Source organism: Pituophis catenifer, unplaced genomic scaffold (assembly GCF_029215685.1).
Source record: "Pituophis catenifer annectens isolate HBS135680 unplaced genomic scaffold, rPitCat1.0.hap2 SCAF_1, whole genome shotgun sequence".
Taxonomy (NCBI): Eukaryota; Metazoa; Chordata; class Lepidosauria; order Squamata; family Colubridae; genus Pituophis; species Pituophis catenifer.
Window position 1 is genome coordinate 163,097,977 of NW_027256881.1, and position 60,948 is coordinate 163,158,924.

The following is a 60,948-nucleotide window of genomic DNA, read 5'->3' on the forward strand; positions in this document are numbered from 1 at the left end:
GTTGGGCCAGAACACTTATACTGATATAAGTACTGTTGATATTTCCATTGAGAGGATACCTGTCTTTGTGCTCGACTTGGTCTCCAACTGCAAAATCACTTCCATCCAATGCATCAACAGCAATGTAGTTGAGGCCATTCTGGAAGCCAGCTGAGGTTTCCCGGCACATGGGGCTGCTGTTCTGTTCCTCTCCCCCCAAACCTTCATTTTTCCTGAGGGACACATTTTCTACAGAGGCTGAATTCTGCCGCTTAGGATGGTGTGCAAAGGAAGGAGAAACAGGAGTCACTGTGGTAGTAGATAAGAAAGTTTCTGAGCTGTGCCTTCGACGTCCCTGAGGATCAGCACGAATGACTTTGGCTCCATGATTGGGATCAAAAGGAGGACTAGCAAAGACAAAAGCCTCCACCTCAGGAAGGGTAAGTTGCTTCAGTCCAGGGCCAGTCACACAAACACTTTCTGGCTTGTGTGAGATGGGCTGTGGTGGTGCGGTGGCAGTGTTAAAAATCATCTCTGCATAGTCACCAGCTTCAGAAGTTGGGCTGGAAAGGCAAGCCATCTGCATTCCAACCTTTAAATAATGCTTGTCTAGCTTCCCAGGGTTAGGACAAGATCCTGGCATAAGTATTTCTTCCAAAGGCCCTAGAGAGATGGCATTTGTCTGTGGACCATCAAAGTTGAGGTTCATATAACTGGAAATCTTTGAGCCATTATGCCCACCTAAACCAGGGTTAAGCAGAGAAGATAAACCTTTACAGGTTGGCGCCAGTGAGTAGCCAATATCAACATAATCTCCACTGGAACTCTGAGGTTCCTTTAGAAGAGGCTGTTCATTCATGATGGGTAGCAAAAGCCCCAGAGAAGGGTGACTGGGCTGGGTATTGCCTGTCTTTTGGCTGAAAGAAGTCTCAGTTTGATTGTGTTGCATGGATAAATGCATTGCAGTATTGTTGCATGGAGCAAGAAAGAATTTCCCTTTGGGAGTATAATTCTGTCTGCCTATTGGAGAGTTCATAAGCACGTACTGATCACTGTCCTTTCTCTCACATTGGGAATCTGACTGCTGTTGGCATGCATGTATTAGGCTACCCAAGTTTCCAAGCCTCAGGGCACTGAAATGGTCAGTAGAGAGCATAGGTGAGTCTGAAGCAGAAGGTCCATGCAAAGGGGGCAAAAGCAAAGGGGACATACTGATGTAGTCATCGCTGGCCAATCTTTCTTCTGGACTCTCTCCAGGCAGCCTAGTTTTGGTACTCCACATATGCATGTAACCACAATCATCTGGAGAAATCTCCCTGTTGATTTTGTAGGAATAAGACTGTGCAATCTGCTGTGGGGCTGACACACTGGTGGGGTGCATAGACATATAGCCATCAGAATCAGTCTGCAATGACACGACAGATGATATGCTGGGACTCATGGGCATATAGCCATCCTCCTTAGGCACACTGCAACCTAAGTGTGACCTATCACTGCTGATGCCACTACACCCAATGTCCACATCACAATAATCCTCGGGATAAGGAGTATAGGTTGTCTTTGGTGAATATCCTGCTCTTGAAAAGGTGGCCTGCATGAGTGTGTACTCGTCAAGGGAAGCAGAGGAAACTGGAGGAGGCAAGGAGCCTTGGTGTGCTGGTGTTGTCAAAGAGTAAGTGCGCTTCCTGGGAACTTTGTCCTCTCCACAAAGATATGGCTGGTGGCGAAGGGGTTCCCGCTCCATAGCAATGTAACCATCCAACTGCCAGCCAGGAGGAGTCTCAGGTGTGTTGCTGTGGTGACTTGTTGCTGAAGAAGATGAAAAAGGCAGTAGGTCTCCAGCTGGACTGGAGCCTAATTCCTCAAAAGTCATGAAGCCAGCTAGGTCACTGGGGGAACCAGAACCAGAAGCGCTGCAACTAGATAAGCGTTGAGAGGCCAAGCTTGGCTCTGTGGTCAACTTTGGTCCCAGGGAGGAAGAATGCCCTAAAGCTAGGGAGCCAGCAGAGTGGATCGCTGCTTGCCCTCCTAGTGGGCTAAGGGCCCCTCTGATTCCAAGGCTATGTGGGATTTGCCCCGTTTCAGGGCTCAAGGGGCTGCCAGACAGCGAGTCAGCCCTAATTCCATCACTCTCGCTGGCCGTCCGCACCCGGCTGCCGTGGCTGCTGCTACTGCTGCTGCTGCTGCTGCTGCTGCTGCTCCCTGCTACAGTCAAGATGTCAGTGCGCGATCGGCGGAGGAGGCCAGTCTGGCTGGGGGGCAGAGGCGCCAGCGGGTGATGGGCGTGATGGCGGCGGCCGGGAACTGAGATGGGCCGGCTGCACATAGACGATAATCCCCCCCCGCCGCCGCCGCCCGCATTCACGGCGACTGTGGTGGCGCCTCCGGACGAGGAGGACGAGGACTGGCTCTTGCTCCGCGGACGGAACTCTACGAGCTCCCGCAGCGCCTTCATGGCCTCCAGGATGGTCTCGTGGATGTTCTGCGCCACCACCGAGTCGTCGGCTTGCATCCAGAGCTCGCCGGGCCCTGTCGAGGCCGAGCGCCCGAGCTCCATGAAGAAAAAGCTGTCCGAGTGCCCGCATCGGCGGATGTTCATAAGCTGCAGCGTCACGCAAGGCCGATCGCAGTTGAGCCGCACCAGTCCGACTGTGCGCGCCGCCAGGCACAGGCGGTGCACGCCCGTGAGGTTGCGGCTCTGCCCAAGTCCCTTCGGCTTCAGCGTCACCTGCCACACCTCGCGGTAGGCGGCGGACGCAGAGGGCCTGCAGCCCGGTTGCCCGTAGCTGAAGTCCTCGCAGGAGGCCAAGTGGGAATGCCGAGGAGAGCCCTGTCCCGCGGCCTGGCTCTCGAGGAGCAACTCCGTGATCGCTTGGTACCAGGCCTCCTGCTCTGCCTCGCTTTCAGCCGCCAAGGCGAAGTACTCGTCGCGCGTGTAGAGGGCGATGAGGTGCTTGTGCTTGGCGTCGGCTCGCTTGTGGATATTGAGGCAGGCGTCGAGGGCAATGGTCCGCTTGGGAGCCGTAGACTTACTCCGCCACTTCTTCTCACTCTCGTAGTACTCCAGTCGGGCGGGCTGCTGCGGCGACGCCTCCTCCCCCGCTGCCGCCCCGCCACCGGGGGCGCGAAGCACGAAGAAGCGTTTGTGGCCATGCTTCTGCTTGCGAAGGTAGCCGCACTTGCGCACGCCCGGCGGTGGCTGCTGCTGCTCCTGTGGTTGCTGCTGGTTGTTGTTGTTGTTGTTGTTGAGATTGGGGCCAGCCGAGGAACTGCTGGGCGATTCCGGTGCGGGGGAGGTCGCCATCCCCCAGGATGGGACGGTATTCCAAGGAGGGCGAGCCCCGAGTTTCCGCGGCGCGCGGCACCTGTCCCTGGGATCTTCTGGGTCTGCTCTTACCGTCAGCTCGCGCTCCTTCGCCTCTGTCCGCCCGAGGCTACTGCGCAAGCTCCGTCAGTTTCAGCACCACGGACGCAGCGAGTTACTTCTCTCACTTTGCTCGTCCCCGCGAAGAGCAAAACAACACGTGAACCGCCGGTTACCCAGCAGTTACCCAGACGCTCACGCACACGGAGGGATGGGGTTGCGGGGAGATGCCGCCTCTGGCCTTTCATCCCACCGCGCTCCACATTGGATGCCACACCGGGTAAAAGGCAGCTTGCTCCACCAATAGCGTGAAAGACAGAAGCTTCCCCCTCGAGGCCTCTAGGGTATTATTGGATTGGAGGCTGGAGTCTTTTTCCTGCCACGCCTATCAGTCCCTCCTGTTTTTTTTTCCACACCTGTCTCCGCAACAGTATTTCCGTGCAAAGTACCTCCTGCGCAGTAAGCTGCGATTTCTGTCCTCGGGAAACTACCTTGATGGTCCTACCTCCAAGGGCGATCCGAAGTCCTAACTCTGGATTATTTATTTTACAGTTTTAGACAGAGCTGCACGTGCACGCGCATACATACTAGAATTCATCGTGAATTATAGCGTCACGTGAAAGCTCTTCTAAGGACTGGAATATTACGGGGCAAGCCATAATTTGGGGAAAAGAGAAGAGCAATTGGATATTTTCTGTTCTTGTGATGAGGAGGTGGATGCAATAGGTTTGAAAGGATTAAGGTAGGAAAAAACAGAAGTTGAAAAAAGAAATAGGCATCTTATATAAATCTTCTCTTGCACTGAAACTTGTCACTTACGTCAACTGTTTTTCCTGGGACTTGTTTCCAGACGCCTGGAATTATCTGGTTGCTGTCTTCTGAATTTACTGAAGTCAATGTCGTTCTGAACACATGGCATCAACAACTGGTTGCAAAATTTCAGAATCCACCCCCACTTTTTTTTTTTTTTAATTTGGTGATTGAATTGCATTGCTGATTCATGGCTATTAAACTTATTATTACTACAAAGCAAGAATTATTTCATCCTGGGAAAAAATCATTAACAAGAAAAAGTACACACAAACGTGTCAGCATTGACTCCTGTTGAGTCCTGTGGTTTTCTTGTTAGGGTTTTTGAAAGTGGTTTGCCATTGTTTCCTCCTTAGGGCTGAGAGAGAGAGAGTGATTGGCTTATAGTAAACAAGCTGGCTTCATGCTTAAGGCAGGATTCCTGGTTTCTAGCCTGGTGCCTTAACCAGTATATCAAACTGGCTCTATTAAAATATAACAACAGAGAATTGCCAAGGTGACTATTGGGCTGCTAAATGACAGAACATTAAAAAACTGCTAGGTAGTGCATACACAGTTAATAAAGTATTTGCTTTCATCTTTGTTGGGGAGGATATATAATCTAGGCTTATGCCTAAAATAGTTTTTTTCAGGAAGAGAATCAAAGTAACTGAAAAACATTACTCATATAATATGAAGTTATATGCCTACTGCCAAATTAAAAATCAGGAAATCCTGAGATTGGGATTTCAGGATTGGATATTTGCCTGAGAATTCTTAAATAATACTTTTTCAAAGCTAGCATTTGTTCTCAAAATCTGTAAAGTGTGCAATTTTTTTAAAAAAGAAGCCAGAGAACATACAAAACTATACACTCGTTACCTTAATGTCCTTTCTGCATAAAATGCTACAAGATATTTAAAAACATTCAAATATATAGAACAATGGGATTTACTAAGAAGGACTAAAGAAAGTTTTGTGTCACCTAAAGTTCAAGACACTTCTAAAGATGTCAGCATTGAATCCTTGAGATACTTGATGGCAAACATGCCAGTTTTGAATACTGGGAGCGGTTCTTTTTAATTTGCTTATAAGAGATCCAAAATTAGGATCCAAAATAAGATGTCAAGTTCAGTGATGTTATCAAAAAGGGACTGTTGAAGAGCTCCAAAAAGATCCATTCAGATTGGTTGAAAGGACAAAAAAAAAATGGGGGGGGGAAACAAATTGTAAGCAAGTATTAGATTTACCTCCCCAAAATCCAAACTTCACTAATACATTAATAGAATGTGAGATGAAAAAAGGGATCAGGAAAGGGATCTTGGGATAATAACAAATCAATGAAAAGTTGAACCTAGTGCGTTGTTGCTGTAAAGTAAGGCAGATTTTATATTTGGACCTTTGGAAGGGGAACTGAAAATAAAACAGGACTGCCATATATAAATCGAGAGCAAGACCACGCTTGGCATACTATCTAAAGTTCTTGTTATCAAACTGAAAAAAGAAAAGACATTGAATCATTTAAACCAGTGGTCACCAACCGGTGGTTCACAAGAAAATTTTGGTGGTCCGCGACACACCTGGGTGGAGGAGCTGCTCCGGGATGAGCAATGGCCAGTCCTGTGACTAGAGCTCTGGGATATGGGACTGGCCAGGCAGCTCATTGTGGGGCTGTAAAGCTCCACCATAGAGGAGGTTTCTACAATTTGCAACTTTGCAGTGCAGCCCTTGTCGGACGGAATGAGGTAATGGTGCAAGGGGGGGTGGCGGTGCAGGTGGGCCGAAGCAATGGGTGGTGGCAACCCCGGGCTGTTTCTTCCCCCTGCTGTAGCTTCCTGTCGGCTGAACTAAAAATCTAAAATTTGTTACTACCGGTTCTGTGGGTGTGGCTTGGTAGGGGGTAATGTGACTGGGTGGGCATGGCCAACTTTTTTTACTTTTAAAAGTATTTTTTCTACAACCTTAAGAGGTTGTAGAAAAAAATGCTTTTAGAAGCCTAAAAAATGCTTTTAGAAGCTGATCAGGCAAGTCAGCTGGGATTGCCAGAGGCTTTTAAAGGCATTTTTTTTCCTAGAACCTCTTCGGCTAAAGAGGTTGCAGAAAAAAATGCTTTTAGAAGCCTCTGACGATCAGGCAAGTCAGCTGGGATCGACAGGTTCTTTTAAAGGCATTTTTTTTCCTACAACCTCTTTGGCCGAAGGGGTTGCAGAAAAAAATGCTTTGAAAAGCCTCTGAAGATCCCAGCTGAGCCGCGTAATCATCAGAGGCTTTTTTTTTTAACTTTTAAAAGCATTTTTTCGGCCGAAGAGGTTGTAGAAAAAATGCTTTTAAAAGTAAAAAAAACAGCCTCTGATGCTTGTGCAGCTCAGCTGGGCATGTGGGGGGGAAGGCACAGGGATTTTTGCTATGGGTTCTCTGAACCACCCGCTGCCATCACTACCGGATCAGGCAATCCAGTCCAAACCGGGAGCATTTCACCCCTGCGCTGAACCCACCAGTGGCTGTCCCCACCCCTCGCCCTCCCTTCCCAGTCATTCCTCACCTGGCCTGAGAAGGGAAGGGCAGGGGATGGAGATTCGTTCCATATTCCAGAGCAGGAGTGAAGCTTCGTTTCTTGCTGGATCTCGCGGGCGTTTCTTTTGGCCCTTGTGGTGCTCTGCATAACTCAGTCTCTCGGGGAGATGCTTGACTTCCTCTCAGCCCCAGGACACTGGCTGGCCCATGAGATGAGAGAGAGAAAGAGAATAAGAGAGAGAAAGAGAGAGAATGAAAGAGAGAGAATGAGAGAGAAAGAGAGAAAGAAAGAGACAGAGAATGAGAGAGAGAATGAAAGAGGAGGAGAGAGATGAGAGAGAAAAAGAGGGGAGAAAGAGATGAGAGAGAAAGAGGGAGGAGAGAGATGAGAGAAAAAGGGTGAGAGAGAAAGAGAGAGAAAGAGAAAATGAAAGAGAAAGAGACAGAATGAAAGAGAATGAGAGAGAGAAAGATGGAGAGAATGAGAGAATCAGAATGAGAGAGAGAGAAAGAGACAGAATGAAAAACAGAATCAGAGAATCAGAGAGAGAGAATCAGAATGAGAGAGATAATGGGGGGGGAGAGGGAGATTCAGACAGAGAGAGAGAGAGTGGGGGAGAGAGAGAATGAGAGAGAATGGGGGAGAGAGAAAGAGGGGGGAGAGAGAAAGAGAATGAGAGAGTGGGAGAGAGAAAGAGAGGGGAGAGGGGGGAGAGAGAGGGTGGGAGAGAGAGAGAGAGAGAGAAAGAGAGAGGAGGAAGAGTGCCTGAAGGACCCCATCCTGTCCCTGGGAGTCCAGGCACTTCAGCGAGCGGTGCTGGATTCATATTAGTGGTCCGCGGGATTTAAAATTATGAACTTGGACTTCCGGTGGCAGTGTCGCAGCAGTGCGGGGGAAGGAGAATGGTCTCTGTTCTCAGACCTTGAATTTTTCACGTTTTGGGGACTCTTTGGGGCTCAAAAAGCCTGGAGGGCATTGCGGACTAGAGGGGAAAACTGGAGTGTGGCGAAGTGAAGGGCAATTACTCATTGCATGAACAGACACCCCTGTCAAACCAATGTGAAAGTGTCTAACAGCTTGCTATGGTGGACCTGAGGCTTCAATGAGCCAGCGAGTACAGGGAGGAGAAGATTTATACAGCAGACGGTGTCATTTTAAAGTGATTGATTACTCTGAAACTGCAAGGTTAACAATCGTTTTGAAGGGTGAGTTCTGCTTTCTTTGGTTTAAAAGATCTCCAGTGCAGAGAGCGAGTGGCGATTTGGTGGAAGGAGTAATGAGTCAGCACAATACATTCAACCATTAAGGCGGCAATGAGGAGGAAGGGTGTTTAAGATAGCGGTGTTTTGGCAAGACAGTGGATATCTGGTGAGAACCGAGAATTGAAGGAAAAGAGAAAGCTAAGGAGAAGAGAGACTTGGCATATTAGAGCGACAGGAAAGGAAAGGAGAAAAAGAAGCAAGGACAGACATTGGGCCGACTTGACAGTAAGAGAAGCCTGGGTGGATGAGTGCCATAGCTGGAAAGAGAAAGGAAAGAACTCTCTGCTTTAATTTGAATTTTTGGACAAAAGAACCAAAGGAAATTGAGACAGAATAAAAGTGAAGGAGGGGAAAAATTGATTTAAGAGACTATAGAAAAGGTATAATACTATATATATAACTGAGGCACAAGAGACTTGGAAGAAGTAAAGAGCTGTAACCGGGAGAAGACATAAAGATCTACACTCCTCTAAAATTAGCTGTTTGAACTTTGCACTTAATATATATTCACAACTCTTTAGTGATTAATTGATTAACAGCAAATTAATTAAGATTTAAATATTTAAGATTTAAATATATTTATATTTGTTATTAATTATTTTATTAATTACTAACTTTATTAAGTAACATCGATAGAAATTGTATTTCATAGACAGTTAAAGTATATAGATATTCTGAATATCATACTTTGTATAAATTGATAATTAAAATCGTAAATTTGAATCAATTTGAGATATATATTTAATTGACTCCCAATATTTACCCCAACCCTAACTTCTAACCTTGAGCCAAATTTCTATACGTATATAGGCGTTTGTTGATTTAAGATAGTCTGATTAATTAACATAGAATATTGGTATTATTATATATATTTATCTGTATATTTACATTTATATATTTTTGATAGTTAATTGTTATACATGCTGTACAATTTGCTAGGTTGGATCAAGAACCAGAGATAGTTATTTTCAGTTACTTACAGTGAAGGCGATTAACTAATATTTAATAATTAACAACATAAGGAGGGGAAAAAAAGTGGAGGGAAAAAATAAACAAATAGATAATAATTGGTGGATGATAGTGTGGAAAAACATCTATAAAATACTGGGAAACCGAAGTAGAATATTGAAAGAGATGACTAGTCTTACAACAAGAACCTTAAAAGCAGGAAAAAAAACAGCATCAAACCCAATGATGGCTTCCCCTTCAAACCAACAGTCGACAGAGGGGTTATCAAAGACGGAAAAGGCCAACACGGTCCCAAGTATGCAAACAATGCAAACCACCCTGACATTGATTCAGGAAACAATGGTAAAGATGCAAGAAACTATGTCCAATAATCATGGAGAAATGAAATTTGATATTCAAAAACTAGATAATAAAATGAATTCAATCCAGGAAGCAATTCAGAAGAACGAACAAAAAATAAAAATAGTAGAAGCTAAAGCTGAACAAACTGAAAAAAATTGGATCTGGTAGATCAGAAAATGATAGCATTAAATAAAGACCTGGAAGACTTGGTAATCCAGTTAGAAATGGACAGGGCATCGGTCTATCTGAGATTTCAAAATGTGATAGAAGAAAAAGATGAAGATCTAGGACAGATAATGGCAGATATCATAGCAGAATTTTTACAGAGGGACAAACAAGAAATTATGAATGAAATGGACGAAATATATTGAATCTAAATGGACTATGCTAGACGCCATAAATTGCCCAGACAGGTCCATATTAGATTTGTCCGAAAGAGGATGCGGGACATAATTTATAATATTACCCGAGAAGAACCTATGATTTATAAGGAGAAGGAAATTATCACACTGAAACAAGTTCCCAGAAGGGTTCGAGAACAACATAAGGACTATCGTTTCTTGGCCCTACAATTGAATAAATGAAACATTATGTTTAGGTGGATACTCCCGGAAGGGATGCTTGTCTCATGGCAAGGTAAGAAGATAAAAATTAATAGCTTAGTGATGGCACAAGATTTTTTTGACCAATTGATGGGAACTGAAGAGGACCAGAGTAGTAAGGAGGAGATGGAGACCATAAGCCAAAAAGAAGAACTGATACAACATCAGGAAACTAAAGGAGGAGCCCGGGAAAAGAGAAACAAGGAAGAAAAAGAAAGCCAAGAAATAAGAGGTAGTAAAACAAGAACCCAAAGAGTTACAAGGGCTAATAGATACTAACACCCGGTAGACAGACAAAAGAATTGAAGATTTGAAACTCATATCAATAAATGTTAATGGACTAAATGCAGTGGCAAAAAGACAAATATTCACAAAGCTAATTAAACAAAAAGCAGACATAGTATGCCTGCAGGAGGTACACATGTGAAAGCAGGATGAAAAATACTTGGAATACAATAAACTAGAGAAACTTTATACAGCATTGGCAGAGAAGAAGAAGAAAAGGGTGGTGATATATATTAAGGAAGGAATAAAGGCTACCCAAATTTATGTGGATCCAAAAGGAAGAATTTTAATGATGGAAATAAAGAGAGAGCATACACTAATTCTGTTGGTAGTTATATATGCGCCTAATAAAAACCAGGGGGAATACTAGAAGAAATTACATGAAAAGATAATTATGACAGGCTATAGGAATGTATACATTGTGGGCAACTATAATGGGCATAGTGGATACCAAAAAAGACTATGCCAGTGACAAAAATAATAAGAAAAAAAGAAACATATTACTCAAAACTTTTTTTAATAAGATAGATGAACTAAACCTGATAGATGTGTGGAGAACTCTACATCCAATAGAAAATAAATATACCTTTTACTCCAATCCCCATGCATCTTGGTCCAGAATTGATATGATATGGATGAATAAGGAACTAGGTTTAGAAATAGAAAAAATTGAGATCTTCCCAGACATGTGGGCAGATCACAATCCCCTTCAGATAATATGGAGAGGTCAAAATATTAGAAGATGGATGTTAAACCCCCAAATCTTAAAGGAAAAGGAATATATGGAAAAGATAAAGAAGGAATTGACATTATTTTTCAAAGAAAATAAAAAACACCACACTTCTTTAATAAATTTATGGGATACTATGAAAGCTTATATAAGGGGAATAACCATAGCTTACAATGCAAAGAAAACACGCTGGCGACCCCCCCCTTTGGAAATGGAGTTGGAGTCGGGGGGGCAATGCAACGAAATGAAATAACAAGAGTGGGAGACCTGCAACCAGGGTTGGGGCTAGGACCTGGTGTGAGATCTTTTCCCAGGCATAGGAGGCCTCAAACTGTGGTTGTGTGAGGGCTGGGGGCTTGAGACAACTGCCCCACTTCTCTGCCCCATTTCTCTCTCCTCCAGCGTTCCCTTTAAGACCGGGCCCAATTGCACCAGCTGTTAGCCCGTGGGACTCACCTGGCTACGCTTATACCATCTAAACCCCCCTGACTGTGGAGAGGGCTATTCCATCTGAAACGGAGGATGGTACATTGCTGCATCCCATCGGCTGAGGGAGCTGGACATCAGTTGACCACCGTGAGAGGGTGGCCTGAATGTCGGGGCCCCTGGGAGCTGAACCGGGATGATTCTACATATATGTACTTTGTCAGCGGAGGGGATTTGACCATCGGACCAACCGCCGTGAGAGGGCGGTTTTTGGACCTGACCCCCGGACGCTGTCTGTTTTCATTGGTTCATCGCTGCCATCTCACCACAAGAGGGGGCTGACCAGCTGACCTAACCACCGTGAGAGGGTGGTAGGATCTATTGCCCCCCTTGGATTGTGGTCGTCTTGGTTCTGGACTTTGTCCCCTGTTGTGAGGGGACAGTGGACTTGGTCCTGTAAATATGTTTCTGAGATCCCCCATTTCTTTGTCTTCTCCCCTGGTCCTTTTATAGACCCTTAGGATATGGTCGTGCTACCCGCTCGGTTAAGATGTACTCAGCAGCGGAGCTTCTTGGTCTGTGAGACTCCCCCCTCTCGCAGGCTTGGCCCTCCACTCTATCGAGGGCCTACCTCGATGACGGCCTTTGGAACCCTGAGAGGTGGCATGCCACAAAGAGGGGGCTGCGGGGTTTTTTAAAACTGTCTTTGTCTAAACTTTTAAGGGGTCTGGGGAGGGGGGAGGGGGGGTTGGACAGGAACTAGGGTCGTGGGTTTGGGGGATAACCCACTTAGGGGAGGGTCAGGCCAGGCCGGGATGCGCGGCGGGGGTGGGGGGGATCCTGGGGTAATAGGGGGGTCAAGCTTGTCTAGACTGTGTTTCCATCATTGGTATTGTGAGTGGGAGGGGTAGATATGGCGGGAGCAGGGGGCCATATCATGTTAAGGGAGCACGCACCCGCTGTCTTCAAGCGGTAGACTCATTTTCCAGGTTGCACAGACCCTCAGGGCCTGGGCCTTCGACTGATGTTGTGCAACGCCAGGTCTATAGTAAATAAAGCCCCCCTCATTTGTGATCTTGTTCAGGAGGGGGGAGCAGACCTGGCGGGTATTACGGAGACCTGGTTGGGCCCGGAGGGAGGGGTCCCTCTGGTAGAAATGTGCCCACCAGGCTTCCACGCATTCCATCAGCTGAGGCCTCAGGGGAGGGGCGGGGGAGTAGCGGTTATCATTAGAGAAGGCCTTAGGCCGAGGGAGACCACTGTTCCTCAGACGGCCGGTTGTGAGTCCCTCCTTGTGAAGTGGGGTCATGGGGTTCAGATGGGCTTGTTGATCACGTACCTGGCTCCCTGCCACATGGCTACAGCCCTGCCCGAGCTACTCAATGTTATCGCCGTGGTGGCGGTTGATACCTCCAGATTTATGGTCATGGGGGATTTTAACCTGCCGTCCGCGGGTGAGGGATCTGACGTGGCTCGGGAGTTCATAGCTTCCATGACGGCCATGGACCTGACCCAGCTAATTCATGGCCCTACGCACAGGGGGGGGGAAACACACTGGACCTTGTTTTTGTCTCTGGACAGTGGTTGAGTGATCTTGAGATAGGGGACATAGTTACTGAGCCCTTGTCATGGTCTGATCACTCTCTCCTTCGCCTTGACCTTCGAACCGCAGTACCCCGCCGCAGGGAGGCGGAACCGGTAAGATGGTACCGCCCCAGGCACCTGATGGAACCTGATAGGTCCCAGATGGAGCTTGGGCCAATCCCCGAGGATCTTGCACACGCCTCGACTGGAGACCTAGTGGCTGCCTGGGATAGGGTGGCCGCTGGAGCTCTGGATCGAGTCGTGCCTTTGTGGCCTCTGACCCGGGTTAACTTAAAGAACAGAAGAATTTTAACATTGGAAGGACACAATCTACAAAAGAGGTGGCATGCTTTTATGTGGGATAAAGGGAATAGGATACACTCATATTTCTACAGACATAAAATAAGAAATGCATTGCTATGAATTTGGGAAGATACAAAGAAGAAACATCATATGAAAATTCTCGGTTGGCTATCCACTATGGAAGCTATGATCCACCCCAATACATTAGATACCAGTAAAATGCCTAGTTACTCAGAAATCTTAGACAAACAAGGAAAGCTTTAAAATAATCAGGTATTAAAAGAACAGGGAATACTCACTGATTGGTAGCCATACAACTGCAATTCAGATACAAGAAAGATGTGGAAGAATATGGAATTGACATGGAACCAAAACAACTAGATAAATTGCTGATTGGCCCCAAAAGAAAATTAATATCCAAATTATACAATTATTTATTAGAATTTGATAGAGCAGAGGAAGTGGTGAAAGAACCGATGATTGCATGGGCTAAAAATATAGGGCATATTATAGACTTAGAGGATTGGGAAACAATCTGGAACAAAAACTACACGTTAACAAAATCGGTTGCCTATAAGGAAAATCAGTATAAAATACTCTACCATTGGCACTTAGCTCCAGCAAGGTTGGCTAAAATGTACCCAAACCTAAGCCCCAAGTGCTGGAAATGCAACCAATACCAAGGTACCTTCTTTCATGCCTGGTGGCTATGCCCCGAAGCGAAAAAGTATTGGACCAAAATACAAGGTTGACTACAAGACATAATAAATTGTCAAATTGAGCTAACTCTGGAAACATTTCTCCTGGGAATATTAAAAACTAAATTTTATAAAAAAATAAGATATCTGATCCTACATATACTAATGCAGCAAGAATTGCGTTCGCGCAATATTGGAAGGAATATAACTTACCACCAGAGGGATTGATTATTCAGAAAATATTTGAATATGCTGAAATGAATAAACTAACTTTAGAATTAAAAGAAAAAGACGACTTGGTGTATTATGCGGTTTGGGAAAAATGGTATAGGTGGATAGACAACAGAAACAAAAATAGGTAATATTCATAAAGAAATTGAGGATGTATATATATGTATATAATGTATATATTACATGAACTGTTAATCCAAAGTATATAAAAATGACACTGTCTGATTATGTATTAGAATTATGGAAAAGAAAAACTACAATAAAAGTATTATAAAAAAATAAAAATAAAATAAAATTATGAACTTGGTGGTCCCTGAGGTCCAAAAGGTTGGGGACCTCTGATTTAAACAGTATAAAAAAAGCACCATCACCCCTCAGGATTAAGTGGTAAAAGCAGTTGCCCCCTCAGAAAATCATAATTTGAGGTCTATATTATAATGTATGGTATGAGCAGAGTGGTGGCCTAGAAGTGAAGATGCTCACCTGCCATTTGGAAGGTTGAGAGTCCAATCCTAGGTAGCAGCAGATGTTTCTCTCTTAGGGCGCAAAGAAAAAATATCTGCTGCAAACTCCACATAGGCATCAGAAAGGGAGTCCAGTTAGTAAATGCTCAACTGCATCCAGTTGCCCTGTCTCTACCCTGAATTTCCCACCCAAGTTTTTAATTTTTTAATTTTTTTATAAAAATGTCAAATCAATGCGTGAACAGTGTGGCACCTGGGTGCCATACATTCCAATACAAACAGAACTGATCAGATTAAACATTATTATTACATTCAATTAACTTATAAAATTCCCATAACAATACACATCTATATTAGGTTACAGTCTATCATTATTCAATTATTCCACCTATTTCTCATTATTACTTTCATTTTATCAAATAAAAATGTAATACATTAATATTCCCTTTATTTCTATCTCTTCCTCTAGCTTTTAATCATATCACCTTATATTAAAAAAAACATTTTCTTTCTTTCCTGTCTAACTTCTAATCATGTTCACCTGCCTACAAAAAGAGAAAAAGAATAGAGAGGGAGAGATAGGGAAAGACAATTCAAAACAGCAACCGAGAATAGGAATCATCCATCCATCCATCATCTCTTGCCTGCTTTATACTTTAATTGCTATACTTTAAAAAAAAAGAGAAGGAAAAGCAAGTCAAAGCAACAATAATAAAGAAAGAAAAAAAAAAGAAATCATCTACCCATCATATTTTGCCCGTTTTGATACTTCAATTGCTATCCTTTTTTTTTGTACTTGTCTCCCCCATTCCTCTCTTAAGTCTCCATCTATATCTATTTCTTGGATGTCCCATCTAAGTTCCTCCCACCACTACCCTCTTCCACTGCTTATTTTCTAAAATTTTTACCAAGGCCCCTGCTTCCGTTTCAAACTGGTGGCTCAGCAGGCTGATAGCATTGTGATTAACACCAACTGTCTGCAATTACTGTAAGTTCAAATCTCACCAGGCTCAAGGTTGACTCAGCCTTCCATCCTTTCTAAGGTAGGTAAATTGAGGACCCAGTTTGTGGGGGCAATAAGCTGACTTTGTATAAATATACAAAAGTATGAAGGCTATTGCTTAACGCATTGTAAGCCGCCCTGAGTCTCCGGAGAAGGGCAGCATATAAATCAAATTAAAAAAAAACACACATATCTTCCAACTCTCTTAACATGTTTTCCTCCTGGTTTAATTCATCAATCCACTTGGGAGAGGGCGAAAGCCCTACTAAGCAGGTATATACAAAAGTATGAAGGCTATTGCTTAAGCATTGTAAGCCGCCCTGAGTCTCCGAAGAAGGGCGGCATATAAATCGAACCAATAAATAAATAAATAATTCATCAATCATCATTATTTTCGTTATAATCTCCTTGTCTTCTTCCTTCTTTATTTCTTCTTTTGGCTCCTCCCTTTCCTGGATGTCTCGGTCTGTAATCATCATCCCTTGTATAGTATTTTCCATTTTTTCCATAATATCCTTAAATCCTTTGTCTATAGTGTCTTTTATATTTTGATAAAATAGTTCCATCTCCTGGACAATTCCACTCATTTCTCCTTCTTCAGTATCTTATTTTATTTTTTTTAAATTGATTTTTATCCAACAGACCAAGAATTATTTATTTAGTCTTTAAACTATCCTTCAATGAGCACACTAGTCCCAATTCTTTATATCTCATAAATTAACACTCAGTTCCATTCAAGTAGTCCCCAGAGGTTATCAAAAAACCTTTTATATCCTCTTTGCAAATTCAATCCTCTAATATGGTGTTCAAGTGTCTCTTTACTTAAATCACTTCCTTGTAGTTTCCTCTTTTGTCAGCAGGTGGTACTCGCTATTTAAATTTCAGTTTGCTAGTTTATTAGTCCATTATCATTTGGGTTGTACAGCCAATATCAAAGCAGAGTAATTTTTTAAAAAATATATAGATAAATACAATGTTTAAAAATACCTTCCCAGTAGCGCTTCTTCCCAGTTTAGGAGTCTGTTTATTTCATAATCTTTGTTTATTCTACAGCTTTCATTTCTGGTTAGGTATTTTTTTCCCCAAAATGTCCGAAAATGCTTAGGCACCGCTTTAACACTCAATTCTGGGCAAATACTTCTGGTTATTTCTTGGGGTTCAATTTACGACAAAAGAAAAATCCTTTCCCCCACTTCCATCACAGCTCACCTTCTTCTCTTCAGCATCAGTCTTAGCTGTTATTCTTCGGTTTGTCTCAGCTTTGTAGCGGCCATCTTTAGGCTGCTTCTTCTTGCCGTGGCTGACAAAAAAGAAATACCCCAGGCCTATTTGCTTTACCGCCCCTTCAGGGCGGCTTAGGCTCCCAGTGATACAGGACTGCAAAAGCAAAATCCTTTTTTTACATATGCTTGAAAAGAGGTTTAAACCACGAGATCTGTGAGCATCAAATGTGAAGGCTCCTAATTTAGGTGATTTTTAAAAAGAATCTATAATGTCACTCTTCATAGATTGTCTTCTTCACATAATTTAAAACCAAAGATCTTCCACTGAAACAGGGAAGAACTGTGTAGTATTTCTAATTTGAAAGAGCCAGTGCAGATGCAATGACTAAAATGCTAGGCTAGGACAGGGTGGGGGGTGAGATCCAGGGAGTTCCAGACTCTGCCACAGAATGTCACTAATGGATAACACTGAGGCAGTCATTCTCTTGTCAGCCCAACCTATCTTACAGAATTGTTATCAGAACAAGATGAAGATAGAGACTTCCGGTTGGTGACCCGCGGTGATATGGCATTGAGTGAATGACCACTGCTCCTCAACCCTTTCAATCACCGTGTTTTGGGGATCCCCTTGGGGGCGCGGTGCCCGGAGAGCCCCGCGGACAAGAGAGAGAGCCGGGTGAGCATGAAAGCGGATTGCAATGCTGATCGCAAGACCGGGCGGCTCTGTCGACTCAGCACGTGCGAGTCAGTCTGTTAATGGCTGACCTGAAGCTGCGGAAGCCAACAACTGAATAGGAAGCATCGGAGATTGGAGGCTGCAGTGTGAGACGGATTAAGGCGATTTCCCTGTCGTGGTGTAATTGGCATCCGAAGAAGGAGCCGGTGGAGCCAGGAGAGAAGAGCTCGGAGAGGGAAAGAGCAGCGATTACAAGTAGAGAGCTGATCGGAAAGATAAAGTGCCTGACAAGCCAGCGAGGAACTTTTAAAAACTGAGGTGGCGAAAATACGCACGCAAGGAGAAGATCGGTGAGAAGAACAAGGAATTTAAGAAATACTTTTTTCCCTCGGTGAATTAGAGTACCAGATCGACCGGAGGCTGTAGCTAGGTGGATTGTGGATTGTGCCTGATTATTTCAGAGACCGGAAGCGCAGCCATTGCAGAGACTTGTTTGAAGAACAATTGAAATAGCTGACTCACTGACAGTCTAGTACTAAGAAATACTATAGAGCTCAGGCTTTGACAAGCTGCCTTCATGGAAATAATAATAATAATAATAATAATAATAATAATAATAATAATAATAATAATAATAATAATAATAATAATAATAATAGCAACAAATCTCTCGATCCAGATTGGGGGGAAAAAAAAGAGTTACTGTATGTACTAGCACATTGCTATTTGGTTCCTGCTTAATTCTCTTTATGAATGAAATATTCTGAGGTTCCTATTTATATTCATATTTAACTTATATATTTATATTAACCTTTATTAACTTATAGTATATATACACAATATTTAGTATTGATATTTTTACATAGATACTGATCTTTTACATATAATATATTAATTGTTTGTTCTTGCATGTGATTATTTTGTTAGGAATTAATTAAGAAAGCTAATCCATCATACCATTTAAATATTTTCTTCTGTGAATTTTTTATAGTAGGCATTTAATTATATTGAATCTATCGTATTTATTTAAGTTATTAATAGATTTAGGTCAGAATCAAGTAAAACTTTAATATTTAATATTTAAAGGTATAATTTGATAATACGAGACTAGATAGAGAAAAGAGATTGCTGTTTGTTGGAAACGTTAAAACTATTCTATTATATTAACTGGGTAATTATATATTAACCATAATCTATTAAGAGTCTATTGGGAACAAATAAAGGAGATTAACGATAGGATCTAAGGAAGAGTCCCTGAACAAATAGTGGCAAGTGCCACTGGATGATTATCTGGAGAAATATAGAGAAAATAATAAGAGACCAAAAATTGACTCTGAAAGAAATGGCAAGTTTGACCTCAACAATTGCAAAAACTGGTAAAAAAGTGCCATCCAATCCTACGCTAGCAATGTCGTCCCCAGCTACCCAGAAGTCATTAGAAGGTCTGCAGAAAATAGATAAACCCCCAGTAACCCCAACGCTGCAAACGGTACAATTTTCTCTGCTATCAATCCAAGAAACTATGCTTGCGATGCAAGAGAAATTACTGAACAGTCATTCCGAATTAAAGATGGACATACACGCACTAGACTCTAAAATGAATGAGATTCAAGTCTCTATTGCCAGTAATGAAAACAGAATCCAAAAAGCAGAACAAAGAATTGAGAAAAACGAGAAGAAATTGGATTTAGTTGACCAAACTCTTTTGGCACAGAATAAGGAAACGGAAGACTCCTTGATTCAACTCGAGATGGATAAGGCCTCGTTTTACCTCCGATTTCAAAATATATTAGAGGACAAAGAAGAGGACCTAGGGGACAAGATGGCCGAGTTGATCGCGGAGACCCTCCAACAAGATAAGCAGGAAATAATCAGAGAGATTGACGAGGTATATAGAGTGCAAACAAACTACGTGAGGAGAAACAGGCTCCCTAGAGAGGTCCATGTTCGGTTTGCTAGAAAAAAGGTGAGAGATATTCTGTATAATATAGCCCGGGAGGAACAAATTATGTATAGAGGAAAAGAAGTGAATATCCTAAAACAAATCCCAAGAAGAGTGAGGGAAAGGAGGAAAAATTATAGATTTTTGACAAGTCAACTAAATAGGAGAAGCATAATATTTAGATGGCTCTTGCCAGAAGGAATGTTAATATCATGGCAAGGAAGAAAAATTAAAATCGACAGTTTAAGTGCTGCCCAAGATTTTCTTGATCAGCTAAGGGGAGGAGAAGAGGAACAAATTAGCAAGGAGGAAATCGAAACAGTGAACATGGAAGACGAAACATCCCAAGAACAAAGCACAAGGGAAGATATAGAAGAGGAAAAGAAAAAGGAAGACACAGAAGAAAAAGGAAAAAAACTAGACCAGTAAGAGCAGTAACCTTAAAAGCAAATAAGAACTAGGGACCAGATACCAACACTAGGAATGAACGATACAAAGATCTTATCGTTAAATGTTAATGGCTTAAACGATTACAAAAAGAGGAAGTTAATATTGTCCAAATTGGCTAAACAAAACCCGGATATAATCTGTATTCAGGAGGTCCATATAAAAAAAGATGAAGCCAACTACTTAGATTATATCAAATTTGGCAAAGTATTTGTGTCACTAGCCGAGAAAAGAAAAAGGGGGGTCGTTATATACGTCAAGAAAGGAATAAAAGCAGAATGTAAATATAAGGACGAAAAAGGGAGAATACTAATAGTAGAAATAACGAGAGGTAATTCCAAGATGCTATTGGTAGGGATTTATGCCCCAAATAAAAAACAAGGGAAATTTTATCGGAAATTGCATGAACAGCTTGCAAAATGGGCACATAATGAAATATGCATGTTAGGGGACTTTAATGGAATTGTTGACCCAAATAGAGATTATAAAAGTGATACAATCAAAAAGAATAAAAGATCTCCCTTACCAAAAAGTTTCTTTGACTTGGTGGACGAAATAAATTTAATAGATATGTGGCGTACATTACATCCCCAGGATAGACAATTTACATTTTATTCGATGCCGCAGAACTCGTGGTCCAGAATAGACATGGTATAGGCCACTAGGAAATTAGGACTGGAAATCAAAAAGGTTGATATGTGTACAAATGCCTGGGCAGATCATAAGCTTCTTGAAGTTAGCTGGCACCATGATACCAAGAGAAAACAACAGAGATGGAGTCTAAGGACCAACTTGCTAAACGATAAAGAGTTCATACTGAAACTGATCGAAGAAGTAAAGTGTTTTTTCATAGAAAACGGGAAACAAGACACAGCCAGAGAAATTGTTTGGGACACCATGAAGGCTTATGTGAGAGGGGTAGCCATTTCATATATGGCGTTTAAAAACAAGGAAAAAAGGAAGGCTAGGGAAGAGTATATTAAAAATTTAGTACAAGCTGAAGATGAACTCCAGCAACATCCGGGAGATGAGGCGGTAAAACAACAGTGGTCGATGGCGAGACACAGATTGAATTTGTTGGACCAGGAGGAGATGGCGCAAAAAATAAAAAGATCTAAACATTATTGTTTTGAGAACGCCAATAAGTCGGGGAGATGGCTTGCTTATAAATTAAAAAAGAGAAGGAAAAAAATCAAATATTGGTATTAGAAGACTCCAAGGGCAACCTTTTGACGAAGGAAGAAGATAAACTAGAAAGCATAAGATAATTCTATGAATGCCTATACAAAAATGAAGGAATTGAGCCAAACAAGGTGGAACAGTATTTGATGGAAGCTAGCTTACCCCAAATTACAGAAGAAGAAAGGGAAATGTTGAATGGAAAAATCACTATAGAGGAATTAAAACCCGCCCTCTCTAAATTAAAGAAAAATAAAACCCCAGGCCCAGATGGTCTTCCTGGGGAAATATATCTAAAACTTGATGAAGCTTTGAAATTAGAACTATTAGAAATTTTTACTGAGGCTCTGGTTGGCACAACAATCCCGGATACCTGGAGGGAAGCGTATTTGACGCTCATACTGAAAGAAGGTGCTGACCCGAAACAGATATCAAATTATAGACCCATCTCCTTACTGAATTCAGACTATAAATTGTTCATGAATATAATAGCGGAGAGGGTCAAAAAAATTTTAAATCGGTGGATTCACAAAGATCAGAATGGATTCCTTCCAGGGAGACAGATTAGAGATAATTTGAGAACAGTGCTAAACACCATAGAATACTATGAACAACACCCCAAAAAGCAGCTGGCGCTAATGTTTGTTGATGCCCAAAAGGCGTTTGATAACTTGAATTGGACTTTCATGATTAACCAAATTAATTTAATGGGATTCGGGACAAATTTTAGGAAGATGATCGAGAACATCTACCATAAACAGAGGGCGAACATATTAATGAATGGGGATAAGACTCAGATATTTCAGATTCAAAAAGGAGTGAGGCAGGGATGTCCCCTATCCCCCTTACTCTATATTCTGGCGTTAGAGGTGCTACTTAGAAAGATTAGAGCCAATAAAGAAATCAAAGGATTAAAGATTAGGAAGGAAATATTTAAAACGCAAGCTTTTGCAGACGACGTAGCCCTCATAATAGAAGATCCATTAGAAACTGGTTTAAAACTAATGCAGGAAATACAGAACTATGGAGAAGTGGCGGGCCTTAAACTTAATAGGAAAAAAACTAAAATAATAGTGAAAAATATGACGGATATACAAAAAAAGGAAGTGGAAGACTTATTAGGCCTCCAGGTAGTTAAGAAAACAAAATATTTAGGAATATGGATCACCGCGAGATTCTCATCATTAAAAGAAGACAATTATACCCCATTAATGCAAAAAATATATCAGGATCTAGAAAGATGGAAAAAGCTAAAATTGTCTCTGATCGGTAAAATAGCAGCAATCAAAATGAACATTCTACCTAAAATTTTATATTTATTTCAAAATATTCCGATGACTCTAGATAAAAAATTCTTTCTGGATTTGACCAAACATATTAGAAACTTCTTATGGGAGGGCAAGAAATCGAGGATCTCCTTTAAGATACTGCAAGGAAAAAGAAATATGGGGGGATTCGGGCTCCCCGATTGGGAAGCATACCAAAAGGCGGCGAAATTAATTTGGATTAAGGAGTGGCATTAGAAGGACACGACTTACTAGAAGGATGGCATGCTCACCTGTGGGACCCAAAGAACAAGAAAAAATCCTACTTCCACAAACATAAAATTAGGGAGACACTTATACACACGTGGGAGGAAATTAGACAGAGGATCTATACTAAAGTACCTAATTGGCTCTCCATTATGGAAGCGTTGGCGGCCCCAAATAGGAGAGATGACTATAAATTGGGCACATATAAAGATATTCTAGATGAAAAGGGGAAGCTCAAATCTTTGGATATATTGAGGGACCACGGTTTTAACCTAGATTGGTGGAACTACTTGCAGATTAATTCAAGATTTCAGAAAGATAGAGTCCAATATGGTATAGCAGTTAAGCATGGAAATTTTGACAAAATTATTTGGGGAGTAGATAAGAAAATGCTAGCAAAAATATACAACTTCTTATTAGATGAGGATAGGGCAGAGATTATAGCAAAAAATCAGCTAAGTATCTGGGGAAAAAATTTGGGATACAGATTAAATTTTAATGACTGTGAGGTGGCCTGGAATAGGAATTATAAAATGACGAAATCAGCAACATTCAGAGAAAATCATTATAAAATGCTACATAAGTGGCATTTAGCGCCAACTAGATTAGCGAAAATGTTTCCGAATCTCTCAGCTATGTGTTGGAAATGTGGAAAAGCGGTCGGCACCTTCTATCATTTATGGTGGACCTGCCCAGAGACAAAAAGATTTTGGTCCAAAATTCGATATTGGCTATGTGAAATAATGGGACAGGAGATAGTCTTATCTCCAGAAATATTTCTTTTGGGTATAATTGGAGACGGCTTCAACAACAATAAAATTCAACTTATAATTCAGATAACAACAGCGGCTAGACTAGTCGTCGCGAAATACTGGAAAAATAAAATCATACCACCAGAAGAAATGTTAAATAAAATCCTAGAGTGCGCAGAAATGGCAAAATTGACGAGTGAGATAAATAATGAGGAGAAATCTAAATATTACGAAGTATGGGGAAATTGGTATAATTGGTTAAAGAACAAGACAAAAACATGATTTTAGGATATGATTAGCTTATGCATTTGAAAGATGAGTTATACTGAATATAATTTTGAACAGCTAAGGATGAAGTATATTTGATGTATGATTTCTTAATATGTAAATCAATAAATAGTTTATTGAATAGCCCGAAGGCCTTTTCAAACAAAACAGAAAAGAAAAAGGGAAAAAGATAAAACAGTTACAAAAATAGCAATCTAAAAATATATGATGGGTGACATTAAAATTTTACAATATCAAATTTCAATAGCTAAGTTGCCAAGACTAGATAACCCAAATAGGATAGCTCCTCTCTAACTGAGCTCATCTTCCTTACAATCGATAAAATGTTTTTTGATATAACTGGCTCGTATTGCCGTCATTCTTTTAAGGTATTGAGTGATCGCTCTTACCAGGGGAAGAGAGTCAGCCCTCAACAGAAATGCTAATTTTTGGCTTATATTCCAGTGGGGAAATTTATTTATAATTGGGGACAGATATTGTTTTCTTACTTCTTGATAGAGACTACATTCGAATATTATATGTGCCGTGTCCTCCACGACGTTTACCCCACATATGCATATTCTTTTGTCATACGGGATTTTCCGATAGTGGCCGAATCTAACGTTGGTATCTAGAAGTTCGAATCTAAACTTAACAAATAACTGTCTCTCCACTGATGGCATTTCTAAATGTAAATAGTTTTCCAGAGTAAAAGTTGTTTTAACTGCTGTCAGCAGTTTAAGGGAATGATTAGTTGAAAGGGTTGCCATGTCCATTTGCCCATGTATATCTTTAATCCGTTGTTGAACTTAGTTCAGTGTGTCACACAACGGGAACCCTACGCCACATCGGTTCAATATTTCTGACAGCCGGGTTAGCCAGGAATATCTTTGAGGATTTGAAATCTGCTGTTCCTCTAGACATATTTTAGGGAGTCTGCTGGCATCCATCTGGGTCATTTTTAGCCAGTAGGCTACCGCCCTAGTGATTGTATAGGTGTACAGTGAGAAATGTCCCAATTCAGCTCTGACGGCTGCAGCTGAAGTGGAATTGTTTACCCCAAGCATCCTCCTTAACAAATTATTTTGAGTTCTCTCTAATATGGGGGCCTCTGTAAGACCCCAAATTTCAGCACCATAGAGCATGATCAGAACAAGTTTAGCCTGAAAGACTTTACGAAGAGGTAAAATGGAGGTTGGTTGGATTCGTTTACTTAATTTGGATACAAGGCTTGCTCCTGCTCTGACCTTTTGAGAAAGGTATTGATGGTGTGGAGTCCAACCTCCTGCACTGGAAAAAACAATTCCGAGATAAGTATATTGGGTAACTTGCTCAATTTTTGTGTCATTAATCTGCCAATTGTGCTTTTTATTCTTATTGCCAAAGACTAAAACTTTGGATTTAGCTACATTTATAGTCAAGTGGTTTGCAGTACAGTAACGTGTGAGCTTGTCAAGAAGTCTCCTCATTCCTATTTGGGTTCTAGAAAACAACACTAAGTCATCGGCATACATTAATACGTTAATAAATCTAGAGCCTATTTGGGGGCTGTGCGTCAGAAGATCATCCAGCTGCGCTGGGATATCATTTATATAAAGGTTAAAAAGAGTAGGGCCCAGCAGGCAGCCCTGCCTCACTCCTCTAGTTGTCGGTATGCTGTTTGTTGAGGCCCCATTTGCTGCATATCTGACTCTAATTGCCATATTAGTATAGAGAATCCTGATCAACAAAATAAGTCTGGGGTCCATCCCCATAACTTGTAGTTTCCTCCACAAGTGGTTCCTATCTATAGAATCAAAAGCAGCAGTAAGGTCAATAAAGGCGGTATACAGCTTTTTCCCCTATTTATTTATTTATAAATAAATAAATTTATTAATTAAGTGGGAAAGGACAAAACAATTGTCTATGGTAGACCTACCTGATCTAAAACCTGCCTGCTCATTTGCCAGAATTTCCTTATCCAAGCTCCAGTCCTCTATTTTATTTAGGAGATGTTTCGTATACATTTTTGAAATTATATTAAGAAGAGTGATTTGTCGGTAGTTGGATGGGGCAGCTCTGTCACCTTTCTTAAAAATTGGAAAAACTATAGCTAACCTCCACCCTTCAGGGATTATCCCTACTTTATCGATATAAGTAAACAGTGCTACCAGCACCGGTACCCAAAAGTCAATGTTGGACCTAAAGAGTTCAGGAGGCAACAAGTCCTCTCCAGGGGCCTTCCCGGCCTTTAAGGATTGAATTATATGCTTAACTTCGGTAGGGGTAACTGGTGTCCATTCCCGACATTTCCTTAATTCTTGCTGGAGGATATCCAATTGCAAGACATTTGTTGTATTGTTACCATCAAATAAAGCAAGATAGTGCTTCTCCCATTTTACTGCTGATATATCAGTGTCCATAAATGGGGAACGTTGTTTTAATATACCGGCTATCTTATGCCAAAAGATCATAGGGAATTGGGATTTCGCTGCCATTTCTACCTCTTTCCACATCCTGGTGTTATAGCCACTTTTCTTGTTTTTCAGTAGGGATTTGTATGCTCTCCTGAGTTGAACCATATTTGAATAATCACCATCCTGTCTGGATCGGTTTAATATGTATAAACACTGTGCCTCTGAAGGAGGTAGAGATTGTACATTTTCTTTTATAATGGAAAATTTAATAAAGTATATTATAAAAAAAAGAGATGAAGATAGAACCTATGATTTTTTTAGATTTAAAACTTCATAATTTTTATTTTAATAGTAAAATGAAGTAATAGTTTCAGTCCCACCCTCCAGTATGATCCAAATTCAGGAATCATGGAAGATGAGGTAAGGTTAAAACTTTGTAGGTCAATATTGCGAACCGGTATTAAAGGTAAATAGAACCCACCCCTGGTATGTACTGCTGTCTCTATTATGAGTGGAATAAAAGTAACATTTTAACATTTAAGACAGAGCATGAATAAAACATGATGGATGAGACTGCTATCAGAATAATTAGCTTGAGACTGCTAGATATAACTTGTACTAAAACATGCAGATGCTGGAAGAATTTATGACACTAGTTAAGTAATGTGTCTTGTGAACTTATGCTACAACTCAAATCATGGAGACAAATGATACTACAATGAATGGTGGAATGCAAGTATATTAAGTTAAGGACAAACTACTGTGATAGCAATAATCACTGAGTGAGTTAAAAAGTAACAATAAGTAGGGCAACAAAATTGTCCTGCAATAAGCAGTATTACCCCAATACTTTGACTGATTATGTACCATTAGGTCAGTATTGACTCTTGGCAAGTATATAGACAGATGTTGTCTAGGACAGTCTGTCTCCCAATCCAGTCTTTCAAAGATTTCAGTTGTACATCCATCACCATTATAACTGAGTCCATGCACCTTTTTTTTTCTTCCATCTTTTCCAGCATTGTAGACTTTTGTCAGGCAAATGTTTTGGAAATTAGGTGCTCAGAGAATAAAATTGAAATTTAGTATTTGTGCAGTCTGAATGGAGACTGGAAGTGATACTTGCTGTTGGAATTTTTTAAAAAATGTCTGGAATAAAACAAGTATCATATTTCACATTTGATAATTTAGTTTAATGTTAGCAGCATTAGAAAATAACTTCTAATGGAATAATAGCCAGGAAATAAACTTTATAACTTCTGAGATTCCAGTAACTTCTCCCATTTCTAAGAACACAATTAAAAGATTGTGCTGGATCTGACCAAAGGCTTAAGTAGTTTGCTGTGATGATCAAGGTTCTGGACTAAAAAAAACGGGAGGCTGAGTTTTGTCCTTCCTTAAACATGAAAAATAATTGGATAATTCTGATCCACTTATTCACTCTTAATTTAACCCACCCGCTGGATTGTTCTTCTGTAGGCAAGAGGATGCAGTAGTTCTTTGTTGTCCCAAGTTGTACAAATAACTTACTTATTGTAAGTGTCTACACTAACTATCATTGCTCAGGCTAAGCTACAAAACGTTTTTCCTCACTGTTTGGGGATCCCCACGTGCACTGAGCTTCAATTGAGAGCTTATTGTAAGTGGCTACTAGCTATCCTTGCTCAAGCTAAGCTAATCAATAGTGGAGCTCCAAGAATGCTAGATGATCAATGGGCATATTCTGAGTTTCAAAACGTCTGGCTTTTCTTCCTCCTACCAAAGACCTTCTGGGGTTCTTCACAGAAAGGGAGAAAGGAAAAAGAGAGGGAGAAAGAAAGAAAGAAAGAAAGAGAGAGAGAGAGACAAAGAGAGAAAGAAAGAGAAAGAAAAAGAGGAAGGAAGGGAGAGAGGACGCAGGTATCTCTTAACAGAGGCTTGAACTTGCCTGAAATTAGATCAAGCCCTACATCACTTAACACAATGTATCAGATTAAATTGTTATTGAATTATTTTTGGTATATATACTACATTCTCTTCTGTAATTTAGTTACAGTGTACAATTAGTCCATTATGTCTCAGAATAAAAGGGAGATAAAAAATCCAATTAGTGCCAGGTACAAAGACCTTTCCCATTGTATTTATTAAACAAATTTATATAGCTACCCAACTCATATACAGTGACTTTATCACACTGTGATAAGAACATTCGTGTTCTTTTCATGTAGTTCTCAATGTGTCAATCTCCTTGCTACTCTATTTCCTCCACCAAAATTCTATTATAAATAATATTTCCTCACATTACAGCTCTAATTTTGTGTATTTGCACCAGTAATTTTCAGAAAAAGATTTATTCCTCTCTTACATAGTTATTTAGAAGTAGCTTCATTTGTCTGTTTACTTTTACCATTAAAAAAGTTTTGTTGCATTATATGACTGCAAAAGCCTTTTAGCAGTTTCATGTAACAGGAAATATCCAGTAACAATTTTGAAAGTAACTGTCATAGCCCAAACACCCTCCCCCCAAAAAGACAGAGAAAGAGAGAGAGAGAGAGAGAGAGAGAGAGAGAGGAAGGGAGGGAGGGAGAGAAAACTCTGTGCTATTATTTTTAATTATTCCATTATTTATCATGTGTTAATATTTTACACTGTCCCTACACCTAGAATGATTTTACTGCCTTTCTTTTGTCCAGGGCTACCACATATTTTTCAGGGATTTACATGCATTCAATGTCTATAGTCCAGAGCATAAATATGTGTGTTTATTTTGTACATCAGGTTGCATAAGTCCATCTTAATATGCTATTCCTGGTATGTGATGTTTTGTATACATTCAGAGAAAGAAGTACTCTTGTGATTTTTGACTTTTACGCTTGCTGTCAAACATCAGCCATAATACTAATTACTGTTTTGAACAATATGCACGAATGGCTATTTTATATGTGAAATTATGACTGAAATATTTCTGCACCTATATTGGTTCTCACTGTCAGGAAGTTTCTCCTTAGTTTTAGGAGAAAAATTAACTTCTCTCTTTGTTCAGTTTCCATCCATTGCTTCTTGTTTTGCCTTCTGGTGCTTTGGAAAATACATTGCCTATACATTCTTTCTGGCAGCCCCTTAAAAGCCTGTTGCCTATCATACTCTTGGGCAAAGCATGTGAGCCATTTCCTCCTTTCAGTGGTCCATGAAAGTACATCTATAGTATGTAGATAATAAAGTTGAAAAAAGGTGAACATTTTTACAGACCTATAGATACGTTGAGGCTGGGTGTGACAAGGAATGGCTGGGAGGGGAGGGGACAGGCAAGGGACCCCTTGACGTGAGTGACATTGAGTTGGTCATGCCCACCCAGTCACATGACCATGAAGCCACTCCCACCATTACATGACCAAGCCACACCCACAAAATAAGCCACTACACAGAACTGGTAGTAAAAAATTTTAGAACCATCCCTGAGGATATGGAATATCCATGCTTTCTTATTTCAATTTCTCACTATTCAGGTTAATTGGATGATCTCTGGGAGTTTTTTGATCAATTTGGAGCCCTGGTTTGGAGCTATTAGCAGAGCAGAGAGCAAATCAGGTATTATCAGGCACTTAGCATAGGCAAGGACAAAACTTACATAGATTGTAGAAATAGTTATCTGCCCAGAGGATTGCTAGGAGGTGCTGACTTTTTATTACTGAGAAAGAGTGCTACTGAAAACATTATAGACACCCAACATCCTAGCATCTGATATAGTATCACCATGTTACAATGTGGAAAACCTGGGAAATGTGCCATGTGCTGTAAATCAGCAGATGAAGACTATCTAGCAAAAATGTCTTGCATAGAGTCCTGAAGAGGTGGAGAATTTGTATGTAGAGGAGAAACTACAAATACTTGTTTCTTGTAGAGCATCTCATTTTGAGGAGCAGATACAGTGAATATTGCATGCATTGTAATTGTGGAAAGCAAATGTGCCGACTTCGGTTTGATGGCATTAATTGTTCTAACTATGATTGGGAAGCTGCAATAACAAACACTATTTAAAAGCAACTCCTGCAGCTATATTTAATGGAAGAGGGCCAAAAAATGGCAAAAATGCTTTTATATAATAATGCCATTTTTCAACTCTTCTTCACCTTGTATTTCTACATTTTTTCACGTATTAGCTATTCATAAAATACCTTTACTAAAGAACTTTGAAGCTTTGTTTCAAATCATAAGTTGGTCCCACTTCCAAATGTTGCTACTAACTATAAACATTTAATATTGATGCCAGAAAATTAAAATAGCTGTATGTATGGAGAGGCAAATACAACCTATAAACTAAGAATTTAGTTGTCTGAAACTATGATTCTATAGAGACTATATCTGTAATATTCAGAAAGACAACAAATTTATGAAGAAACTTTTTATTGTAGACCACGTTACATTGGAAAGAAGTACAAACAGAAACAAGTAAACACACCAGCTTATCTTTAAATGTTCCATGTAATGCATGTGACTCTTAATCTTTCCCTTTCTGCCCTTTTTCTATTTGTACTAATTTGAAAGCAAAGGCCAGATTGATTGTTTGAAGTCATCTCTGCCTACCTGATTAAAACAATTTGACATTATAGAGCCAAAGAAGGCTGGGGGAAAGTATTGGTTCCATGAATTTCAGAGTTGCTCCCACTCATTGCAGGGCTGAACACAGCTCCTATGTTTTTCCTGTAATTCTGAATTTTTATGAACATAAACACAGTGTGGTATTTCAAGAATAGAACTGAAAGAAAAAAAAATAGAGCAAGTGCATATTTTCATAACTAGGAAGTCTCTATTATTGGCAAATGTTCATTTATGGCACATTTTAAGTAAGAGTTTGGAAAAGAGGACAAGAAACAGTAGTTTGCAGATAGACACAGCATTATTAAGACACTGTTTGCTTATTGCTTTTAAAGAAGATTCCAAGACATGTTAAATACTGACAACTACCTGATAAAGACAATTATCTGCTTCTGTAGTTAGTAGTAAGTTAACAAAAGAGAAACAGTGAGCAAAGAATAAGTAAGGTCATGAAAAGTATGAGAGTGAGAGAAAGATTGCTATTTTACTCCAACAGTAGAGAATATGAACTGTTGGGTTCTTGGTATTCTGACCTTATTTCCCTGCAGATATTTCCTGCACTGATATTACCTTACCTGATAGCAAAATGTCTGCAGAAATATAATATTTTAGAAAGATAAAACTGTTCTTATCCTACAATACAGATTAAAAAAATCCCAAAATCCAGATAAGGAATGTCCATAAACTCATTTTGCTTTCATTCTAGTGCCCCAGTTGACCTCTTGTACCTTGTCAATTTCTTTTTTCTGTTTGTGCTAAATTACAAAGAATGCTAAAATTACTAGAAAATGGATGCAGATAACTGCAATTTGCAGATATGAAAAGGTATAACCTTATTTTTATAATACCAGCTAAAATGCCTACTTTATCCAAGAATGTATCTTTTTTATACAAAGGTGAAGCAATTCTGTTATTCATAATAAACTGGTAAGTTTACATTTGATTTTCTGAGACAAATATGGATAGCAAGGTATAGTTTAGTAAATTAACTTGCGGCAGATGACATAAATGAGAGACCAATTTAGACCACTTTAATATTTAAATTTAATACTTGACTAGGACATCCAACCTCTGTTTAGCCACATACACCTTGTACCTTCTTCCGAGTTCACAAATAAAGTGGAATTGCAAGTTCTTACACTCTTCATTTAGTTATATCTAACCTTTTATTTTTGTAAACAAAATTAGGTCCAGCAAAAATCTTTTAGAAACAATTTAATTGCATTAGAATATATTATCTGTTCAGATTTAAATGGGAGACATCCATGTGACTTCTCCACAGAGTTAAAACTAGAAATGTATGAATCCTTGAAGTATTTTTTGCTTTGATCATAGTCATGACTGACTTTGGCTGTTTTGCAAAGTGTTCACGGATCTGTAGTTCCAAAGATTCAGCCTAGCCAAGCTTCCATGCCATTTGAGGGCTTTTAAGAGGCAATACTAGATCTTCTGGTCCAACCTGAAGGTTTGATTAGAGGCAAATTGAACATCTTGGGTTTTTTTGAATCACAACCATAATACTGACCACTGTAAATAGTTTAAGAAGTAAGCTACAGCAGCACCATTCACATTTATCACCAGAAACAGTGAAAAAAGGAAACATTTAAAACCAATTTCTTTCCACAAAAATAATTTTTTAATTTCTTTGGTGAAGTAGCAGCTGTAGTTCCACTGACTGAATATATTAATATTCAATTTTCCAGTGAGTTGGCTGTTCACAGGTTTTCTCATCATCTCCACAAAATCTGTTATAAGTTGTTTTGGGGTCAAATCCCAGAATTTCTCTTTCCTCATGAATGCGGAAAGAAAATGTTGAGACTGAGGTTCCTATAAAATATCTGTGAAGAGAAAATATCAATGGATAAAGAAAAATATTCCTAAAAATTTTGCTATCAGTTTTCTATAATCCATTATTTATTTATTTGTAAAATTTATTGGCCACCCATTTTATCTCAGGGTAACCCCATTAATTCTATGCGAATAATAAAATAATTCAGTCTTACTAAATATATACGTTTTAGATTTATCCATATATCCATCAATACAAAATAATAAAGTGACCATGTTAAAAAAAAAATAAATAGACCAATCACAATGAATCAAAGCACTACAACCAAGAGTATCAATTCCTACTTCAAATGCTCTCTGAAGTCTCATTTTGAATAGCCTGTGGAAAGCTGATAGTGTAGAAACAAGCAAATACAAGTACAGGGGTTAGTATGTATCAGTTAGCACCCAGACCACCACATTCTGGATTGTTTCTGGGTAGTCTTCAAATGTATATCTGTAGTCTTATATACAGTAAAAGTCCAGGAATAAGGTAAGGGAGTCTCTTGTGGATTTTACCCTGCTAATTGTTGCCAACTCTAGGGTGGGGGGAATGCATTGAGCCAGCTCAGGGCAGGGGCAGGGGGGGGGGGTGGCGGTTATTATAAAGGAAAGTCTTGATCTGAGGGAGACCACTGTTCCACAGATAGCCGGATATGAGTCCTTTTGTGAAGTGGGGTCGTGGAGTACAGATGGGCTTGTTGATCACGTACCTGGCTCCCTGCCGCGTGGCAACGGCCCTGCTCGAGCTGCTCAACGTCATAGCTGAGGTGGTGGTTGGTACCCACAGACTTCTAGTCATGGGGGATTTCAACCTGCCATCTGTCGGCGAAATGTCTGAGGTGGCTCGAGAGTTCATGGCTTCCATGACGGCCATGGACCTTACTCAGTTAATTCATGACCCCACTCACACGGGTGGACACATTCTGGACTTAGTTTTTGTCTCTGGTCAGTGGTCGAGTGGCCTTGATACAGGGGATATAGTCATCGAACCCTTGTCATGGTCTGACCACTCGCTCCTTCGACTGGACTTTCTAACCGCTGCACCCCGCCGCAGGGAGGCGGGACCGACCAGGTGGTTCCGCCCTAGGCGCCTGATGGATCCTGATAGGTTCCAGATGGAGCTTGGGCCATTTCCTGAGACTCTGGCTCATGACTCGGCTGAGGACCTGATGGCCGCCTGGGATAATGCGGCTGCCGGGGCCTTGGACCGTGTCGTGCCTTTGCGGCCTCTGACCCGGCACCGAACTCACCTAGCTCCTTGGTTCTCCGAGGAGCTCAGGGAGATGAAGCGCCGGAAAAGACACCTGGAGAGTAGTTGGAGGACCAGCCGCTCTGAATCCGACCGAACACTGGTGAGGTCTCATATTAAGAACTACCTAGTGGCGATAAAAGCGGCAAAATCTAGCTATTTTGCCGCTCTTATCGCGTCATCAGATAATCGCCCGGCCGCCCTGTTTAGGGTGACCCGCTCCCTCCTCTATCTGGAAGCGCAGGATAACCCCTTGCAGGGCCGAGCTGAGGAGTTTGTGCAGTATCTGTATGACAAAATCGCTCAGATTCGGGAAGGGCTGGCCTCTGACTGGGTATGTCCGGACGGGATGACTGAGGCAGGTCTTGAGAGTGTTATCTGGGGGGAGTTCGATCCTGTGGCTCCCGAGGACATGGACAGGGTCCTGGGACGGCTGAACACGACCACATGTTTATTGGACCCGTGTCCCTCCTGGTTGGTACTGGCTTCCCGGGAGGTGACACGAGGCTGGCTCCAGAAGATTGTTAACGCTTCTTTGAGTGAGGGGGTCCTGCCGGCTGCTTTGAAAGAAGCGGTTGTGAGGCCCCTCCTCAAGAAGCCCTCTCTGGATCCGGCTGTTTTGGCTAACTATTGTCCAGTCTCCAACCTTCGCTTCGTTGCGAAGATTGTTGAGAGTGTGGTAGCGCAACAGCTTCCCCGGTACCTGGATGAAGCTGTCTATCTAGACCCGCTCCAGTCTGGCTTCCGGCCTGGGTACAGCACGGAAATGGCATTGGTCGCGTTGGTGGATGATCTCTGGAGGGCTCGGGATAGGGGTTGCTCCTCTATCCTGGTCCTGTTAGACCTCTCAGCGGCTTTTGATACCATCGACCATGGTATCATGTTGCACCGGTTGGCGGGGTTGGGGGCACCGTTCTGCGGTGGTTCTCCTCCTACCTCTCTGACCGGTCGCAATCTGTGTTGACGGGGGGGGCAGCGGTCGACCTCGAGGCACCTTGCTTGTGGGGTGCCACAAGGGTCGGTCCTCTCGCCCCTTCTTTTCAACGTTTATGTAAAGCCGCTGGGTGAGATCATCCGTGGCTTCGGGGTGGAGTTCCATCAGTACGCTGATGACACGCAGCTATACATCTCCACCCCAGGCCACCCCAACGATGCCCTTGAAGTGATGTCCCAGTGCCTGGAGGCCGTGCGGGCCTGGATGGGGAGAAACAGGCTCCGACTCAACCCCTCCAAGACCGAGTGGCTGTGGCTTCCAGCGTCCCGATATAGCCAGCTGACGCCATCGCTGGCTATTGGGGGCGAATCACTCGCCCCCACGGAGAGGGCTCGTAACTTGGGCGTCCTCCTGGATGCACGGCTGTCATTAGAAGACCATTTGACGGCCGTGGCCAGGGGGGCTTTTTATCAGGTTCGCCTGATACGCCAGTTGCGTCCCTTTCTAGATCGGGACTCTCTACGCACAGTCACTCAGGCACTAGTCACTTCCCGCCTGGACTACTGCAACATTCTCTACATGGGGCTCCCCCTGGGGTGCACCCGGAGGCTCCAGCTGGTCCAGAACGTGGCCGCGCGGGGGATTATGGGGGCGATGAGGCACTCCCATGTGACACCTCTCCTGCGTGAGCTGCACTGGCTCCCGGTGGTCTTCCGGGTGCGCTTCAAGGTGTTGGTGACCACCTTTAAAGCGCTCCATGACTTAGGGCCGGGGTACTTACGAGACTGCCTTCTGCCACCAATAGCCTCCCACCGGCCAGTACGCTCGCACAGAGTGGGCCTCCTCAGGGTGCCGTCCACCAGACAATGTTGGCTGGCGACCCCCAGGGGGAGAGCCTTCTCTGTGACAGCGCCCACCCTCTGGAACAACCTTCTCCCAGAGTTATGTACAATAACAGACCTCCGGATTTTTCGTCGGGCCCTGAAAACCTATTTATTTCAACTAGCTGGGCTGGCTTGAGTTTAATTTTAAATTGATTTTAAATTGGGTTGTTTTAATTTACGGCCAAAATATTTAATTATTTTAATACTGTTTTTAAATTTTGTATGCTCTGTTTTTACTTTGGCTGTGCACCGCCCTGAGTCCTTTTTGGAGAAGGGCGGTATAGAAATTTAATTAATAAACAAAATAAATAAATAAGCACTCTCCAAAGACTTGTCTGTGGTTATGTTGCCAGCATGATATCATGGAGTTCTGTTACCTTCCCACTGAAGTGGTACCTGTTTATCTGCTCATACTTGCATGGGTGCAAGATGCAAGATGCAACTGCAAGATGGCAGCAGCTGGGACAAATGTGTGTATGTGTGAGAAAGGGGGGGAGGAAGATACCTGGCATGTGCACATATCCATTGGTCAATAATTGCTATTCCTCCATCTTTGTAGAGCTCCATTTCCTCCCAAGTAGGTTCAAATCTCACCATCTCTGGAAGAAGTGCTTTTAATTCTTCAACCTCTAGAAAAATACACTCAATCAACATTTTTCAAGTGGCAAATTTCATCTTATCTCTACTTATATTAAAACAAACATCTTTTTGCTTATTTAAGGATTTAAATAAGAGGAAAATGATGCAGCAAAGTTCTATATTAATATTTTCCCCCGCTTTTTCATTGTATAATGTATACTTTTTTCTTCTTTTTCTTTTTTTTAAATGCTTTTTAAAAATTATATTGCTAAAGCTTGGAACCTTTCAATCAATGAAGATCTATGGATATAACAAAGTTGGACTGTTCCAAAAAAGGCTAATGATGTACTTATGGAAGAATATTTGAACACACGACTCTAAATGTTGTCTTAACAAATATGGTACAGGTACAGGGGTGGGTTCCAATTTTTTTTACTAACGATTCTGTGGGCGTGGCTTATTTTGTGGGTGTGGCTTGGTGGGGGGTAATGTGACTGGGTGGGCATGGCCAACTTTTTTTTTTTTAACTTTTAAAAGCATTCTTTCTACAACAAGGGGTTGCAGAAAAAATGCTTTTAAAAGCCTCTGAGATCCCAGCTGAGCTGCACGATCATCAGAGGCTTTTTTTTTTTTTTTTTTACTTTTAAAAGCATTTTTTCGGCCAAAGAGGTTGTAGAAAAAATGCTTTTAAAAGTTAAAAAAAAAAAGAGCCTCTGATGAGGTGGGCGGGATAAGCGAGTAGCGACTGGGCCGGGGACTGGTTTGGGGGTGTGGCCAGCCAATGTTATTACCGGTTCTCCGAACTACTACAAATTTTTACTACCGGTTCTTGCAAATCGGTGCAAACTGGGAGCAACCCACCACTGTACAGGTAATCCTCAATTTATGACCAGTTGCTTAGCAGCCATTCAAAGTTATGATGGAGTCCCCCAAAGCTACTTATAATTCAGTTTCAAACTTATGGCAGCTGTAGTGCCCTTGCAGTTATGTGCACAAAATTTGGGTGGTTTCACCCTTATGACTGACCTCCACCTCCCTCCCTCCCATCCTGCCCCACCAAGTCTCCACAGGGTCCCTCACATTGGTGCAAAATTGGAGAAGAGGTGCAGCTGGGCATTGTAAAGAAGGTGTGCTATTGGCTTCAAATAGCAATAGCAATAGCACTTAGACTTACTATATACCATTTCACAGTGCTTTCCAGCCCTCTCTAAGCAGTTTACAGAGTCAGCATATTGCCCCCAACAATCTGGGTCCTCATTTTATCGACCTTGGAAGGATGGAAGGCTGAGTCAACCTTGAGCCTGGTGAGATTTGATTTGCCAAACTACTGGCAGCCGGTGATCAGCAGAAGTAGCCTGCAGTACTGCATTCTAACCACTGCGCCACTGCGGTTCAAATATTCCTAATCTCAGTATCTCCATGACTTCTACACAGAATAGGTAGTAAAGGATGGCATGTTTTCTAATGGAAGAAACTGAAATATTCATATCTTTGAATGATATTAAAACAAAAACTGACAATCTCAAATTGTGGAAGAAAATAATCCAGAACTACAAAGAGAAAAGGATGTAAGTTATCAGACTAACATATAGCAGTTGTTTGAACATTCTCCTAATTCAAACACAAATGTTTTAAGAATTTTACAACCTTCACTGGTAGCATTTCAAAGCAATGAACCAGCTGAATGAAAAGAGGTGGTTGCACCAAAAGTGATTATATAGTCATTGTATGCAAAACTAAACAAGCCATTTAGATTTGCATCCAAAATCTGGATTCTAATTCAGCTTTTTTCCTAGTCCTCTCTTCACAAGGTGAATTTCACTTACATTTACAAGCTCCTCTTTGCTACTTAAATTGATAAATATGAGGAGGTATTTCTCACAAATTAATCCATAAGAATTAACAGAGTCTTTCATGACAGTGAACCTTTCATGACTTATTTCCGTGTTTCCCCGGAATTAAGACCCTGTCTTATATTTTTTTGAACCCTGAAATAAGCGCTTGGCTTTATTGCCATGCACTCAAAAGCCCGACTGGGCTTATTATCAGGGGATGTCCTATTTTGGGGAAAACAGGGTAAATAAAATCAAACAAGACTAGATAGAATGTGAGTGACCATCAGGTGTCCATGGATGAAACTTCTTTACATTAACACAGCTGAAGAAGGCTGCAATTTATCAAGTGTAGGACATAAAGAAAAGCATCAATGCATTTTTAAATACATTCAATAGCTAAAACAATTGTTGGAGTGAGCATATAACAAAGCACAGCCACTAGCAGCATATTTCCTCACTGTTAACTGTGGATATCATCATCATGAACATGATCATGATCATCATCTTAGCCACTATCTATCCACTTTAAGATAAAGGCCACTTCTGCATGTTTTCAACAATACAGTCCTGGGCTTTCTTTTGCCAATCGCCAATATCCGTAACTGTGGATATAAACACAACAAATAAAGACAACATTCCCCTCCTTCAGCTTATCCATTTATTTGGTTTTCCATTTATTTTGATAGAAATCAGCTCTTGCCAACAGTTTGCTGTTTTCTCTCTCTTTATTTCTGAGAATGAAGAGACTATATTATTTCAATTTATACTCTGCTCAGAGAATCTGCTGGGGTAAAATGTATGTACATTTGGACAGGGCTGCCAAAGAACATGTCAACACTTGTGGTGAATTTACAGTCAAATACTTTCAGAAGAATCAGTGAATTCATTTAAACCGGAGTATAAAAACGTATTTGTGAAACTTCATGATTGATGACTACAGCACTCTGCCTGTTTTCAAAGATAGGACTTATGTTTTAGGTCTCACCCTCTAATTTTTCTACTATAGAAAATGCAGGATGGCAAAGATACTTCTACCTGCTAAGATATATAGATTGAATAAACAATCTTCTTCTGGCCAAGATCTCTTAAAACAAAAGGCACTATATGAACAATTCCTGTGATGAAAAAGAGAAAACATGAAAGCAGCACAGTCCCAGTTCTGCAAAGCTATTATGACTAAGAAATCTTCCCCTTTTTTGATGCTTAGTATGTTTGATTGAAGGCTTGCTCCTATTATGTAATTTTATTCTTCCAGAAACATGGGAAAGATATTTCAAGAACTTAGACAGCAAGGTTGATGCTGCTAGCAATTTATCCAATGATTTGACAAACCTACTTGCATTAGTTGAATTTGCCAAGCTGGTGGATTTGATTGGCTAACTGAAACTGGAGGTGGCACCTGGATGTGACCTGATTCCACTGGATATGATAAAGAGAAATGTGGACTGATGGTCTTTATATTAGCAACTGTCTTCACAGATATTGATCAAATTGGGCAAATCCCCACAGATTGGAATGTTGCAATTACTGTACTTCTCTATAAGAAAAGCAATAGAAAAGGTCCTTCAAATTATAAGCCAATGTTCGCTTGCAATGGAAGATTCACAACAGTTGGAGCAGGATAAGCTCTTGGTCGAAAAGTACTCTGATTTCAGAAAGAATTAATTGGCCACTGACCAATGTATGTATAGTCTTGCAACACTTGGTGGAAAAGTATTTTTCTGTCTGTAACCTCTTCTTATGCATTTTTTATTGATTTAAAATGTGCTTTTCATTCCATTTCATGTTATATTTAGCGGGAGAAATGGAATGCTTCCTCTACAGATAAGAAGTTTTTATATCAAATTCATTTATAGTAGGAAAACACATCTGAGTGAGTCAGACATAATGCCACAAAAAGTATCTGGTTCATCAAGATCTTTTTTTTATTGCAATATTATATTTGACTCACGTAGATGTGTTTATTTAGTTGGTAAAATTACCAACTTAATCCAATCTTAATTAAAAGGAAAAGGGAATCAAGCAAGGCTACATTTTAGCCTTGTTCCATTTGTTCATCTTCTTAGATGAACAAATGACCTTAGCATCCTAGTTGACCATTTGGACAACTTGAACCACCATCCCCCAGAAGATAGCCAAAACATGCATCTGTACTTCTCTTTATGCTGATCATGCCGTAATCCCCTCTAGGACCTCCGCTAGCTTTAGGAGAGCACTGAGAGTCCCTGTTCAATACTGCAAAGATCACCAACTAGAGATAAATTATTTCTATTTATGATGCTTGCCAGAAGGTCTAAAATCTATTTCTGCCAGATCAGTAAGCGTTGCATGTGCAAGTCTCATGCTTTAACTACCTGGGAGAGATATTTAATACCTTAGGCAGTCGAAGGGCACACAAAAGCCATGCTGCCTGAGTGCACAAAAAAACTTCAACAGTTATTTTGCGATTCCACTGAATGGGGTGAGGGGGGGGATGTTGACTTCCAGCTGCCCTTAAATTACTTCAAGTTAAGTCTTTGATCTAGCTCAGGGGTGTCAAACTTGATTTCATTGAGAGCCGCATCAGGGCTGTGGTTGACCTTGGGGGGGGGGCGTGGGGCATGCCGACTGGGTGGATGTGGCCAACTGGGTGGGCGTGGCCAGCTTGACGCCACTCCCCAAATTGCTAGCATGTTTCCTTCTGCACTGGGTAGACTGGGCTGAACCCAATAGGCCACAGCCCAGTAACTGGCTGCAGCCCACAAGTTGGGGACCCCAATCTACATAACACCATTGTTAAAATATTTCCAGATCACCCAGACATTTTGATGTATCGCTCATATTTTTAGGAGTAAACATATAATGGCAAATTAAAATTGCCAAAACCAGTCCAGTACACTCTATTATTACTGACAATTGAACCCAGTAGCTTAAGTGGGGATCCTGCTGGATAGCAGGGCGGCCAGTAAACCACCAACAATTAATTTCCTTAACCTCCAAGAGACCTTGCCTAAGATGATCTGCAGCGGAGAATTCCTAAGAGACTGTAAGGAACTATGGATGACAACAGCCACTTCTCCTCCTTTTCCTGAGGTCATGACTGAGGCAAAACCATAAACTAGGGCAAAATTTATTGGGGCAGCAGGTAAATCAGGAACATAGTAGTTCCTACAAAATGGGGCCTCTGACAGTTGGTGGTGGCTGATAGGATAGAGATTCTCACCCCCAGGTCACCCATTATCTTGGGTTTTAACTCTTCTATTCAATTTTTTTTTAAACTTATAATTATTTTAGCACTTTTTAACTCTTTATTATATTGTAAGCTGTCCAGTGTTGCTGTATTAGTAAGATGAATGGCCTAGAAATTTAATACATAAAAATAAATAAATAAAGTTAGCAATTCTTCTTCTTCTTAGATTGGTTGGCGTTTTTTTTTGTAATTGTTAATTACTTTTATATGTTTTTTATATGCTGCTTAAGCTGCATTGGAAGCCAATTTGCTTCCAAGTTCAATATGTTGCCACCTATGTTCTTTAATGGCATGGGACCATGTTACATATGAAATCATCTTCATCCCATTACATCAGCCTGTCTCACCTGATCAAGCAGGGAAGTTATGTTACGGACCCCATCAACCAAGATTCAGGAAAAGGTAAGGTGGGCCCTCACTCTCCTGGCCTTTGGGATAGATTTGAAAACATGACTCTGCTGCCTTGCTTGGGGCTCACAGAGAAATACGCAGCCATGAGGCTGGTTAGCTCCCTAAAGCTCTCTCCACACTTTTTAAGTAACTTTTAACATTGAAGTTGAATCATCCCTGCCAGTTTTTAAATTTTATATACTGTTTTTATATTTTATTATTTTATTTGTATATCGCCAAGAATCCCTCTGTGGGAGAGATGGGCGGTTTCAAAATTTGGTAATATAAATGAACAAGTAAGTACATTTTTCTTATTGGCTTTCTACTAATTTGTTTTATATAACCTACCTGTTTTATACACTGTTTAGAATATTTTACCGAGGTAAATTTTGTTGTGGTACTAGTTTTAGCTGTTTCTTCTCTTTCTACTTAGTCTTGGTTTGTCTATCATATATTTTTATAGAGTTGCTTTTTAAATTATCCTGATTTTTAATACCAACTGTTTACCTTTTCAGACTGGTCTTTTACTGTACAGATAATTCTTGGTTTACAACCACTCATTTAGTAAGACAGCACTTAAAGAGAGCGACTTATGACTGGTCTACCAAGTTGCAGCCGTTGTAGTGTTCCTGCAGTCATATGATCGCAGTTTGGGCCCTTGGCAACTGGTTTACAATTACGACAGTTGCAGCATTCTGCAGGCATGTGATTGCCATCTGCAACCTTCCCTTCCAGCTTTCCACAAAGTCAATGGAGAAACCAGCAGGATGTTGCATGTTGCTCCCATTACTTTTTCACCTGCCCATGCCCACAGAGGACATCCATCCATCTGTACTCTGTGCTCCTGTCCACCGCACCCATCTGCATTCCACAGCATCTATCCATAAACCTGACATATTTGCAGTTCTCACTTGCAGTTCTTATTCACTGGTCAGCTTGCCTGGGATTCCTGCCTCTTCTCACTTTCAACTCATGAAGTCCTAAAGTTACAAAGGAAACTGGGAATGCTGGGATTGCCATTGCTAAGCAATCCAGTCCCAATTGCTGTCACGACCCAAGGACTACCTGTAATTCAAGTTCAACAGGTACTGGAGAGGGGCTGACCAAGCCAGGGGGAGGAATCAGGTAGGGGGAGGAGTCAGGTAGGGAATTAGTTACATAGGCATAAGCGGACAAGCTCTGCCCCCCAACCCCGCAATGCCATTGAACCTTATCTAATCTGGCCTAAGTGCAAATTGCCAGTCTGGGAAGAGTCCTGCAAAGTAGGCATGAGCAATAAAGTAGCTGATTGAACTCTTCACATGTGTATCTAGTTGTTTGGATCTGGCAATAGTGAACAGATAAAACAGCACTGTCCTACTTTCCAGCAAGTGGTATTCAGAGGCACTGTGCTTCTAATATTGGAAGTAGAAATAACTAACATGGGATTGAGTTATTTGAAGGACTGCCTCGTGTCAGTTATATCTACCTGACCCATGAGTACTGGGAGAAGCAGCATGTTGCAGGTCTTCAAAAGAATGTCATCCGACGGAAGCCAGGAAGCCAGCCTTTTCTGCCATGGCACTCACCCTTTGGAACATTGTTCCCCTGGAACTAAGATTGGTCCTAACCCTACTGGTCTTTAAGAAGGCCCTGAAGACATGGCTCTGCCAGCAAGCTTGGGTATCCAATTTTTAAATTGTTTTGTTGAGCTTGGTGCAAGAATGGACTATGGCCACTGACTAAGTATGCTTTTGTTTTCTAAGTAGTTTCTGGTGTTTTATATGTTTCCATATTGGTTTTTTAACTTTTTTATTGGATTGTCGTTTTAATTGGTCAGTGACTAGATCGACAGACAGACAGACAACTGTTGTGAGTTTCCCAGAATCACTTTGGTGAGATGAGCAGCCATACAAATCAAATCAAATCAAATCAAATCAAATCAAATAATAAGAAATAAATCAATAAAGAAAGAAAGAGCACTAGTGCATTACCTGGCATGAATTTTTCTATTTCCCTATTAAAATTGATCCAGGTGGGTAAGAATGCATTTCAGAGTGTTTACTTTTATCTTTCTTAGATTTTCTGATGTTCAGCTTTCCTGGATAATTCTGGATGCTAATATTATCAGAGGAGTTAAACCTTTTTCTTTACATTTATATGTGACACATATAATTTTATATAGAATTACCCGTATTATGTAATGGAAACCTACCTACTAGCCCCTTTTCTACAATAAAAAGTTGTAAACTTTTGAATCTTTCATTACAAGGAAATTGCTAAATTTTGTTGTCCATTACTATACTTTTTCCCGTTCTACAGCATTAAGTTTTAGAGTATACAATATAAAATAAAGTTATAAGTGGATTGAATGTTACAGACTGAATCTCACTAAAGAATATTGCAGATCATTGTCTCATTAAATCATTAATTTCTCTATAGTTTTGTTTTCAAAAGAAATAAAACTATGATCATTCTCAATAGTTTGTTGAATTGCAATAGCGGCAACAAAAACAAAACACAACAGAAACTGCATGATTAATCTCCTGAAGGAGTTGGCACTGTAGTGATAACTTATGAATAATTAAATGATTATGATTTTATCTTTGGCACAGATTCATGTGCACAATAAATGAACAGATTTTGTTTGTAACAGAATGTAAAATATTTTGCTAATTAGAGAGAAAAATACATACCCTGCACGATGGCATCAGTAGCTACAAAAACCTTCTCCAGCTTGTACAACTTTTTGAGGTTGTGGATTTTCTTAACGGCTCCCTGAATGCTGGGCACATCACTTCTGTGACCCCAGATGAAGTCTTTTCGTCTGAGATGAACACCAAGATATGGGCCACCAATGGCTGTGCCCAATTTTACCTAGCACATAAGAACCAGTACATGCTGAAACTGAAATAAAATGGCATTGATTCAGTAAGAATATATCTCTACTCTTGAACATATTTTCTGTAACACTGCTTAGGGATAAATTTGATATATTTGATAAAGTTTTCAATATTCATAAATTGTCAATGTACATACTGGATTTGTATACAAGTTTTTAACAATAGGTTCAACTAGGAAACTCTGTATATTGCTCCCAAATATATAAAAATATATATTAAATAGAGAAATCTTTTATATCCTTTATCTATATGGAGAACAATTCTATACTTGAAGATTTTATGTGCTTACAGCACATGCATCTACTTAGACCTATGTATACGTAATATATGTATATTATTTATTATGTAAACCACTTTCAATTGTGAGAAGTAAGGGTAATGTAAATTTGTCACAATCAGTTGCTAGTAAGAAAGGGCAAGTGATATTGCTGTCCACTCTTCAGCAATGCAGGCACTTCTACCCAGGCATACTCTTATCAGTTAAGTGCGATTGGGATGTGTTCAGATATGTTGTTCTTCATGTAAGTCTTCAATGGTAACAGGCCTAAATATATTGCCTTTGATAGAAGAATGAATCCTTCAGCAGATGTATTTCCAGAGCTGAAAGCCATACAGATTCTTCTTTTATGAATCCAGCAGTATGTGCCACATTACTCAAAGTTCTTATCAACAGAGTGATATCTTTTGAATTAAGGCTGTCTATCTCATTTCTTGTAAGCATTATACGAACCCTTCTTGCAAGTATCTATCAGGCATAGGCAGGGGTGAAATTCAGCAGATTCTGACAGGTTCTGGAGAACTGGTAGCATCTATTATTGGATAAACCTCATTTCAGAAGTTTAAAATGTTATTAAATAGATAAAACACTCTCTCCTTGTTGTAATTATAACTGCAACATAACTGATAGCAGTCTGTTTTTCCTATTTCATGATAATATGTTCTTAAGATAGATCCTTTTTTTAATAAACCAAGTAAATAAACTATCTTTCTCAAACAGTATAATTCCTTCTTGAGCTATTTTTCTGTCAAGAGCATAAACACCCAAAGGAAAAGGAGTCATGTATAATGAACTTCTAGGATTAATTAAAGATTTAAATGAAATACACAGCAGCCTAGCAATTTATATCCTGTTTCAAAAGAAGAAAAGTTTATTTGGTTATCATAGGGACACAGATTAGAGCCTACATTTATGTAGCCCAGGACAAGAGTGGCAGGCGTAGGCAGCCTTTGATGACTGGGATTAACGTTTTTTAAGTATTTGCAGGCTACTTGTATGCAATGGTGCTGCGTGAGACTGAGATCTTCTGTCCCCACCACTGGAATAGGGAGGAATGTCAATTTGTGATGGATGCATTACATGGAACCTGACATTTTAAAACTCTATTTTTTCATCATTTTTCATCTCAAGATGATAGGAAAGCATGCCACTAATGTTTGGTCCATTATAGTTGGAAAACTCAGAGCAACTGAAGTTGCCCTGACTGTTCATCACATTTTGTTTATTGTACCATTCACTTTCAGGGATAGTGCATGTCTTCAACAATAGGAATGATGTTTTGGTAACACATTAATGTTGAGTCATTGCTATTTTTTCATCAGTTATTACTCATACATTATTAATAAATCCCAACTCCATACATCAATAGAAAATCAAAGAAGGTATATGATCATTGAGGGTATAAATAAAACCATTGGACTTATTTCCTTTTCATTATTGAAGAAATAAGTAAAGAATATTTTACTACTGTACATGGTCAGTCTTGCTGCTCTTGAATTGGGTCAATTTTTCAGGTTGTAGGCGATTCAGGATAGAAACGAGCCATGAGATTAATTTATGAGCCTCTCCTTTTCTCCTTTTAACTATAATTCCTGTCGGGATTTTATTATGATTTTTAAATTAAGTTTGACTTAATTATTTCTTTTTAAATATCTACTTCATTATATCACTGAAATAGGGCGAGATCCTTCCATAGAAATATAAGCAGTACTGAGAAAATTTGGAGCAAGCAGAAGAAATATTTAGTACATTCTTCATCCATAACATATTAATCCAGTGCTCACTTTCTATATCTTACAGTTTAAGCCATCTACCTGAATTTTAGTGACCGGTGAACATAAAAAAACCAAAGGCCTGCAATATTGTTAAATTGAAAATCAATCTGTACATTACTTAAACTACATTACCTTCATATTTCTCCAATCTTCAGGGTACCATGTTTTGTCCTTTTCATCATAAGAATTTAAATATTTAGCTCTAAACATGTCTCCCACCACACGGAGGTGTTTGGCGAACACCATACTTCGACGGGTCTGTTTGACATAAAAATGTTATTGAGAACTAGTTTATTTATTTCAGCATAATTAGAAAGGTCTCCTAGAATACACAAAATTACAGGAAAATGAAACTGAAAGAATAATTGTTTTATCAGTAAGGCTGATAGAAGTGTTAGTTTTAGAGTTGGTTAAAAAAAATAGTGGTTTCATGTTAAAAATCATGGATGACCAAACTTTTCGCTTGCCTGAGCCACACCAAATGAACAGGAATTGTCCTGAGCTACATATAAAATATGTAATATAATTATTGTATATAAATCACATAATAATGTTAAATGTTTATAATATTCTGGGCCGTATTATTATCTGTCCAAGGCTCCATTTGGCCCTTAGATCATGGGTTGGACATGCCTGTGTTAAATTGCAGTTCATTACATTAGCAATTACAAATAAATATATTAATCTAAGAACAATTTAAACAACAAGCATGCAGTAGGACATGTTTGGACAAATTAGAAGTTCTAATAACTGATGAAGAAAAAAGATCTCCTTTTAGTGGAAACACTTCAATTTTTATGGGAATGCTTAAAGGAATTCAATTGAAAAAAGCAGAAAAATTCAGGTGTAGTACGTATCTTCTGTTTATACAATACAAGGTTCTAATTAGCAATAGTAAAAGTACCTAGACTTATATACCACAACATAGTGTTTTACAGCATTCAGTGTCAGCTTATTGCTCTCAACAATCTGGGTCTTCATTTTACCAACCCTGGAAGGATGGAAGGCTGAGTAAACCTTGAGCTTGTCAGGATTGAACTCCAGGATGTGGGCAGAGTTAGCCTGCAATACTGCATTCTAACCACTGCACCACCAGGGTTCTTGCGACACAAATGAAAGATGCACTGAATGCAGAATACTACAGGCATTTTCTTAAATGGATTTTAATTACTGGTACATTTTAGCAGATATCCCCTGAATCCCTCAAAGCACATTTTGAATTTTTATGTGTTATAGAATAAAATCAAATTATTACTACTAAGATATGGTTAATTACAAGCAGCTGCTAAGGCTAATGCTTAGCTAATCATAGAATGGGAGGATTTGGTTCTCATAAATAAAAATAATATTTAACAGATTGTGTATTAAAAATGACTATTCCATTATTATGCAGATAATATATATTATTCTCACATTCCAGTAGTCTTTACCACCATAATGATCATGAAGAAGATGTTCAGCTCTGTCTAACATCACTGACCTATTAAAATGAAAAAACTAAGTAAGGTAAAGATACATTAAGATAGTTTTCCTCTGTGAACTCCACAAGTATATGCATTGATGGCATTTTCTTAATAACAGTATGGAAGTGGATTTACTTTTCAGGGATCTTTTTTAAACTTTCCAATCTAGCCTACAGCCCTGCTACTTCATGCTCTCCCATCTAAATTAAAACCAGGATGGATTCCAAACTGCTGTTTTAAACTTTAACTTCAAACTTAAAGTTGACTTATTTAACTTTAAACTGATAAGGTCTTTCAATAAATTTGAAATATTTCCCATACCTTCTATTAACCAGAACATACTTGCTAACTTACTTATTAACTAGTTTGCTTAACTTTTCAACAAAAGTATACTACAATAAATATAAATATAAATATAAAGCATACAATATGCCAGACATAATACATTCTATAATGCCAATAAACCTGGGAGATGGCTGGTTTACACGATGAGAAAAAAGCAAAAATCACGTACTATAGACAAGATAGAATTTACAGGTAAGGAGATTTACCAACAGAATTTAATAAAAAAGGCTTTTTTGGATTTCTATACAAAGCTATATGCTAAAGATTCAATTCAAGATGTTGATATTGATAGATATTTAAAGATAGATATTCCTGAACTAACGCTGGAACAGAGAGAAAGATTGAACCAGCCAATAACTTCTGAGGAAATTGTTGGGGTAATTAAACAATTAAAAATAGGTAAGGCTCCGGGAACAGACGGATTAACAGCTGTTTATTATAAACATTTACAATCTGAAATGCTAGAACCACTTAAAATCTTATTTAATAAAATACAGGTAGGAGGAGGAGTACCACCTTCTTGGAAAACAGCTTTTGTCTCACTAATTCCAAAGGAGGATCAAAACTCCATCAAATCTGAGAACTTTAGGCCAATTTCACTTTTGAATACCGACTATAAGATTTTTGCTAAGATATTAGCTAATAGATTAATGCCAGTTATGCAACAAATAATTCATAATGACCAATCAGGGTTCATAAAAGGGAGACAAATGAAATATAATATTAGACAAATTGTAAACCTACTGGAATATTTGGAAAAAAATAACCAAATCTCTGCAGCGTTTATATTTTTGGATGCAGAGAAGGCATTTGATCGGTTGAACTGGCAATTTTTGTTTAAAATAATAGAGAAAATGCATTTTGGGGAGTATTTTACACAATCAATTAGAGCAATATACCAGCAGCAAACAGCACAAATAATAGTTAATGGAGGTTTAACAGAGGTTTTTAGAATTGAAAAAGGAACAAGGCAGGGGTGTCCTCTGTCCCCATTGTTGTTTATCTTGATTTTGGAAGTGCTATTGAATAAGATACGTGACTCAGAAAAATTGAAGGGTATTGTAATTAGACATCAAGATTATAGATTAAGAGCATTTGCAGATGACTTGGTTGTTACCTTATCTCAACCTATAGAGTCGGCTCCATATATATTGGATATAATTGATCAATATGGGAAAGTATCAGGATTTAAAGTTAATTCACATAAGACAAAGATGATAACTAAAAATATGTCTGTATTTGAAAGAGATGAACTAGGAAGAATAACGGGGTTTGAAATAGCTAAAAAGGTTAAATATCTAGGAGTGTATATAGCAGCTTCAAATACAAAATTATACAAAAATAACTATGAGGATCTCTGGCAGAAGGTACAGAAGGACATGGAGAATTGGAAAAAATTACAGTTGTCTTTATTGGGAAGAATTGCAGCAATTAAAATGAATGTGTTACCTAGATTCTTATTCTTGTTCCAAATGATACCTGTGCTTAAGAAAGATGAAAATCTGAGAGAATGGCAGAAAGGTGTTAGAATGGCAGAAAGGAAATAACCCAGAATAAGGATGAAAATTATACAAGATACACGTGAAAGGGGGGGGGTCTTAAAATGCCTAATTTAAGATTATATTACGAAGCAGCGGCCTTATCACAAATTAGTGACTGGTTTAACTTAACTGAGGGGAGAATTTTGAATCTGGAAGGTTATGATTTATTATATGGATGGCATGCTTATTTGTTATATGACAAAAAAGTGGATAAAGTATTTAAGGCCCATATACTTAGAAATGCTTTGTTGAGGGTTTGGAAAAAATATCAATATAAATTAAATTATAAGATACCTGTATGGGCAAATCCTAGACATGCAATAGAAAATATAAGTATAGAACAAAAACAGGAGGTGATTACTTATAAAGAGCTTCTTATTATGGAAAGGGGGGTATTGTATTTGAAATCTTTAGATCAGTGCTGTGGAGTCGGAGTCGGAGTCGGAGTCGAGGAGTCGGAGTCGGAGGAAATTTTGGGTACCTGGAGTCGGAGTCGGCAAACAATGCACCGACTCCGACTCCTACTAAATTTAGATTGGAATTTTAAAAAAAGCAAGTTTAAATGTCCCAATTCACAAAAAGTTATAATTAATGACTTCTCTACTGTAAGAATAAAGACCAATACATGCAGTGCCTCACGTAACCGCAAAATGAACACGTTAAGTGACCGTGAAGAAGCATGCTTTTCATGTGCTTCACTATAAGGCACGCAACGCACAATTAGGAGTGGCAATACTTATACTTTCCATAGTGTTGTGTTCTGCTGTTACAGGGAACGCAGCGCCCATGGGTAACCTAGCCTCTCACTGATAAGGGATTAAGTAAATATGTTTTTTGCAGGACTAGAGACACTTGCATAAGTGAAGGGAATGGAGGGTCAATAGTTCAAGACTGAAGCTGTAAACCATTGGAAAAACTGCTGTCATTCAGCTAAGGCTATAAAAACTTGTAACTCTGATTGTTAGCTTAAACTTTAAACATGACTAAACACTGTTTAAATTTATGAACCGGCCAAATACTCTGTTCAAAGAAAATACATTGTATGTTTGTATGTGTGTTTCTAATTATTGTTATTTATTCATATTTGTTCTCTTTTATTCTTTAAAGTTTAACAATTCATTCTTTATCTTAATATCTTTATATTTGTTTGGGGTTGGCTTTCTTCCCTTTCATCTTTTTTATTGTACAGCAATCTTTCTCCTCAAACCTACCACCTCTCTCTTTTCTTTCCTTCTTACTTTCTCTTCCTCACCCTCTTCTTCTCCTCCCTACTTCCTCTTCCTTTCTCCTTCTCCTCCTCTCTTCCTCCCTCTCTTACCCTCACTCCTACTCTAATTTCCCTTCCCTTCCTTCATCCCTCTCTATTGCTGTATCCTTTTATGTATATGGACTACTCAGAGGGCTGAAAAAGTTATTTCTGACTGGTCCTCTCCCTTTTGACCAGTCCTCGAACTTACGACTGTCCTCACATTTTACGTTTTTGCCCTATCTTGTCACCATGGTGAAGAGAAGCAGTTGTGAAATGAGTGACATGGTTGTTAAAAATGCTGCACGGGCATAAATGTGAGGATGGTCATAAGTGTGAGGACCAGTCAAAAGTGCGAGGACCTGTCAGAAATGACTTTTTTCAGCCCTCTATACACATAGCCATGGCCACCCGGTCACATGACCAGCTAGCCACACCCACCCAGTCACATAACCTCCAAGCCATGCCCACAAAATAAGCCACGCCCACAGAACCGGTAGTAAAAAAATTTAGAACCCACCCCTGGTTGGGGGTCACCACAACATGAGGAACTGTATTAAAGGGTCGCGGCATTAGGAAGGTTGAGAACCACTGGCTTAGAAGAACTTGGTGGAACAGCTTCTTGGATTCAACTGTAAGTGTTTATATTGTATAGGACAAATCATGTCTAGGTTTAGTGCTGGGATATATAGCTTATTTGTTTGTATAAAGCCATGTACGTACAACTTACAAGACTGTGTATGTTGATATTAAAAATCTAATTATATGCCAGTTAGTATAACATATTTTATATTTTAGGGAAAGAGGCATCCTAAACAATGGCAAAAAGACTGCTAACAACAAACACAACAAAGTCTACTGTTTATGAGCACTTTGCATTATCAAGTGATGGAAAACATTACGTGTGCCAATGTATTAGAAAAGATGATGATGGTGAAAAACAATGTGATGCAAAAATTAGCAGTTTCAGTGGGCCTGATAAAAATGCACCTACAAGAGCATCAAATTTGAAAAGACACTTACAGCGTTTTCATCCCAAAGTGTTAGAAGCCGTGAATGAGAAAGATAGCAATGAAAACATTGCATCTACTTCTGTGACAAAAAACGTTCAGAAATCTACTGGAGAACAATCACAAATAAGAAAATTCTTTATATCTGACAAAGTTACCATAAGGATGACACCAGAAAAATTCAAACACCACATTATTGAAATGGTAGTAAAGAATAGTGTACCACTATCCTTCTTTTCACAGACAGCCCTTTTAGGCCTAAATGGAGAAATGGCAAAAAAACTTGGTGTTTCTCTGGAAAGAGAAAGTATAAGGAAACTTATAATTGAGGAGGCCAAATGTAAAAAGGAAGAACTACAGAAAGTTATGAAAGGACGTTTTGTCTTCCTTAAAATGGATGCATGCACACGTCACAGAGTCAATTATTTCGCTATTAATGTTAGATTTGTGGATGAAAATAACAAAACAATAACACGGACCCTCGGAGTAAAGGACACTCAGGCACATCACACCAGTGATTACCTTCAGAAGTTAGTGGAGGGTGTTCTAGAAGATTTTGAAATTAAAAAGGAACAGATTTTATGTGTTGTGACAGATAACGCTTCTAACATGTTGAGCACAATTGAGAAGATGAAGGCAGATGAAGAAGGTATCAAACAGATATTAGACTTAGAGGAAGACAGCTCTACAAGTATTAGAGAAAGTTTAGAAACTGAAGAGAATGCTGACATTTTTTTAGACAACTTTGTTGAAGAAGCATTGAAGCTTGCTACTATTCATCATATGCAATGTGCTGTTCATACACTGCAACTTGCCATAAGAGATGGATTAAAAGATCGCCATGCAGCTACATTAATTGGCAAATTACGGCAAGTAACTGTTGCAGCCAGGGCCCCAAAAACAGATGCAATTTTGAAAAGACGTGCAGGAAAAGGAGCCATTTTGGATCAAACAACTCGCTGGGGAAGCACTTATTTAATGGTGAAGCGTTTGCTTGAACTTAAAGACTTCATAGAAGAAATGGACAATGAAAATCTTGCATTAACTGCAAGCCAGTGGACACAAACAAAAGAGCTGGAGAACCTTCTTTCTCACCCCTTCACTGTCACCAAGAGGTTGCAATGTGATGATCTAACCCCGGGTAAATTCCTCTTGGAATGGAAGAGCCTGTTATATCGCCTGAACAAAAATGGAGGGTTAATAGCTGAGGGCATTGCATCTTCAATGATGAAAAGAGAGAGTCTTTTGCTGGAAAATGAAATCTTGTTAGCGGCTATTTATGTCGACCCAATGAGCCGACTTTTATTGAACAGTAAACAGATTGCTACTGGGAAAAAGGCCCTCTATGATGTAGCAGTTCGCATGAAGGGATTACGACCTGAAATACCTCCACAGGAGGATGGAGTTCTTTTAAGCAATAGTGGTAACTCAGAATCATCTTCTTCAAACGAAGAATTAGACTTTGATTCCTTCTTAGACAAAATGGAAGTTGCTAAAGGAAAGCGACGTCGCATAAGCGTTACAGAACCAGTAAATGTCCAAATAAAAAAATTCCAACAGGAGTTTTATAAAGCACTAAAAGAAGTTGAAAAGTATGATCGCTCATCAAAACTTACTGTTGAAGAAGCCATCCTTGTTTATCCAGAGATCGTTAGTGATGTGGCCAGAATAGTTACTGCAATGCCACCCACCCAAGTCAGTGTCGAAAGATTATTTTCAGCCCTAAAAATAATAAAGTCTGACTTAAGAGCCTCTATGAAAGAGGATCTGGCAGAGGCAATTCTCTTCCTTAGAACTCTACATTGAATTGATTTGCATTTGCTAAGCCTATAACTACATTTCAAGATTAATATAAACCATTTCTAGGTTTTACAGATTTTGTTTTTGGTTCATATAGATAAGCTTTGTTTTTGTTCTAAAACAACCAAATAATGTGGTTTGTATTTTTGAACTGGTAAAGTTCCTGTTCCTGATGTTTATGCCTGCTGCTACTATCCAGCAACTTGATTAATTAAATTAATAAAAAAAAATTAATAAAACTTTGTTGTTTTCATTGTGTTTGTCTTTTGCTTAAACTGTTCAATACAGTAGACTGTTGGCTTCCCAGCCAGTAGTCCTGTGGTAATGACATGTATGTTGCCTTTCTTTCCTTCAAGGAATGTATAAAATACATTCGCATATTAATACAGAGGAGTCGGAGTCGGGGAGTCGGAGTCGGAGTCGGAAGTACAAAAAACTGAGGAGTCGGAGTCGGAGTCGGAACATTTATCTCCCGACTCCACAGCTCTGCTTTAGATACATTGAGAGAAGAAGGTATAATTTATACATCGTTTCAGTATGGTCAGCTTCAAGCTAGATGGAAGGAAGATCAAAAAACTGGCCTTGTGCAAAATGAGGAAAATTTGGTAAAACAAATTAGAGATCAAAAACAAATGCATATCAAAAGGTTGTATAATGCCTTATTGGAAATAGACTCTGAGACGGAATTGGTTAAGGATTGCATGATTAAATGGGCGCAAAATTTTCAAGAGCCAGTGATGATGGAGACTTGGGAAAAGATTTGGACTAGAAATGTGAAATTTACACAAGCACAAAATTTAAGAGAAAACTTTTATAAAATGTTTTATAGATGGCATTTAGATCCAAAAAAATTATCATGTATGTATCCTAATGTGCAAGCTAAATGTTGGAGATGTGACTGTGATGATGCACCTTATTATCATATATGGTGGACTTGTAAAAAAATCAAAGCATTTTGGATAAAGATTTGGTGGGTGATGCAGAATATTTAAAAAAAAAGATTGAAATTTACTCCACATTTGTTTCTACTGGGTATAACTACGGACTGTACAGTTGTAGAGACTAAACTGATTTTGAACTTGATAACAGCAGCAAGATTGTTGATAGCACAACATTGGAAGAAGGACTTTTTGCCTACTATTGATGCCTGGATATTGAAAGTAACTAATTTAGCTGAAATGGCTAAAATTTCAGCATATTTGAAGGATCACACACAAGAAAGGTACATACAGGACTGGAGAAGATGGATTGATTATATTCAAAATAAGTATCAGACTAAAAAATATCAAATAGCTTATGAATGATTTTTTAATTGAATAAGCGCTGTATGAGTGATATTAGAAGCATTATGTCTAAGAAGTAGGATTTTATCTATGGGGGGTTAAGAATTATTTTTTAGGGGGTGTTAGTTTAATGGTTGGTTAAGCAATTTAGTTTATTGTTAAAAGTTAATAGAAATACCTTGTGTTCTGCTCTGGGAAGTCGGGGAGGGGGAGGGGGGGTTGGGTGGGAGGGTTGTGGGAAAACTGTGTTGTTTTTTTTCACTAATAAAACTTTTTCAATAATAGAATTTGTAGGTGCTTCAACATTGGAGGTTTTTAAGAGACTGGACAATTTGTCTGAAATGGTATAAGGTTTCCAGCCTGAGCAGGAGGTTGGACTAGAAGACCTCCAAGGTCCCTTTCAACTCTGTTATTCTGTTATAACCATAAGACAGATTCAAAAATCCAAAAGATGCTCCTCAGCTTCAATTTCTGATTTATATTCTTTTCCCTTTACAGTAGTTGTAAATTGGGATAATAAATACTCTCAACATTAGTAAGTTTGATGCATGAGAAAACATAAAATTCCCCATTTTCTTCTTCTAAGCTAAAATAATATGGCAAATATGTTTTAATAAAAATATTTTTTAATAAAAAAATTAATTCAGGAAGTCTCACCTGCTGGATAAATTCAAAAGCAAAGGCGCTACAATAGAAGCAGAACCTTGGACAGATAAACAAACCACCTTAAGGCCCCGAGTTTCTTCATAACCCCAGAACCATCCCCTATAGAAACAAGAAGCGTTAATAGTTTCATGAATACAAAGTAGTAATAAATCTGAAATAAATCTTGATAATAACTCAATATAAGTTGATAACTCTTGTTAGAATGTTATGGCATGAAGTAAAAACATTCAGTGAAAATTGTAGTATAAAGTACTACTTTAATATTTTATTAAAATAAAAACTTTAAAAATTCTTTAATAATGGATAACAATAAATCAGTTGAAGATAATAGTGAATATGGGTAAAAACAAACAAAACTGCATTACAAAGAAAAATACTGTATGAGCTTTAAACAAAAATTAAAACAAGAAAGAACAGAAAAGTCTAATTTCACTTTTTTAAAAATTACTATCCATTCTCTGAAAACAGTACAAATTTGAATCAACTGAGAAGACGTTGGTTCCTATTTTTAGGAAGCATACTACATGAATCACATTTCTTTTATATTCTTCTTTGGTTTTGCATATCTTCCCCTGTCCATTATTTCCCCAACTTTTTGTAGATAAAACTGCTGTTACCTATTTCACATGGATTTATTTTTTTCCTTTTTGTAATTCATTAAGGCAATTAAATGGAAGTTGACCACACTGAGGAAAGATGTTATATAAAGAAAATTGTTTATTAAGAACAGTCAAATTTAAATAATTAACTAGTGTCACTTTCACTTTGCTTTCTGATATGATCATGGCAGAAGAACTGTTTTGGCTTCCAAATGGACAAGATGGAGAAGTAAAAAGCCAGTGATAGGAGAAAAAGAAGGCTGCAATTTGTGGAACATGGATGCTAGTAAGAGAGTCTGTAAGTTGGGCTGAAATTTTATCTTTTCAGTTTTTGGAATGAATTTTTAAAAGCTGTATTAAGTCAGTTTTAAGGCTAATAGTTTCACGTTCCATATCATAAAACAACAGGAAATTGTGTTTCACAATTAAATTACCATGATGAAATTAAGAGTGCTATGAGGGGGCTCTCAGATTTATTTTGGGGACAATACATAGATGTGGAATTTCATATTACTGATCTTTGATTTGGATTGTGAATTGCTTAGGAACAGACTTGACGAATTATAAAAATCTGTAAACTGCTGCAACTATTGGCTATCAGCAGGGAGTTATTATCTAGAGAATATATCTCCTATACAACGCTGTTTCCATTTATCTATCAATATAAGAAGATGAGGACTTTTAACACCCCAATAGCCTACAATCATCCCTCCCTGTTGCTCTGCTTATTCTGTGGCTTTGGGCCCTACTGGCTAAGATTTTGGAACTAGAAGTTCATCTTCTCAGTTATGATACTTTTACCTTGATATGTTCTTCTAAGGAGAGTTATTCTAAGTATTGCTTGAATTTTGACTTTAGTTGTAGTACACATATCCCAAGAGTCCAATTTTGAATTCTGAAATGTTTTTCACTCTTTTTCTCAAATACTTCCCTCCTCCCCAGAAAACATGGTTGGAAATCATTTTTAATTAGAGACTATGTTAATATAACAATATAAAGATTAGTATACCTGTAGTATTTATCTTTGTCTGTTGAATACATATGTTGGTCAATACATGGTCTCTCATCAATCTTCTCCTCCCATGTCCCCTCTTTCCATCCTTCAGCATAGTTTTGCAGGACATATATCTCATCAATAAAAGGACCACCGGACTCTGAATAACAATTCAACATAGATCAGTACACAAATATAAGCATATATCTCACTACAGATAATAGATGTACAATCATAATGAACGCATTGTAGCCAGTAGATACGAAGTAGTACCACTGATTGTAAAATAGTTGTCTTATACTTTTTGGAATGGAGGTTTGAATAGAAGAATTTGAAATGGACCTATGTATGTTTACGGGGAGAGCCAAATAACTTACATCAGAAAGAAAATTCCAAAGCATTTGAAAAGTTAATAAAATTGTACTCTCTCTCCCCCCCCCACATGTAATAACAAGCCTGTAATACTAAATTCTTGAACTTTGCTGCAATCATTGTGCTTTTCAACAGTGCAAATATATACCAAAAAGTTTTAAATGGGGAATGCATACGATTGTACTGAAAAAGTTAAAAGATAAGCATAGAATTTGAATGCTGAAATAGTATCTTAATACATAGAAAAAGCCAGATTAAACTATACTAAGATTTCATATCATTAATGCTTTTAAAGCATATGTTACCTGCAATAAATTGTTCATACTCAATAATATGTATGTTTTTATTGAGGCTTGGCACATCAAAAAATTTGGACCAAGGAATTTGGACTTGATTAATTGTAGGAGTTTGCCAATGATAAAGACGTCCCCATGGAGGCAGAACCAACACCCATGCTTCAGTCTTCAATAAGGTCTTCAGAAGAGATGCAATTCGTATGTATACATCTCTACGTAGGTTGAAACCTTCAGGTGGATTAACATCATACAAAAGATACCTAAAGAAAAGAAATAATATTACAAATAAACAATTGTTAAACTATGATTTATAATCATTTCAAGTTTAAAGCGGAGAAAAAGCTAAGCAACTATATTTTGGAAGGATTCTGAATTCAGATATTTTGAAGAGTGGTTGAATATAATGACAGCTGCTCTGACATTCTATGATGGCTTATCTTTATGTAACATCTACTGTATGATATAAAAATAAATCTCTGTTGTTATATAAAAATCACTGCATTTCTTTTTATGCTTTCATGCTTTTTTCTTCTTAGTGCTAAGAAAGCTCCTAATAAACAATTTTTGTGTATACTCAAGAAGGATTGTCATTGTCTGGGTGTGCTTTGGTATAGAGATATTTTGCACTAAAACAAGCTAATTAAGTCTATGGTTCCTATCCTTGTCCATAATTGTTATAAAAACAATTTTCTTTTTCGCCATTTAAAATCTCACTCTTTGTGACTATTCAATAATCCTAACTAAGGTTTAAACAGTATTATTGTGTGGTATTGAGTCATATATATAGTATAATTAGTAAATATCTTGTACTGCAAATAGTGACATGCTATTTTCACTACTGAATGAAACATTGTTCCTGTGTTTACCTATGCTCATCAAAGGGTTTAAGAGCCCCTTCTTAAATATAACATGCTAAAAGCTCTTTGTCATTTACTGTTTTATCCAGTTAGTCTACAATATCTTGTCCTTGGGATTATACTAGGGATGAGCCCAAGAAATAGCCTGTGCTTTCTCTTCCCACCCCACCCCCTCAAATCCTGCTATCTCCTCTGATTACAACTTTACAGCAAAGTACTAGTTCAAAACCACTAGGTATCCTATTCCTATCAATAAGCCTGGCTTTCATGAGTATTTAATTCTCTTTGTGGCACTCTTGGTGCTTCCTGAGCTTGGCTATTTGCTTCCAGACATTTGTTACCCAAACAGATAAACAGCAGTATGAAGTGAGTGTACAGTACAAGCTACTGCATACAAACAGTAATTCAATCTAAACCACCTCCTTTAAATATGCACTGTATGTCTATATTATATAAGGTAAGAGTTACTATGTTAATACAGGTAGTCCTTGAGTTATAACAGTTCATTTAGTGACCGTTCAAAGTTATAATGGCACTGAAAAAAGTGAGTTAAGGCCTTGTACTTCCCTCAGCCTTTTTCACTTACAATCATTGCAGCATCCCCATAGTCACATAATCACAATGCAGATGCTTGGTAACTGATTCATATTTATGATGGTTGCAGTGTCCCAAGGTCATGTGATCACATTTTGTGTCCTGGTAAGAAAAGTCAATGGGGAAGCCGGATTCACTTAACAACTATGTAACTGACTTAATAACTGCAGTGATTCACTTAACAACTGTGGCAAGAAAAGTCACAAAATAGGGAAAAATTCACTTAACAAATATCTCACTTAGCAACAGAAAATTTGGGCTCAATTGTGGTCATAAGTCGAGGACTACCTGTACTTCTTGGGAGATACGTTTAAATTAGCTGTTATGCACAAACACCTCCAACCCAGCTATTATTGGCAGAGGCAATTCTGGGGATGAGATGTGGAGGTGGAAAGCAGGTGAATCTCATCACGTCTTTAAAACTTCCTCAATAGATCAACATTAAACAAAACAGTCTAAATCAGAAAGAACGGTGACTTTTGAAAGGGTTGTTAAAGTTTCCCTCATTGGGGAAATGGTCAGGAACCAGAGAACAAAGAGGCTGAGCGGGGGAACCGGATCAGACCCTGAGGAATTAAAGCCACCAAGCAGGGCAAGAAGCCACAAGCTCGGCCGCGCTCTCGCATCCCTACAAACCGACGCTGGGAGCCCTCCTTCGGGCTTCTTCGCTGCAAAAAGGGAAGCGGCCGAAGAACGCGGCCTGGGCTCCCTCAGTCTCAAGGGATGACCTAAGCTCCTCGCCTCCGCGACCCATCAGTCAAGGAAGTGCGGGCGGGCTGCAAACGCGCCCCTCGGGCCCGGCGCTTGCGCTGCTTCTCTCACCGTCTGAAAGGCGCCGCCACGGCAGCGGCGGGCAGGGAGGAGGCGCTGTGGCCCGCCTGGAAGGCTTCGAAGGGCGCCTGGGCGGCGGCGAGAACCAAAAAAACGAGGACGGCAGACAAGCGGAGAAATCCCAAGCTCCAGCGCAACGCCATCTGTGGCTTCTGCTACCGAGAGAAGGGGCGGGTTCAGTTGGGCTAGAGGCGGGCAGAGAAGGTCCGATGCAAAACCTGGCTTGAATTTTGGAAGACGAGGCTGTTGTGCTTGAGGGAGAAATGGGCATGCATCGGCGTTTTCGAGTGCAGAATTTTCAACCGTAACCCACTATACAGAATCCATTTTACAGCTGTTTCTTCTTCTCTTCTGGGACAGTTATAAAGGGAGAACTGCAGAGTTCCTTTAAGTAGTTAGTGCAGAACGCGCTTACGGAGCTGTGATGATTTTCACTATTGTTTTGTTCCCTTCTGGGAAAAAATAACCAACAGCAACATTTGGAACAGTGTGACTCATCATAGAGGGGTTATAATTGTGACCTTCAGTGGAAGAAGATATTGCTGGGTTCTCTTTTGGGTGTGCAACAGTTTGGTTGGGTTGGTTGGAAGAGACAAACAGAGCTTTGTTCCTAAAGTGGTTCAAGTACCTGGCCAACACAGTTTTCAAGAGG

General features: G+C 39.5%; 2 protein-coding genes across 3 annotated transcripts in view; both read right to left on the reverse strand.

The window, feature by feature from the left end:
• IRS2 (insulin receptor substrate 2) overlaps positions 1–3,283 on the reverse strand; it is a 3,348-nt gene extending 65 nt beyond the window's left edge. Inside the window, exon 1 of the mRNA XM_070933290.1 lies at positions 1–3,283. This exon is cut by the window's left edge and continues 65 nt beyond it. Within this exon, the coding sequence (XP_070789391.1) occupies positions 1–3,283 (3,283 nt within the window).
• Positions 3,284–30,356: 27,073 nt separating this feature from the next.
• POFUT2 (protein O-fucosyltransferase 2) lies at positions 30,357–60,440 on the reverse strand. Of its 2 annotated transcripts, XM_070956750.1 has the most exons (9): positions 60,288–60,440; positions 58,024–58,274; positions 57,362–57,506; positions 55,745–55,852; positions 47,813–47,879; positions 46,532–46,657; positions 44,141–44,321; positions 35,938–36,061; positions 30,357–32,373 (listed from the first exon to the last, which is right to left on the reverse strand). In XM_070956750.1, exons 1-9 carry the CDS (start codon positions 60,437–60,439, stop codon positions 32,220–32,222), a joined length of 1,308 nt encoding a protein of 435 aa, XP_070812851.1. In that variant the 5' UTR covers position 60,440; the 3' UTR covers positions 30,357–32,219. The 2 variants fall into 2 exon arrangements, with proteins under 2 accessions (XP_070812851.1, XP_070812852.1); XM_070956751.1 differs by lacking the exon at positions 35,938–36,061 and having other exon boundaries at positions 32,282–32,373.
• Between the last annotated feature and the right edge of the window lie 508 nt (positions 60,441–60,948).

Excerpts from the sequence above, each read along its gene's own strand:
- POFUT2 (XM_070956750.1), bottom strand. The coding sequence starts at position 60,439 with ATGGCGTTGCGCTGGAGCTTGGGATTTCTCCGCTTGTCTGCCGTCCTC. Across the intron at positions 57,507-58,023 it reads GTATGAACAATTTATTGCAG|AGTCCGGTGGTCCTTTTATT; the intron begins GTAACATATGCT and ends ATTGTTATTCAG. Across the intron at positions 36,062-44,140 it reads TACTGATGCCATCGTGCAGG|AGGTTGAAGAATTAAAAGCA; the intron begins GTATGTATTTTT and ends GTATTTTTCTAG.